A 72089-nucleotide genomic window follows, 5' to 3' on the forward strand; every position below is an offset into this window, starting at 1 on the left:
AATTGATTCAAACGCAAATCCTTAAATATCTCAATATATTAAAAAATAGACTTATACCACTTTCAAAACAAAAATCATCTCAATTTTTAAGGCTGATTTTAAAAAATGAAATTAATATGGCTAATTTTTTCTATATTACGAATATAAAATACATTCGTAAATTTTTATAATTAAGATTTTCTTGATATTTTTAATAAAATCTTAAAATTAAGTTGTTCAAAATAATTATTAAATGGTAATGTCCTTATTACATTCCATTATTTTATTAGATTTTTTTACTATTCATAAATATTTTAAGTTTCTTAATTAAATTTATTCTTCATCATAACGCATTAAGAATTTCTTATTTTGGGTTTTTTTTTTAAATTATCCTTTATAAGTTTGGAACTATTTTGTTAGAAAATTGTGTAATAATAGGAAAAAAAATATTATTTATTTTGATTTAATTTTGAAGAATATGAAATTGAATATTCAATTGAAATATATTCATTGTACACAATATCTACATCTTACATTTTTATTTGAATAAAATCTCTGTAATACGAGTACATACATACGTAATAAATTCTACGTACTATTTAGCACCTACATATTTACTAATTGCAACCTAAATAGAGTAAAGTCTTAATACAATTTAAATTAAATTTATAAATATTTATTAATTTTTATAATATTTTAATAGAATTGTTAAATTTTATGACTACATTAAGAATAAAATAAATTCAGTAATTTATGTACCATAAATACGTTCTGCAATATGAAAAATTACAAGGTAAAAAATATTAAATAAATTTTCAAATAATGTAGAAAAAAAAATTAATTAATTAATATTAATTAAAATTTATTCCTATTTATTCCTATTTATTTTATTTAATTAAATAAAATTTTTATTATTACTTTTATTTTAATTAATTATACTAGCACAATTCCAAAGTTATAGGAAAATTATTTTTTCACTTCTTTTATAATTTTATTTTTTACATTTCTACTTCTTTTTCAATTTTCATTAATTTTTCATTATTTTCTCTTTAAATTTCGAATTTTCAATTTTTTTAAATATTTTCCATGCACTTTTTCATCCTTGCAAATTTTTCATTAAAAAACCAAATTTTTATATTAAATTAATTTTGCATTTATTAAATATTTTAAGTTAATTTATTGTTTAACAATATGTGAGAGAATTAGAAAAAAAAAAATCTATATATATTTAATATAAGTATATAATTTTAATACATAACAATTATATATAATTTTTTTATTTTAAATTATTTTTTTTTATTTTAATCCTTCCGCCAAACAAAATACGGACAACCGATTTCTAGCAGTGCGATAGTAAAACTGATTAACCGAATACGAAAGAAAAAAAAATCCCAATAATTTTTTTTTGCTTGTTTTTATTTCTTTTCTTTTGAGTTTTTTGCTTTTATTCTATTGAGAAAATTCATTATTATCATTATCATTATCTTTGTTGTTCCCACCACTTGTGTCGCTGTGTCGTATACTTACAATTTTTATAAGAAAAGAAGTAGAAAATTAATAATAAAAAAATAATATACAATACAAAAACAAAAAAAAAAAATATTTCCTAGCTTTAAATTGGAAAAAAAGAAAATTCCTTAAAGAAAAATAACAAAAAAATAAAAAAATCTAAGATTTCATTCTCTATTTTAGCGGGCAACAACATTGATGATAGTACAAAAAAAATTTCCTACCAAAGATAAGAAGAGCATAATTCCATCTCCATTCTTATTATATTGAGCAAATTAAATTGAGAGAAAAAGGAAATTTACTATTTTACTTTTCGTATGTATCAAACAGTCGACATCCTAAATCGTTCCAATGGAATTCCAATGTTCCACACTGATTCGTTCCATTATTCCAGTAAAAATTTATGGAATTGAAAATTTTTATTAAAATAAATCGGAGAGATAGGTATATTAAATATTATTTTTATTCCTGAGAAAAAATTTCCTTATTTTGAGAGGAAAATGAAATTATTGTTATGCACCTCTTATATACAAGAATATTCATTATCTTTTGTTGGTTTCGATTACTATATTATTATGCATATGGAGAAAAAATAAATTAAATTTTATTTCATTTTTAAATACATTCTATACCGATTTTGTACATTATTTCTAGTAAGGCAGCCGTAAAATTACCGAACATTGACCAAAAAAAATTTCTTTTATTAATTATTACCTAATTCTTCAGAGTTTATTACAAATGTATGAATGTGTAATGTATTGAGTTTGTGAATATTTTTATATTATTATTACAAATTGAGAATTTCTTATTAATAGTTTTACTGGTAAAAATTTAAAAATGATTATGAACTCACAGAATGGTCTTATACAAAGTTTTTCTCTTATATTATCATAAGTTTCGGAAGAACTTTTACATGATAAAAACTTACGAATTTGTTATTGGTATTATTGACATTTTATATACATACAAATTAATTTTATTAGCATACAGATATTTAAAATAGAGGAAATTTATCTATGATAAAAATATACAGGATATTTAATGAGAAAAATAGGAAATTTATTATTACTTCTCTCGTGATAACTTGAAAAACTTTATTTTCTTAAATTCTCTCATAATAAAATAGCCAATTTTAAAATTCATTTTTATTATAAACTTTTTATACAAGATCTTTTCTCTATTGGAGTTGGGACAGGCAATATTATAATAATAAAAATTTTAAAATTTCTTATATAATACAGAAATTCCATAATAATTTAAAAATTTTAAAACAGATAATTAAAATTATATTGATTATTATTGTTATATTAAGTGTACTTGAAATCTTTTCATTATAAAGTAATTTAGAGTATTACAAATTACAATAACAACATTCTATATAATAGTAAATAAAGAGAGTGAGAAAAAAGATACCTGTTGTTCTTACTACTTTATTGTAAGTAAATTTCCACTTACGAACGAATATGTATTTATAAATTTTTTTGATACATAAGTAAAAAGAGAGAGAGAGAAATTTTTTTACAATAAAACATAAGTAGTATAATAGTATTATGATATTTTTATATTCATATATAAAGAATATTAATATGTGTAGGCGTAAAATTTGTATAAAGGTACTTGTTACTATCGTATTAAATTTTTGTTATTATACAAAGGTAGGATATAATTTATTATATTGTTATATATTTGTAGAACATTGTTATATTGCATAAATATCATGAGATAATGTCAAGCATTGAAAATTATTATATACGTGCTTATATATAACTTGTGTATTGCAAAAACTATTTTTCCTAATTTAAATTGTTTTATTTGAAATTTTTAGTTCACTTTAGTTTATACGAGTATGAAAATTTTAGTTTTTGTCACTTGCATAACTTTTGACTTTTAGTAATTTTAAATATTGGTTTACTTTATATTCCTATGAGTTAAGATTTCGATTTTACATTGTAATAGGATCATGAGGTTAATGCTACAACTGAATTCGAAAATTTTTAATTTTTCTAGATTATTAACGTAGGCGTCATAAAAACAAATGATCTTTCATCCCTGACCAAAATCTAAGCTTGAAAATGTTCTTAAATATCTGAAAATGATAATATCAAAATTAGATATCTTAATGATTAAAAGTTAATATCTCTAAATCAAGTAAGGAGATCTAACGGTATATACAGAAATGTAGCCTTACTTAAAATATTGAAAAATTTATATTTATTTTAAAAAATTGCATATACAAAGGCGTTATAAGTTTAAAACTCATTTAAAATGCTTATACTATAAAAATTTTAATTATTGTGTTACTACAAATCATTTATAATATAATTTTGCCAGACAGGGCTTTTGCAATACCGCTGGATACATATCCCCCTCCACGCAAACCCCCTCCCCGAGTAGCAGCTCCTACAGATATCCCGCAACTGTACCCCAATTGTACAAATATAAAAAAAATGATTCTTTAGCATAAAAGTTTTATTTTTAGGAAATTAATCATTAATTTCAATTATAATGAAATTTTTCATAAAATTAACAATTTCCTATATAATATGCCCTCAAATTGTGGATGTAAAATATTTAATTGTATTACAAATCAACTTTGACTATTTCCTATATATAAATATGTAGTCCTTTTAACAAATTGAAAAAATTCTCTTATTACATTTTTAATGTTTCATTTAAAATAAAACTGTAGAACACTTTAATATTTCCTTTAAAAAAAAAAAAACTTTAATAGCATATACAATTATTATTGAATTGTAGCTCCTGTAGTATTGTGGCTGTATTGAGTTTAAAATAATTATTTATTTTTTTGTTTTTAATTATCATTGTGTGTTTGTATATATAGATTTTTCTAAGAAATGGAATTACATGAATTTAAATTTATATTTTCTTATACAATAAAATAAAAAAAAAAAAAACAATTCTAATAATAAAAAGAAATTTCTAAAATATCAAATCAATTAATTATTCGAAGAAATTCATTTTTCACAATAAATCACAAAATACCATTAGTACTTGACACCATTCAATAGTATTCAATTAAATTGATTTAAAAATATATATATCTAGCTATATATATGTATATATATATTTATTTTTTATAAACTCTTAAAGTTTGAATTCTTTTAATATTTTAAATTTTTTGCAGATGTATGTACTAGGAGTTAAAAATTTTCGTATAACATTTATTTCTATAAGCATACAGACATATTCTATGTTCGATTTCGTCGGCAATTTCCTCATACCTCTGTAGCTCAGTTGGTAGAGCGTCCGCCTAAAAGGTGGTAGGTCACTGGTTCGAGTCCAGTTCGTCGAGAAAACTTTTTTAATTTTTCTGACATTTTCGAGGAACTATTATTGTATTGTTAAAAATATCAAGAATGCTTTGCTTCTATACAAGATAATTCAGAAAGGTATACAACAACATATACATACTATTGATTAGAAAGTCGAAAATGGGTAAAGCTTTTGTTCCGGAGTAGGTGCCAAATCTCAAGGTTTTCCGAGTTACAAGGATTTTAACAAATTTTCACGAAATTTCTACTTTTTCAAGTTTGTTTGCTCATAACTTCCATTTCGAAAATAATACGGGTTTAAAACACGTAATTTTCGTAAGGGGCTTGTAAAGGGCTGGAATCACTCTGTATACCCATTAAATCTCTTATCTTATTCTCTTATAAGTATAATAACGAAAATCACAAAAACCTCTATCGTATGATTTAGATATCATACTAATTGTTTGAACTCAAAAATAACAGAGTTTTGTTCATTGTTGAAAATATTGTATGAGTAGAGTAAATTAAAATTTTATATACTTTGGTCAGAAGGACCGGAAATAATTTATTTTATTTGTACATACAATTGTTATTATTTTATTTTTTATGTTTTTCAATTATTTGTGAGAATAATAATTAATTTTAAAACACAATCGAACAACTTACATATTATTTTTTATACATAATGAATGTATACAACTGTCTACATATACACTATTCATTAAATAATTTTATTATCGTATGTACATGTGTTGTACATAATCCATAATTATACAATTGGGATTCAGATTTAAATTGAGAAAAAAAAATAAGGAAAAATGAATTTTATTTTGTATTGGATGTCAATGAAAATAATAAAAAAAAATAATAAAAAAAAGAACAATTTGTAGTCTTAAAAATTTGTAAAATAATTTTCTTTTTATTTTAAAAAATTTGAAACAAAAAACATTTTTTTTTTCCATTTTTCTTCCTCTTCAAATAAATTTTCTTGAAAAAATAATTAATTAAATAATTTCTACTTTAGTCTGCCAAATGCGTTTTTCAATAAAATTTAACTGAAACAAGCTAAATGAATGTCGTATTGAAAAATTGTTGCTCCTATTTGTAATATTCAAATGAATTTTCGTACAATTAGTGCTACAATAATAAAAATTTTCATAAGATAAATAATGAATGTGACTCCCCTATAAATTCTTGACATACTGTAAAGTTATCTTAGTGGCGCTGGGTTCCTGCACCATCAAATCTAGATTGGTACAGGTCGGCTTTCAAGAACTTATGCAGGCTTATGTTGGCTTCCGTGGCACAGTAATGTAGAAGGGAACGACAAACTGACTAGATTGGGTGCGATGCGGCAATGAACTGGTCGGTACTTCCGCGCTTAGGGGAGTTTAAGAACATTATAGATGAGGAAAAAACGAGACAGGAAAACTTGCATTGGTATGGCGGGCCGACTTGTGTAACGACAAGGTCTCTGTGGCCAAAGAAAGCGATGCAAAGACGAGAGAGTTACTAGCCCTGAGCAGGGGGATCTCAGTTTTGTTTTAGGCATTTTGACGGGACATTGTTTATTGGGAGAGATGGGTAGAAGGCTGGGCACTTCTACGATGGATATTTGCGAGGATGCCAACACATAAAGATGGCGAATGATGCGGAGGAGGGAGCGCTTTCAGGGAGGATATCGGTTCGACGGATTGGAGGAATTCTCGGGGGCGCCTGTGGTTGATCCGCTAAAATTTTTCATGGGACTTCAAGGATTCAGGGAGATGGGTGTGTGATGGAAGGATGTCGACGGGCCTTCTACTGGCTTAGTGCTGAATAGCGGCGTTGAGACTGCCGCCCCCTCTCTCTAACTCCTCTCTTTCAACTTCTATAGTAACAACAAATTGTAACGCATATAATACCGAGAGTGATACACAAAATTCACACAAATTCGGCTTGCAGACTAAATTTTTTGGATGTAAAAAAGTAATTTATGCATTGCATTGTTATCGAAACACTATTCTTATGCTATCCATGACTGCATTTTTTATTCAAATACTTATAATAGGGTGTTTCATCTTTAGTTGTGAGTTGCACATTTATAATAACGAAAATACATTTTGATTCAACCATTTAAGTAAACCATTTCAGCTTTTCTTTCTTTCATATAATTTTGTTTATTTATAATATATCATTCACTTAATTTATATTTCATATATAAAGTGATTTTCAAAAGAAAATTTAATTTTTGAAGTAATTGTAAATAAAATGATGAAGTATGTTTACTTATACAAGTTGGACTAAATAAATAATATTAAAAAAATTTATTTATGTAAAATTTTTTTTTTTCTTATTTTGTTTTTCCTGAAAAATAATTTATTTAAGATCAAATTTAAATAATTAGATAGTAAATTAAAATTTTATTTCAAAATATCTAAGTGTTTATCAATAATATAAAATTTTTGGGCCAAATTAAAAGAACACAGGAAATAATTAGTTTTATATTGGTGGAGGGGTGGGGTGGGGAGAGTGATTTAGCATCACTTGAATTATTTTGAATTGATAGAAATCCTAAATGAATCACAATTATCGTATAATATAAATTAGACTATTTTGTGATTTATTAGTTTTCGAAATGAATAAGTAGGTTAAAATTTTCGTTGTAAATATGAGATTGTTTTGACCTCTAAATTATTTTCACTTTATTTACGTAATTTGTTTTGAATTTCGAATGCGAATAGAAATTATTTTTTAATGAGTATTTTATAAATTTAAAATATTGTACCCGATCGTAATAATAAATATGCTGGCTTTTGTTTTACAAATATTTAAATATAATGAAATATAGTTAATATAGGGTGGTGCGATTCTAGTGTAAACGCATTCATTTAGGAAAAAAAGGCTTATGGGTAGTGGTCGGAACGAGGGACCTCAAACGTCTAGCTGATAGTTTTGCTTAAATTTCTAGGGGTAGAAATTGCCCAAGTTTCTCTTGAAAACTGAGGCACTTGCGTGATGAAACCATATTGATAAATTAATTGAACTCACTTATTTCCTTATTTTAAACATTACTTGAAACTGCTTTCATTTTTCTAATTTTTGATGCCTGTAAAACCATTTAAGGTCGAAAGACCATTTTCTATAATAACGAAGGTATATGAAACTACGATAAATTTCTTAAAATAAATTTTATTTCTGTTAATTGGAGGCGGATTTTTTTTGAAAAGTTTACGAGATTTTAACAAATTTCGATATTGTTGTTAGTTCGACTCTCGTTCTTGTTAGTGAAATTATGAAATTAATTTTCATTTCATTTACTAAAATACATTTATGGTGTTGACAACATAACACTATTATTTTATAATACAATCAATTAATAATAATTTAATTAATGCTTTTTTAAAATTAATATGATTTTTTAATATAAAAATTAAAATTTCATTATCAGATTCTATTTATACCTTAATAAATTTCGATTTTTCAAGATAACTTAGCATAAAATTGGTAGATTGAAGTATAAAAGATTCTTAAAATTTTAAAATTTCCAATCACTTAAAAGTTTTACAGAGAAAACTTGGACAATATTTATACCCGGATGAACGTATGTTCGAAGATTATTATAAATTTGCCTTATCGTTTATAACGCTTAGAAATAACGGCCTCAGATATAGACTCAAGTGTATGTTCTTGATCAGTGTCGAATTCTGAGTCGATTTAGCTTTGTTTGTCTGTCCGTTCGTAGCTATAGTTCAAAAACTAATTGAGCGAAGTCCACCAAATTTTCACAAATATTGTAATAAGTGCCAGAACCCTATTGAAATTAAGTATGATCGTGGTACTGGTTCGGGTAGCTGCCATACAACTTCAAAATTTATTTGCCTATATCTCAGAAACTATAAAAGCTATGGTATTGGAGTTTCACACAAGCGAATATGTTAGTAAGGCTAATTTGTCTTATAAAAGTCGTTGAAATTGGTTGGCTCTTTTTGGTAGTTGCCATACAACTTCAAAATTTATTTGACTATATCTCAGAAACTATAAAAGTCATGGTATTGGAATTTCACACAAGCGAATATATTAGTAGAGCCAATTTCTTTGATAAAAGTCGTTAAATAACTATATTATTTTTTGATAAAAGTCGTTATTTAACTATATCTCAGAAACTATAGAAGCCAATATATTAAAATTTTATACTAGCGAATATATTAGTAGGGCCAAATTGTTTGATAAATGTACTTGAAATTGCTTGGCTCTTTCTGGTAGCAGCCATACAACTCCAATAGTAGTTTGACCATGTCCAAGAAAATACTGAAAACACAGTACTGAAATTTTCTATAAATTAATATGATAATACGGCAACTTAAAGTCATAGTCTGTCCCATAGTCAGTTATGGCAAATTTATTCACACATAGCATAATAAATTCGTACGGGTATCACAGAGTTGATACGGTCAACTCTATTTTTTCTCGTTTTTTTCATAATGTTTGTAGTTTTAAAAATTCTAATGATTGTTTTCAATAAAATTTTTAATTAAAAATTTTTTTATTTTATAATTACAAAACTAACAAGATTTGTTTTTTTTTTTAAATCTTGAAGTAAATTTAAATAAATTGAAAATTTCTGTTCTAGACATTTTTGACTGTACAGGTATTATAGTATTTTTAATAGTTATGTAATGTTAAAATGACTATGGAAACTTAAATAAATAAAAATTAAAATTTTCGAAAGACTACTCACAAGTAGATATACAAAAATTTACTAAAGAAAAATAAAATTAATTAAAAGTTTTTAACTTAAACTATTTTAGGTACTAGTAGTTTTTACCTTTTCAAATGCATAAGTGTATGGAAGTAATTTGTTTAAAAATTACTTTTTGTTGTATAAGGGTAAAAGGTTTTGCGCGAAAACTTTTATCATAATAATTTTTATAAGAACACCAAATTTTATGTAAGTTTTATTCTAAATTATTCAAAAAATTGAAATTACATAGCAATATTTTTCAAGTGTTTTTAAATTATTCACTGTTACATCTGCATTTAAAAATCGATTTACTAAATAACATTCTAGAATATTGCATATTTTTGAATATTTTTAATTGAGTTCCAGATAATTAAATCAAAGTCAATTCAATCTTATGCAATATAGTTTCAAAATATAAATTTCTAGAATTTTCTTTGGAAATTACAAATTAATTTTTATATATTTTTAATTTTGAAGCAATGAGATCAATTTATTTAACAAATTTTATAAAATTTTCACTGTTATACATTTTATAATAAAATAATAATGGCTATAAAACATAGTAATTTTGTTTATATTGTAATAAATCACAAGAAATTTTGTTTTTTTGTATTTAATTTCAATTAATATTCATAAAAAATAAATAAATAAAACTGGAAAAAATTTTTTGTTTTTGTCAACATTAATGTTTTACTCCGCTCGTTATGTGCTCAAATTTTTAGCACATTTCAAACAAAGAGTTGACTAGAATTACAATGATGAAGCCATACTGTTTGTTTATTTTACTCAGAAAATTTACTAAGTGACTTAACAGGTTAACACTAACTTTTACGTTAACATAAGAAGAATATCAATTAGGAACAATTATTGCTAAGACATAATTTCAATAGTTATGTACTATAAGAGGGCCGCCTGCATTGCAATAGAATTACGTTTTAGAAATTTCATTAATAAAATTGGTATGATTATAGATATGTAGTTGGTTATGTGTATTGAATCGAATAATATTACGAAAATACGTATTTGTTACAGTATACAATCGACTATAATGTTTTAATTCGCTGGAATAATAATGTCGGATTAGTTGGGAGACCTGCAATATTATCTGCTGCCTCACGGTAATTCTTTGAATTTTTGAAAATTGAAAGTGGAGCTGAACACATTTCTTAAAAGAAGTTAAAATCAACCTAATAAGGGTCGTTCCAGTGCAAATTTTATTTTCCTGAAATAGAATTTTTTTCCAAGAAAGTTGTTTATCCAGAATATCGCTGAGTTCTTTATCCAGTCATTTTATCCAGATTTACGATAATACAGTTTCGTAAATCAAAATATTATTCTCTCATTTCCATTCAATTGTTTTTGCTTGTTCAATTTTTTAATTTTCAGATGTTCATTTCAACATTTCAAATACTTCCTCTTTATATGGGATGATTTCATACTTGTGTAGTAAAAGTGCAGTTTTGTTATGCACTGCTTAGTACCTTTACAACACAAAATACACAATTCCAAGGGCACCATATTCAATATTCGTTATAAATTTTGATCATAAGAATCTTTTGCACTTTACTAAAGAAAATTTGCCACTCTCACTAACTAACAACAGTTTAAATTTAATTCAATTTTCCATTAAACTTGACAAAATGTAAAGAAAAAATTCGATTAATTATAAAAATGCAAAAAAAAAAAAAATGAAAAAAAAAGTCAAGAAATATAAGTAATTAATTTTTTCCATGGGACTTTTATTGAATACAAGTTTGGACGTTAATGTAAATTTATTATTTATAATAATAAATTCGATGGGATAATAATTTTATATTAATTGATGTGTTTTTTATAATAAAAATGAAAATACACGGTAAATGCAACAAATTTCAAAAAGATTATTAAAATTTTATTGCTTATGATTTTTATTTTTAAAGAAACAATAATAAAAGTCTGATGTGGCCAGTACATAATCGGCGACAAATGTGTATTGTCTAGATTACATCAAGCTCATACTGGAGTTTTGCTTGTATTCGAAAAAAATTAAAGGTTCATCGTTGTAACATCCCGAAATTAAATATTAAATTGAAGGAAATTGGTTGATTATTTCTCTCTATTTGCACATACACACATAGACCGACGGATTGACAGACTGACAAACAGACAGACAAACCGACAGCTTCCCAAAAATAGTTTATTTACGTTTCTCTATACCATTGGAAGAAGTGAATTCCTACCAAAAATTTGACATCCGAAATTTTGTGCCATCACATAACCTCTCTTATTGCATATAGAATGAGGTCAGTAAAAATGATAATCAATTAAGTGTCATTAAAAATTCAGAAAATGCATAAAATGAAATAAAAATGTGAAAATATTGAAAAATTAAATTAAGTGATTTTTTTTTTAAACGGAAATCCTTCTCTCAAATATTTATTTTAGTAAGTAAAAATGAAAAAAAGTATTGGATAAATAGATCAAGGGATCAGTTAATAAAAAAATATTGTGCCGTACAACTAAGAAAAACTATTTCGGTGGTTATAAGCAAATCATGCTTTTGTGGAGTTTGAATCTTAAAATGAGTTCCAAATTCAAATTTTCCGTAATATAGGTAAGTGCTCCAATTAGTTGTGAAGCTACATACAAAAATATATAGCCAATCTGACTTTCGAAACTCTTGGAAAATGGCAAGCTTTTCATATTGAGTGTTGAATTTAACAGCATGCCTTGTGCTATACAATTATTTCATATACATAGTTCCAATTTTTCTTCATTTACAGTTCGAAATCTATTGAAGGCTTTTAACATATTGAATTCAAAGTATTCAAGACATATTGAACACAATATTAAAAATCTTAATTAATTTTAATGTACCTAAAATAATGTAGACGTTAAGGGTAACAGAAATGGCATCATTTGTATTAAATCAGCTTAACATTTAACATAAGTTGTGCCTTTACTTTACTGGCTGCTGAATAACATGTAATAGTATTTGCCACTACACAAAAGAATCACCTAAAATTTTCTAAAAAACTTTGAATTTTCACAAAGTAATAAAATTCAGTAAAATTTTGTTGTCCTATTAAAGTTTTCCTTTTATAATTTTTAACACATTATTAAAGTTAACTGTAACAACACCTGTTGTTTTCATGGCAACTGAATTACCTTTAATTTCTAAACTCTATACATTTTATATATATAAGTATGTCTAATATTGTTCAACATATGCTTATTATCACTAATTAAGTGGAAGTTTCTTTTACTCTCAATAATGAAAAACAAAAAACGAAATTTTTTGGGGTGGGAAATTTTTTTTTTTTTGGTTTTTTCTTATATCCTTTTCCAAATTCACAAAGAAATTTTTTTTTTTCTTTAGTCGTCGGTTTAATCAGAGCATAATCAGGTATATATTTTCTTTTATTATGAAAAATACCAAAGATGGCCTCATATTTATTTTATATATGTAGTTAGATGTTTGCAGCATTGAACGCATAGTTAAGAAGTGGAGTCTGATATTGGCTATGGCAGGCACCTTTATGAATAAATTATATTTCTAATAATCTTCATTTTTCTTGGCATGATATGGATACAGAAAACTTCGTGATACAACTAAAGGAATATTACTGTTACAATAGTGCTTTTTACTGATATAAAAGTACTTTTACTGACATAGTGTTTCTTAATACCGAAATAATAAATTCACGTAATATATTTTCAATAATCTCTATTGTTCCTGATGTCAATAATATTATTGTTGAAATTACTCTTATAAAATAACATTTACTGTCACGATAGTGCTTCTTACTATCATAATAGTGTTATACGCAATAGAGTAATATATTGAAGGCAAGAACCATATAAAATTATTTTATACCACATAAAACAAAGCCACTAGCAAAAGCAAAGAACTTTGATCCCCAATACCGACTATAATTTTAATCTTTTACTCTTTATTTCTTGATTAACTTTATCTCTTTGTTTTTTCAATTATTAGAAAACGTTTTTGAGTTTTCCTTATTAAAGAAATCCTCTATTGTTTAACAATCTTTTCTTTGAATAAACAAAAGTGAAAGGGCAAAAAGGGCAAAGCAAAAAAAAAAACCAAAAAAAATCAAGGATTAGTTGAAAGAAATACAGCAAATGTAAACAATAATTTTGTATTAACACCGTTTGAACCTGGCCACTCTTATTATTTAGAAACAATATACCAAGTAATAGGTAAACAGAAACAATATTATTAATACCCACTAAATGCTATAAGGATAATATAAAAATCGATGAAGTAAAAGCACAATAATATTATAAAAAAGTGAGAAAATAAAGAGAATATAATAGAATATGAGAGATGGAGAGCGGGGAATGCGTAACTTTCTGACTTTGTTATTAAGTGTTATAATAAGTTTTATAAATCATGTTAAAAATCTAAGAATTTAAAAGAAATGGGAGAGAAATAGAGGAGAAATAGGGCGGCTAGAGGTAAATCTATTCAAAAAGATTTTTTTAGATAAAAAGCTTACTAGGATTTTTATATAATTTTCTTAAGGTAACATTTATAATATCAAATGGAAGTATTACAAATGGATTCTCATTAAAATTCAATTTTCTAGCACCAATAATTTATTTAGAATAATTCAATGGTTTTGTGGTTCTCTTTTAATTTTTGAGCAATAATTATTTAAAATTGTGTTTCTAAATTTTTCATTTTATCATTCAAATTTAATAAACCTATTCTTATAGGATAATGCTGAAACCGAAAATTTAACCATATAGTTGATTACGAATTCTTTGTCTCCTTATACGCTTTCAAGGCCACGACAGTTAATTATTATTTTTAAAATGAAATATGTTGTAAAATGAGAGTGTATTTGAGACCATATTCTTATTTAACAATTTATAATAGGTCTTAAATATAGTTAAGCCACGAAAATCATTTAAATTTGTACTAAAGAAATTATTTTAATGATGTTAATTTATTTTTAAGAATAAAAGTTGTAGCTTTCCTTAATTTGATATTCAAACTATTTCTTAAAATTTTCTTAATTATAAGAATTAATTTTCCTTTCCCTAATGAACTATAGTATTCTCAACTTCCTTCCTTCTCTATTTAAACTCTTATATTTAATTTATCATAGTTCGAAAGAAGAATAATATAATTTCCTTTTCTTAATATTTATATAAAATGTAATTTTCATTACAACATTAGCATCATATTAAGTTTTTAACCTACTTTCATATATAGGTTTTTCACATTAAGTTCAGAAATTTGAAGAATTAAAATAATGAAATTTTATGTACAAGTATATACAATATGGGGTATTACGCGGATATCTTCTATAAGTACATTTGTATTTTTGTCATTTATTTTAATATGCCGTATTTTGCCGTATTTTAATACAATTTAGAGTTTTAATGCAAAAATTTTGATCCTTTTTCCTGAAAAATATTCTCCTGAAATATATTTTATGAATTTTCAAATTTTACTTCTTAGGATGTCAAGGGAAAATTTAATTATTGTAAGAAGTATCTACAATGTTTTTGAATTGGAGAGGAAATTTTATATATCATGAATATGAGATACTTATATTATAAGAGCGAGTTCCTTATGTTAATTTTATTTTAAGTGAATACGAATACAATTAGTAGTTCCAAAACTGGTTGGGTATTGATAATGTTTTTCGTAAGATTATTTCAAGAAAATTGCTATAAACTTTCAGTTTATTTCCCATTAGTCAAAATTGTTTTTTTTAATATTATCTACTGGGCCATGTTTCAAATTCAATACCGAACACTTGATTTTTCCGATAAGATTATTGACTGATTTTATTATATCAAATAGAGCTGGCACATATAAAAATTATTATTATGACACATATATAAATGACATAATCGAAAAATTAATAAAATCATTAAAATCAACGCAAATATCCGTTTTTTAAAAAACATTCACTGAAAACTGATATACGGGATATATGTAGGCATAAGAGAAATTGGAAAAACAATAAAATTCTCAGGATGTGGTAAATGTTGGTATTCGAATGTCTATAATGGAATGAAAGGGGTAAATGCTCTCACAATAATTATTTTTATGAATTTTATGCTCTCACAATAATATATTTATGAATTTTACAGCTCTCCATAATATATTTACTTGCCCTAAATTTCGATATTGCGTAGTTTCAATATTATTTATTCTGAGATATACTCAAATAACTTTTGAAGTTGTAGGGAAGTTATACATGAATCACTGTCTCGAATCACACCAAATTTAAATAGGATTCTAGCATTAGTTATTATAAATTATTTTTGAAAATTTGGTGAGCTTAGCTTAATTACTTTTAGAGTTATCATTGGAGCGCATGAAGAAATGGACCGACGAACAGACGGGCAGACAAACAAAGCTAAATTGACTAAGAGTTCGACGTTTATCAAAAACATACACTTGAGTCTATATCTTAGACCATTATTTTTTAGCATTACAAATTTTAAGGCAAATTTATAATAGTCTTTGAACATACGTTCGTACGGGTATTAATATAAATGATATTTATAGAGAAAGCACAAAAAAAACAGGATTTAAAACTCCTAAATATAAATGCAACTGATAAAGATTGAAATGGAAAAACACAACAATGATTTGAATAATTTTTATATTTCCTCCTAAAAATATGCCATGTAATAGTTATGGTACAATTTTATTGACTTATTTTTACAATATACTGAACTTGTAGAAAAAAACAATTGATTTTCTTCAAATTTCCTTTCCAAAAATTTACAAAATTTTTATTTTGTCATTGTTTTAATACAAAATATTGTTGGCACCCAACCATCTGCACTCATAATGGTAAATTCTAAAGCCTTTTACAAACAAATATTTCATATTTTTTGTCTTATTAAAAGCAGATTGGTAAAAGGATTTTGTTGTTTTCTTACAATAATATTATAAAAATGAAAAATATTATTGGGTTTCATAAATTTTTTTGTTGTTAAAACATTTTTATAAAAAGGATATTCAAAAGGAGTTTACATAACCTTTTCTAACAGTATAAACTTATTAAAAATCATTAAAATAAATAAAAATAATAATAAAAAAAAATTTTGTTTTTTTTTTTTATTGAAATTACTAACAATACCTTTTATATTCTAAAGTACACGTGTCATGTAATATTGTACGTATAACCTAAAAATGAATTTATACAAAAATCTTATCTTAAAAATATTATTACAATTATTATAAAAATATTACCAATATTTCTAGAAATTTTTATAAATATAAATATTAAATTGTTGTATCTTTGAGTATATGACCGTAAAAGTCACAAAATGTAGGGTGTAGGATGCTCAAATTTAAGCTAAGTTCTCGATCTTTTAAATGAAAACAATGTGAAATTACCGACCACCTCTTATGAGTTTAAAGGTCTACAATATTGCGTCAAAAATTTCCAACAATAATAATGTTGCCATCATTTAATGTGGTTCTATTTGAACAAAATATATGTGGTTCTATTTTTCTATCAGATATGAATGGTTTATTCCTGCTCCTTAAATTATACGATTGTCAAATTTTTCATTAAAAAAAAAAATTATTTGTTTGTGTTGTTACATTACACATTGAACAGTTTTGTTAAAGTCTCATATTTTACAAATAAATTTGCTCCAATTTCTTGAATAAGACCTTTGATCATCTTTCCGTAAATAATACCATACACGCAGTAATGCCACTTCAATTTAATTTTCAAAGAAGTATGGAAATGAAACTGGAATTAATCACTCCATTTATAGAATAAAAATAACTGATATTATAAAACTTCAAACCCTTGTTTCCTATAGTTCTTGATTCCAGATTTTCTACCATATGGTGTAAGACTGTCTTAATAGATCGAAACAAATTGGCTTAAGATAACTAAGTTACATTTGCTCTTGTGCTGGGTCACCTGAATGTGAGAGGAAATGAAGAAGAGCCGTAGTGCTATTGTGGAGTTTGATCTTTCAATATCTCTGAATGACATTATTTTATTCTGTTGTATGAAGAGCCGAATTCAATTTGAAAAAATTAAGACGTGTCGTTCAGTTGTATGCATGTTTATACTTACAAACCATAATGTTTACACTTTTAACAACCGATTGTCTAGAGATCATTTTAGCACGATAAATACAAGTTGCAACAAAAATTTAAAAATTTAGTTCAAAATTAGAACACCCTTTATGTTTGTGTGCCTTAACATTTCGACATTCCGAATTTTAATATTCAATATAATTTATAAAAATAGAAATGAACCCAAGTATATGTATATGTGTATGGTTTCTTAAAAGTGTTTTTTTCTTATTATAATTATAAAAATAGAAGAGATTTATTAGAACTTTTAGGTTATTATTAAAATATTATATTCAATATGAAAGAATTATTGGGAAATTTATGCATGTGTTGTGTCTACTCGTATGTGTCCACTAAACTAAGAAAATTTCCAATCACATTTGTCGGTCTGTACTCAACTGCATTTATATATTTATTATTCTTTCAGATTTTTTTTCTCTTTTGATTTGTGGTTAGTTATCAAGTTGTAGCTTGACACCCAAAATTTATTCATGAATATTAATTTATCGCATTATTTTAGTCTTTATCTTTATGACAAATGGAACGAGGTAAATACTCGTACTTAGTTTTCTTATGATTTTGAATGCGATATCAAATGCAATTTTTTATTCTCCTATTCAAGTAGGTGTACGTATAATCAAAAACCGAATAAATTTTCATAGTTATTGTAGATAGACCAACTGGTCATGATTGAACGTTCCTTCAACATGCTATGCTTATTATTAAGGTACCTAATTTGTAAACGTTTCTATATTTAAAATGCAAAATATTATTTTTAAAGTACTGAAATTTAAGTTGGAAAAGCTTATGTTATAACGTGTATTTTTCTAATTTATTAAATATTATAAATCTTAGGTACACCTACACTCATACCAGCATTTAATATGTTATACAAAAAAAAAAAAACACCTGTAGATATTTTATATATGTATAGTTGAATTCCTTTTGATGTTGTATTGTGTTAGATTTGCATAATATTTAGACATTACTTTGCATTTGATCATAAATTTCATTCATTTGCTTCATAAATTTTGAATGCAAAAATTTCATATTATAAAATATTTTTCATGTCTTTTACACATTCGTTAAGGATAATAATAATGAATTATTTTTATTTCTTACTTTTGTGAATATAATATTATACCTTGTGTATATGAAGATATGCATGTTTGTACCTTATATATGAATAATTTTTACATGTGAATAAATAAGAGTTATGATTGACGATTGCTTATATTATCGTTTTGTTGAGGGGAGTTTCTATTTTTAATTTTAACAATTAAAAATACTTTTTATTGTCAAGGTGTTACTAAAAATTATAGTTTATTCACGAGTATTAAAGGTATTTTAACAATAATTTCATTATTTTATGCATAGCTATTTCGGATTATATAAAATCTTTTGATTGTATAATGTAGAAATAGAAAATTTTCTTGGATGAAAATGAGATTTCTTTTTAGTAAAATTTAGGGTTGTGATTTTATATATGGGAGGAAGATTTAAAATATATTCGGAATTCCAGTTGATTAAAAATTTTTTAAAATTGTTAGAATTTTTTTTGTATTTTATTTATACTATTAGATTAAACAAAATAAACGGCTTAGTACAAGAATACAATGGAAGATACCGCATAAGATTTAACCACGAACTTAATTAACTAATCCAGGGCTGTAACATAAGAAAATTTTTCAAAGCCTAAAGAATAAAATGACTCACGGCACAACGATACGACGAGGCAGTCGTGAAAAAGATCTTCAATGATAACCCAATCGGCAGAAGAAATCGTAGATGCCCGAGAAAAATATGGCTAAGCCACGTGAAGAAAGATTTATTAAAACTGGGAGTGGCTCAATACACCTCAGCCTCTCACAAGAGATCCAATTGGCATCATATTGCAAAGGATGCATTGACCCATCCCGAGCTGTAAAACAAAGACGAAGAAGAATATCAGATAATCAGCGATATTTTCAAAGAGTAGCCACCATCCTTGTTTCTTATTCTTGTAAAGTTTCACCAAAAATTATACAATATATAGAGGATATGATAGAATAAAGGGTATATGATAGTTTACCATCAGCTGTGGAATTGTTTTTCTAGGAATACGTCAAAATTAATTCTCCATTTAAATATTTAATTATTAATCATATTTGGTTACCGTTTAATGATTCCATATTTTGGGATCTAATTCAGAATTCGATTTGCTGATCTAATTTTTCAATAATATGCTCTTATGAGAGTAAATTAATCACCAGAAATTGTTTTCCTGAACTTCATTTTACTTTCACGTTGAAAGCAAAGTGTTGTTTTCGACCGTATAGTTTTTAGTTGCTGCAAATATTCTTATTTCAGAACAGCTTCAATTATTTCCAAGAGCCTGTTTATTTCTATTAATAATTTTATCATCTAATAGTTACTTTCAAAATTTTTTATTTCAGCCCACTTTCCAACATACGATCTGTTTTTTCTATTTTAAATTCTATATTTGTCTATATTGAATAACATAGTAATCTATACTTAAACAACAGTGACTAATATAAATACAAATCAATTCTATTTAACACAATTTCTTGTATTTACGATATTAACCATCAAAAAATCATAATTGCCTGGTAATTTGTTCCATATTGTACAATTATTTTCACTAATTACTATTAAAGATCTTAACCAACATAACACATTTGAATAAAATTAATTTTTTATTTTCTTGACAACTAGATTATTTTTGGAAGCATAAGAAAATTGTTAAGAAAATTGGACTACCTAATGAAAAATCAAAATGTTCTTTTATCTATCATAATAATCAACTAATAATAAACACAGTTAAATTCGTACTCAAAGAAAAATTTTGCAATAAAGGAAAAAAAAAACCGATCAAAAGAATGAAAATGTCAAAAAGGATACAAGAAAGAAAGCGAAAAAAAAACAAACAAACAAACAAAGCAGAAAAAATAATTTTCTTTTTCATTTTGTTTGCTTTGTGTACAAAATAAAAACAAAAACAAAAAAAGAAAATCGTCATTTTGATTATGGGGTCGGCCCAAAATAACAAAAAATTTAATGAAACAGAAAATTGAAAATGAGATGAAAGAAGGAGAATAAGAAAAATTCGAATGAAAATTATTTACCTAATGAGCATTGGTTTTATTTGTACAAAATTTTTACTGTCATTTTCTTTTGTTGCTTTTCATTTTGATTGAAATCGTATAGTACGCTCTTTTGATGGTGTACCAAAACCCTTAAACAGAAAATTCAAATAGAAAAATCAAATTTTTTTACTTCCTCTTTTTTTTGTTTGTTTTTGTTTGTTTTCAGTTAGTGGTGGTCTTTTATAGTTTAACAGAATATGTTTTAGTTCTACTCTTTATGTATTTTTGATATGGCACGTCTTTATACTTTTGACAATTTTTAGTAGATAATTTCTGAAAAATTGCAAAAAATTTTTGTTTTTGACTTTATTCATTTGATTTTGGATTTAATAAGGGAATTGTGGAGTGGTAGATTCATTTCGAGATTCCTTAAAATTTGTAATTCAATGAATAGCGCTAACATAAGGTATGTGATATGTCTTTAATTTTGAAACTGTTATACGTAATTCATTTATTTAATTTTGGATGAGCTTTACAAAATAATGCCAGTTTTTCTATTATGAAGCAAAATTTAAGATATCACTAAAATGTGAAAAAAAATTTTTTATTTCATAATATGAAAGTGTTGGTAGGTATACTTTGGGACCTCTGTTCTCATATAAAACAGCAATATCTGAACAATTACGATTTCTTAACCTTAATCTAATAATTTACTGATTGTTTTACTCTTTCATCTGATTGTTTTACTCTTGGTTTCAGTACGGATTATGGTAGGAAAGGGCTATTTAACAGGATGTTCGGTGCCGTCAATTCTAAGTCTAGTCATTTTGATTTTGGTATTGTTAAGAATGTTCTGAGGTTTTCACTTTCTAGAAATTTAAATTGTGTTTAATCATGGGTTACTTAACAGTGGTTTCGTATTTTTAATTAGATTCTATATTCTAATAGTGCTCTCATAAAAATATTCACTTAAGATTCCAAAAAATATTCAAGGAAACTCGTAGAGACTAAATAACTTTTAAGAATTTTTTATGATATTTTCTTGTATAATAGTTTGAAGTGTCGATGTTCTGAACTGAAAAAAAAAAAGAAAATGTTAGTGGCTTGAGTGATTTTTTTAAAATTTGCTTCTCAGATTATAGCTTCATCGAGAATATGCATATGGCATTCAATCTTAACTATTCTTGAATTTTTTATACTCTTATGAACGTTTGTTCGAAAGATATAGACATAAGTGTCGAATTAGTCATACCTATCCGTCTGTCTGTCCGTCCCAACGATAACTGAAAAATTAATTTAGTTTAAGTTAAGTTCATCAAATTTTCACAAATTATTTATAATAATAAATTCCGCAATTCTACTTGAATTGAATGTGATCGAGGTATTGGTTCGAATACCTGCCATACAACTTCAATAGATATTTAGTCACGTCTTAGATACTATTGCAAAAACAGGGCTGAATTAATATGGTAATGGAATAATTACCATTTCAATGCGAACGTATATTTTAAGAGTATTATAAATTCGCCAATAGGATAACAAGTTCAGACGGATATCATAGAGTTGCCATGGTCAACCCCATTTTTTCTCGTGTCTTATTAAATTTAAATAATTTTAAAATATTAAGTATTTTCATGATTTTTCCTATTAAATTTTAAAAAAAATATTGTTCAAAAAAAACTTTCCACTAACAAAAAATATTAAAATTTTTTTTTTTTTCGGAATTCAAATCAAAATTTAAAATATTTTTTTTTTAATTTGTCGCAGCCCACATCAGAGATAGTCAGTCATTTATCATTAAAATATAAAACTTATTTGTTTATTTCTTAAACGAAGGTAATCTATTTGATTTCAAAATAGAAAAAGGACACCTGAGAATATTCAAACGTTTAAAAAATATAAAAAAAAATTTTTTTTTTTTTTACGATATTTAAAGTTTTATGTTTTTTATTTCTTTGTTTTTATTATTTTCGCTAATATTTTTTATAATAAAAAAAAAAAAACTGAAAATAAAATGAAATCTTGAGAAAAAAAAAGTAGGTTATTTTAAATTGACAAAGTAAAACGGTAGTAAAAATTCAGTGAAAGATGAAGAAAATGAAGAAAAAAAAAATTTAAAAGCTCATGTGAGATCACTTGTAAGAATTACAAATCACTTTTCTTTCATTCCGCTTTTCATCATAACAGAAAAAAAAAAAAAAATTTTCAGAAACGTTTAAAATAAAATGCGGATGAAAATTGTCTTCGTTAAATTCTTGAATTTTTCCCAAAGGACCTTTTTTATTCTTAACAATTTTATTTTTTGTTTTGTGTTGCTTCTTTTTTCTCTATATTGATGGTATAAGCAATATCCATAAAATTATAAGGACGAAAAGAAAAAAAGCTAAAAAATGAATATTTAAAAAAAAAAAAATAAAAATTTTTTTATTACAATTTTTTTTTATTTTATTTTCACTAAATGACAACACAAACTTATTTTAATAAAGAAAATGAGAGTCAAAAATAAAAATGAAGAAATTTGTACAATAAAAAATAAGTGTAAATTATGTAAATATTTTATTAAAATGGCGTTGAAAATTATTAGTGAAGATTTGTGAAAATATCCAAATAATTTATTATTGATGGTCAAGTAGAATTTATATTTTTTAGTTAGTCCTCTGATTTCTGCTTAAATCAATTAGTTGCTCATATACCATTTTTCTAAATTCCTATACAGACGACCAACTACTAGTGATGTGCGAATATTAAGTACTTGTTATTTCAAAACTCGTTACTTCGAGAATTAGAAGTAACTGGTTCCGCGTAGATCAAGAATATTCGTTACTCAATACTCGCAGTTGATCTATTCGAGGATTAAGAGCAACTGGTTCCTCGTAGATTAAGAATACTAGTTACTCAATACACGCAGTTACTCAAAAATTTTTCATATTGTCACAACATGTACCTGGTATTATTTTTGTTATTTAGTTAATGGTGGAATAATCAGAATTTGACAGATTCGTATTAGAATTATTTTACGTGTCGTGATTTTTTAGAATAGGTGGCTTTATTACAGAAAAGAATTTATGAATTTTTTTTTTACATTTAAATACTGTCAATTATTTACATACACATATTGCAAGTATATCAATGCATGTAAAATTAAGTGTAAAATTAGTTGGAATTAGCTATCAGCTTTATTCGAAAAATGGACAAAATTTTTTTTCGACCTCAGTGAAGTAACGATTATTCTTGAATACCTCAAAGTAGCTGAGTAACACATCCCTACAAACTACTATTTGTATTGGCCCGTTATCATAATACCATGAATAACATTTTAATTATTAAAAAAATAATATGCCCCCCAAGAGGTTAACATGATTCCTAGTATTAATATTTTTGCTTTCCCTCCGTCATTCCTCTGATTTGCTTCCTCTCCGTCATTTGTATTTTTATAAAATTTTAATAAAATTTTTTTAGGAATTCTAACACTATATCACCTAGGATTTATAGTAATTATAATTTTCATAGTCAATTCTGAATTTTTTTTCCTTATACCTAGGAGTTTCCATTTCGACCATTTCTATTTATCAACAGCCCCTTATTTGCTAATAATTTACCTTGCAGCAGCAGATGTTAAACAAGAATAAAAACAAATTTGTTACAGTCATAAATTCTAAAATTATTTTAAATCAGTATCTTAAGCTTATTACCTAACATTAAACGTCTCTAACCTTAAAATTTCTATAATACAAGATCCCTTACTATCCGTGTTAAGAAACATAATTATGATTTTCAAATAAAGAAGAGCTAATTAAAAACTTCAAAATAAAGGAAAAACTTTGTATTTTAAATTCATCATGATATTCAGAATTCTGCTAACTGTATACTATTCTTTCATTCAGCTTGTATGTTAGCACTATGTACTAATTAGTATAATTCAATACTTCAATTCCAGCAGTTATCCCTATATTATACATTACTTTTTAATATACTTAGCAGTAAGACGTCGCAGTCGTACTATAACAGCATCTCTCCTCAAAATTTATTTTAAAATCCTCTTGTAAATTTCATCTCAATTATACTAATAAAACAAGAAAAAGAAAACAAAATTACCTAATAACTTAAATTTAATCTTAATTCTTATTTAATTTTATATAAACTCCTAGTTATTTGTAAATACTTATTATCCTTGTTACATTTATACATATATAATAATGAAAACAAGTACTTACAAGATTAATTTAATCTTAATTTTCTTTAGTCGATTATCTCAGGTGAGATTTAAAGAAAAAAAACAAATTCTTATTTTTGTTTTTTATCTAAATAAACTTATTTACCGTATAGATGTACAATAAATAAGGATAACAAATAATTTTCTACTTTATGTACTTAAACTTTGTACTCGTATCTATGTAAGTCTGATGTTTATACACATTGTACATCTATTTTTTTGTGTGTGAAATTTACAATTAATTCTCATTTTTTACACTTTAGTTTTTTTAAAGAAATTTTTGTGTGAGAAAAATTACTGAATTTTACAGTGTACTGTTAGACTTCCAACTGAATATTTATGAATGTTGTTTCTTTTCTGCATCCTCTACATTTATCTCGTTCTCTAGCATTATTCCTGCAATATACATTGATTTTGTATAATTCATACGGTCGTCTTCAAATATCTTTGTTCTCTTTCTTAAATAATGTAGTAGTGGACGAAACTATGGTATTCTCAGTTTCATGCGAGATTTTGCATTTAAAATTTCTTACTTTTCTCATTTCGTTAGAATATGCTTGGAAATATAAAGGAATTTATAAAAACTACGTAATGTATTAGTTAAGTTCGCAGTGCTTCACATTCTCTCAAAAAGCCAAGATCAATCAATTTTCCCATTCGTCCTACGTACATCTGTGATCATTGCTTTCATGTCCCCATTGACTGAGACATCGTCTTCATATAGTTAATGCCTAAACTTCTATTATATCATCATGTCCTTTCTTGAGCTATCAAGTTATGTCTTAATGTGTTGTATTGATACTAAGCGTTTCCTGCAGTATTTCTTATCCCGATTATCAGAAGTTATTGAAACCAGATGGAGGAAGATACCGTGGCTCATTTATTTTGCTCATGGTTGCATGTCCAATTTTTGAAAGGATGAGGAAGACATTCTTTCGATCGCATTTCTTTCTGCGAGTTACGGGTCTAACAACTGTAAGTGCCCAGGTATTTCAATCGTTTGTTGAATATCATATTTAATAAATAATTCATTTCTGATTTAAAATTGAAAATAACTCATCTTTACTCGCCCTCAAATTTCATCTTTAATTTCCAATTAAATAAATAAATTAAGTGAAATTTTAAATTTTGCGTATGAATGATGGAAAAAGCAATGATAATTTTGTAAATTGAAAATTATAACTGCGATGTTATTTTAATTAGATAAAAATCGTCTAAATTTTAGTTAATTAAGCATTTTGGAAACGGTCAATTAAATTTAATAAAATTAATTTTTATTTTTTATTAATCAGGAATGGGAGAGATTCCACAATAAATGAAATAAGTTGAGTAGTCAGCATTAATATCCTTTTAGCACATTTCGAACATAATTTAAACTTATTCGCCTTATACGATGTACTGCCCATTTTACTTTGCAACCCTCTTTACCAAACTGCTCACAACTTAAGGGAAACGGCTTCAATTTTGTGATGATTTTGTGAAAAATAAACTTTTTTAGAAGAAAATTATTTCATTAAAATTATTTTTCCTGAAAATATTCGAGTAACTCTTGCTAAAATTCGCCTTTGTCAAAAAAAAACTATTTTTAACTCAAATTGTTTAAGGAAAATGTACTACATTCGTACTCTTGGAATTTTGGTTTTGCTGTTATTCGAATTTATTATCATTCATCCTTTATTTATTCAATTTTCTTTCATCATTATCATTAACAAAGGTTATAATAATTTGTGTTTATTTAATCGGAAAAATTGTTTCAAAATTTTTTTCAAAAAGATTTGTAATTGAGTTCTGAATTGTTGTGGGGGAGAAAAAAACATTTTGTCACTTTATAAATGTAAATTATATAAACAGTTATTAATTCAGTTAATAAATTCAATTTTAATAATTATTATTATTTGCGGGTACGGGATTCAGTATCCCTCAGTAATCATTTGTTTTTTGCTTTTACTGTAGGTTTCAACAAAGTGCTTTCATTATGCTTTAATTAAGAAATAGTTGCATTGTGTGTGAGAAGTACCTTATTTAAGTAAATTAAAAATTGAGACTTTACAGGTGATTCGAACTCGCGCAAGATGAATTTTAGAGCTCTGCTATATGAAAATACTGTTCGTAATGTAATAGAAGACAATAAGTAACAGATGTAATAGAAGACAATAGTTGTAAGCAGTCGTTTTTATTGCCAGTCGTAGTACACAATTATTCCTTTAAGAAAAGATTGTTCTCCCTTTTAGTAAATGGCATTTATTAAGGAAAGGTATTGTTAAAAAATACTGGAAAATGGTAGCTGAAAGACCATTTCCAAGAAAATGGTGGAATTTTTAAATTGCCATTCTGGAGCATTACAATTTTAAAGACAAAACTATCTGGAAACAAAACCAATAATATTTAAATCACATTTACCCTCATCGAATTTTTTCAGTAACTTCAATATTTAATCCTTAGTAAATTTAAAATTAAATATTGATTTTTGTATTAAAATTCTTTAATAAACCCATTAATTTCTATGTATACATACTATATATACATATTAAGAATTCTTCCTCAAAAAAATGTACACAATGTTTCATAATTTATTAACCCAGTTATTTTGATTCATCTGAGTATAATTATAATTTATATTTTACCAAAGAATCATTTTCATAATGATTTTTCCTCTTAATAATTACATAAAATGCCTCTAAGTAATGCGTTTCGTTTTCATTCCTATAAGAACGCACTAATAATTTTTTTATTTTGTAGATTGTATTTGCAAATGTAAATACTTGTATATGAATATGTATATATGTACATACAATAATTATTATATAGTATTTTCATTTTAATTAAAATTTTTGAAATGTTAAAGAATACAATATTTTCAAAGTCTCTTGTTATAATGGAAAATTCAACGAGTTATAAATTGCATATATAGAATGAAAATTTTGTGCAATCTTATAAAAATCTTATGCGTCATCATCTCCTATTTGATAATTTCTGTCTTTTCTATAATATTATTTTACATACTGTGCAGTATTTTATTTACAATTATCATTCATGTACATAGATATATACATGCTATGTACGTATTATACAAGCACAATCATCTAACAAAAATTTTTAAGTTTCTGACATTTTCAAATTATTAAAAAGAAAAAATAGTTAATCAGAAAAATATAAGTACACAGAAAATATTTTAAAAATGCAAGTTTGGAATTGAATTTAAAAGATTGAAAAATAAAATTTTTCAAAATATTTTATTTGAAATATTGGTACAGTTGCATGTGAACGCAATTGAATATTTTTTAAGTTTTGTTTAAAATTTTATTTCGGCTTACCGTGTTCTAGTGGTTGTTTTGTGGTTTAAAATAAAATTTATTTTTTAAGTTATAATGAAAAAGACATTTATTTAAGGTAAGTATCCATGGCTCCTTTAAATAATAAAAAACAAAAATAAATAATATTTTAAAAATTCTAAAAATTGTGCATGTTTTCAGTTTCAAAACAATTGGATGGAATCCTTTTAAGTATCCTTACATATCCAAGAAAAATTGGTTTTTTCCCTCTTTTTACAATTGGAAGAGTTGAAATACAAAAATTTTAAGAAAATTTGATAATATCAATTCTTTCCGTATATTTCGGATTAAATTCAAATTTTCTGGTGTAAAAACGTAAATTTTTGATATACAGTGCAGGGCAGTGACAGACGGTGCAATAAACGATTTATTGCGCTCTTATGTTTGAAAAGCTTATTGGTAAATCAGACAGGGTTTAGAATATGATTCCTTTATGAAAAATATAAAATTCACTTATGAGCGAAAAAATTGCTCAATTTCTGGTACATATTTCAAAAATAAATTCATATAAGACAAATTTTATCAATAATATCAGTAATTCAACAGCATACCTTAAGGTATAAGAGTGTGCACATCAGACTGACATTTTTCAGCTCTTTAATAGTTTCCTTCTTGTATGCAATTCGTTTGATAAAAAAATAAATTTTATAAATAAATGAAAAATTGTTTTTTTTTTAGTTCAAAATTTTTGAAATCAAAGAAATAAATTCATAAATTTTCAAAATATTTTCATAAAAATTGTAAATACTTTTTTTGTATTTTATTGTTTATAAAATTCTTATCATTTCTGTAAAAAAATATATTCGTAATGATACCGGAATGAATAAATATAGAATATTAGAAAATTTTGCTTAAGTTAGATAATAAGGCTCAGCTAATAGTAATAACTATAACCGAAACGTTGAAAAACAGGCAAAACCGAAACAAAAAAATTTTCTCTTAGTTACTAATTTAGAGGCACCTGTTCAAGTACGCTTTTTCCTGCTTACATTACTTGGAATATTCTAGTTGGGGCTCTTCTTAGCGTAAATGAAGACGTATATTTCTTTTCAATTCATTAACTTTTTAAGACAAATTGAGAGCATGCTTTAGTTCTTTAATAACTTTGCTCTAAAATTAGGCAATGTGTGGTAATTTGTAGGTATGGTCAGGTATGGTCATTTGCAGTGATACACTAAAGTGATTTAAGAGCAACTCATCTTTACTCTCTACCTCAACTGATCTTGGCTCCTTTATAATACAAAATCATTTAATTTACGAAATTCCAATAATTTTATAATTTTTTAGTTAAAACTGGAGTATTTTATATTAGACCCTATTATACACACTATAAGTTTTATAAGGCCTATTTTACAAATAATTTTTTTTGGAATGAATTGAATTTTAATTTGAATACAAAAATAACTTATGCATTTGAAAAGATTTTCTTTTGAAAAATCCCTTAAACAATAACCATTCTTAATAAATTTCCTTTATAGTCAAAATTATTTTTTAAATACCAAATTAATTTTAATGCTTTTATTATGACATTTAAAAAAATTAAATAATTATTTTATTATTGTTGTATAATAGCTTTTCTTCATTTATATAAATTTTTTTAATAAAATTTTAATAATAATAATATAGCTATGCATGTTGCCTATAAATTTTATATACATAGACGTAAATGTATCTACATACTACATAGAATATAATTGAAAATTTTGTTGTTTCAAGTGAAAATAATTGCTATTATTATTTGAGCTCTCCTCTTGATAATAAAAACTAAAATATTTTGTTTTTACTTAAAAAAAATTCGAAAATTTCTTATGCAACACATGTATAATATATACATACATGATATTCAAGGTGATTCAGTTCTGGTTTAAAGTTACTCGTGTGGCAATTCCTTGGAGTTTTTTAGGAAAAAAATCGCATGGGAGTTGGGTGAACTCATACGTTTATGGGTAGTTTTGGGCGGTTAAATCGAATTCCAATATCGAAGCTATTGAAACAACAACAATGAATATTATTTAGAAGCATTTTTCTCAACAGTTAATAAACCTATATAACAATATGCAGATGATTGCCAGACTTATCGTTTTTATTTTATACTCATTAAAACAAAAAAGTTTGATTTAAAAATTTGAAACTTTTTCATACATAGTCTTTATGTCACATTCGCCGCTTGCCATGTAAAGTAAGAATATATTTTATGTACATAAATAATTTTTCCGGTACCAGTAAAAAAACGGTCTACAATAAAGAAAAATCCAAGAATCAAACCTTTACTTGCATTTTTATTTAGTATTGTCGGACATGCTCTGTATATTATTTAAATAAATTTCTAATATTATGATGAATGTTTTATATAAAATTATTTTGTATAATTTACCTACCTGCTATTATGATGTACAATATTTTAATGCCCTCATATGCATGTACATGGATAATGTTATAATGGGTATTATATAAGTATATTATATTATTTATTACATAATATACATACAATAATTTTCAATTTGTTGCTTCAATTTAATTTGGTTGGCATGTTTCATATATACATATATACATATACAGTATGTATGTGCATAATATTAATATTTATTTTTACTATGACGACAAGTATATCAAGAGTTGACTTTTATTTTTGTTAAAAAAAAAAATTTTTAATGTTATCCTTTTTGTTTTGTTTTTATTGTTTTTTTTTTTTTTTTGGTTTTATTATACTTTATATACATATAACCATTATTATAATGTTATGGCCTTGGGCATTGCAAATATTTTGAAAATTTTATTTGTTATAATGATGCATATATTGTTATACTGAGGGTAAGAGAAAACATTCACTTATATCACTTTGAAAATGATTACTGTTATGCTAGTAAAAGCAAAATATAACAAAAATTTCTTATTTTTCTTATTTTTATTTTTTCAAATATTTTATTTTTATAATGTTATATTTTTTGTTGTGTAGGTTTTTGTAATGCATACGTCATAATAATATTTATACCTTAAAAATAATATTTTATCAATGTATGCAATATACAAACAAACAAAGGACAATGTGTGTATAAATTAAACGTAGGTACCAGGAATTTTAACTTTAAAGTATATCCTTCATAGCTATATTCAAATATTTTTGAGAATTTTACATTGTTTACTTAGATTTTTGTTCTACATAATATGTGTACACATAATGCATAGCTATATACACTAATACATAGCTATGGATACCTATGTAATGAAATTTTGATTTAAGTGTAAGTAAAGGACTTTATTAAATTTATTGGTGTACTGATTTTATTTCTGCGATAAAATATAATTTTTTTTTAGTAATATTGAGCAAGTTTATTAATATTCTTTAACCCGTTTTTCGGATTTTTTTTTATAAATTTTAATTAAATATAGAAGTTTCAAGAATTACTGACCCAAAATTATTAAAATTTTCTTAATTATTCTTTGTATAGAGCAGCAATAATAATTTAGAATTCATACCTATTGTAGATTGTAAACACGGTGTAAAATTGCACCGCGACCACGTAAAGGATTTATTGTGTCACCCTTCGGTGTGAGTCACGGCCATTCAGCATCCGCTCGAAATTCATACCTATACCAATTTCGATTATGAAAACTTATTGTCAAGCGTGTTTTCAGTATACAAAATTTTTCCCATACTTTCATTTAACTCCTCTATCTCTTAAACAGTCATTTCAAACAACCTCTTTGATATAGAAAGCATAAGCATAAAACACTCGGTATGAAGAAGACTTCAAACGGGCCATGAAGGTCATTTAAAGGCTTTGTATTAAAAAATACATTTTCTCTTATAAAATTTAATTATCTTAAGAGAAATAAAAAATAGGCAATGGTAAAATATTGAGGCTGTTTCCGAATATATATCGAACTTCGCACTAAAATCTAGTTTATCGCACTATTTTTTATTTTTCGAAAACTCTGAATAGTATTTAGTGTACTGGTACCTCATCGCACTTTGCATCAGATGAAATGATGGGTAATGATAGCAAAAGTAATGTACATTGAGAAGTTACTTATTAAACGATTATTAGATTGGCATACGAAGATGGCTTAAATTGTGGTTGGGATCGGGATAATTTATTGAAAGCATTAGTGTTTTTACTTTGAGGAGAGTCATTCTTTCTTAAGAATAAGTGCGTTATCTACTGGATTCTGACAATCAAATGTCTTTGACATTGTGAATAAATTTTTAGAGTTTTTTGTGCTAAATGTTTCCAAATATATTAATTGTTCTGTTTATAATAAAATATAAGTTCGTATATTCATAATACAAAAAACCAGAGTGAGACATTATGCAATATGACAATATTTATTCAATATCTATTCCAGAAGATTTATTAAGAATCACTAAGTTTTTAGTTCGGAAAATAATAACGTGCGATAAATAATGCGCACTAAAATATTTTCGGGTAGTGCTAGTGCGATACTCGCGGAAGTATCCCAAATAACAAAATCATCCATCAAATTCATTAACAACTCTGTCTTTCAACTATATATTGAAAAAATGAGAAAATATATTTGTTTCAAGATATCTTTAAAAATAGAAGTGTATTACTCCGGCGACTCTAAATATAACAATGTCGTTTCCTTTAAATAAAATTACGATATGTGCAGCAGTAAACACGCACTATTTGGCTATTTTTCCAACTAAAAACTCAATTATTTTAATTTTGATACGTTAATATTACTTAATAATTTTGATGGTGTTTGTTTTTTAACAACATGAACCCTAAACTCAAATATACTCAGCGATTCTTGGCACTTTGCACTTACAAACAATTTCCATCTTCGTCTAAATATTATCCGCTATTAGAGGGACATGAAAACAAAATCTTCAAAAATATATTTGAGTTTTTCTTCTTCGCAATTTCAAATATTTTTATAGTTGATGCTATGAAGAGATTTACTGAAATTGTCTTAAATATCTTTTACAATAATATAAATAAGTGTTATAAATTTAGAAAATTTATTTTCCATGCAAAAAGGAACATTGGTACCACTAAATAAAAGAAGAATATCCTTTATTTTTTTGTATATAAAATTATACAACTTTGTAAATTTTTCCAACTTTATAAAAAATATAAAATATGTATAACAGTTTGTGTGAAATCCAAAAAACAATAGATATATGAAATATAATATGAGTACATGTTCTTAAACAATATTTAACCCTTAAAATAGTAAAGTTTATGAGGTTAAGAAACAGCGAAAATATACAAGTTAAATTGTGTAGCAATAAATATTATGCTGTACAATATACTTGTATGTATAGTTAATAATAACAATTTATATTGTTGTTGTTTTAATAATATTTTGTGTTATACAGAAAATCTAGATTCATACAAGGACTTTCTCTCGAATTATTATAATATTTATTATTCTTATATGTTATACCTACAATATTATTGTATATTTCATGAAAAAAGGGTTAACATTATAAAAATTTTTATATTTTTTGGAAAAGTGCACATGAAAAGTTTCTAACATTAATAGTAGTGACAAATGTTCGATATAATATACAAGTTTTTAATATATTTTGTATACCTTGAAAAAAAAATTTATATTTATTGTCATAAATTTGAAATTTTATTAACATTTTCATATTAAGTTTAAAATATGTAAAATATTTGTTAAAGTAACTATATAATATGAACTGTGAACTATAAAATAATAATAATAATTTACAACAAATTTTATTGAGTTTGTGTTTATGTTTTTTATGTGGGAAAACTCGCTTTTCTATAAAATAAATGTTATATACAATTTATATGAAGTTTTTGAAAAATATTATGAAATTGTAGTAAATGTATTACTATACTACTACTGTCGTGACATTCAATTTGTAGTATGAGAATGGAAATTCGATTGAGACAACAAAAGAGAGTAACGGAGAGAAAAAGAGGAAGTTTAATTCTTCAATTTCGAAAATAATTGGGAAGCTTACGACCCGTGATTGAAGATGATGAGAAATATTGGTAGATTGAACGGAACCAAGTTTAATAATAAGCTGCATCATCATATATTCAATGACTTTCTACAACTCTTTCGTTTCAGCGACCATTTTTGAATACAAGAACGGTCAATATTTTCAAGAAAGTTTCCAAGCTTATAGAGATTGCGATATACTGTCTGATCGATATTTTCCAAGGCCTAAGAACATATTTTCGAGCCTATATGACGTGTGGTATAATAAATTTTCAGGATTATCTCCAGCTTTTTTTGACAGTATATGTAAAAGGCGTAGAGCGCCTTCTTCAAAATTTCTTGCAAAGTTTTTATAATAAATTATCAATTAAGCAACAGATTGAATTTTAGTTGTTGTGAATATTTTTTCCTTCCTTACTCCACTTTGGAGCATTAGAACCTTCTACCTGACTTTAAAGTCAATCATCAGTTTTACAGGTTATTGGAGTTAGCTAGGCCGTGATCATCCTACCGTAGTCTTTCTTCATCCTAATAATATTGAAGGTTATTGATATTTTTTATTGATTATTTTTGTTAGTGTGCAAGAACAAATATTATTAATGGATGAATAATTTTTTGTTAATATTTTATTGTATATTAAGCTTTATAATATTAAGTATAATAATTATATAGTGACCTGACCAATATTTAAATTTGAGGTCCTTCGGATAGATGGCCAATGTCATATCCATTGCACCACTGGTCAGATTTTAGTTAATATATTAAGAATTACATTGAGAACTAAATTATATTTGTAAATTATTTTACAAACTAATTTGCCTGCCGATGATATCTTGTCGTAAAAAATTCGTCTTTTCCGACAAAAACTATTCCAAAAAAAAATTTCAAAATCTCCACTAAACCTTTAAATTGTACATTTAAGTATATTCAACTTTAAATCCACTAAAACCAACAATAAATTCAAATAAAATTAATAATAAGCGCTGTCGTAAATCCGATAAACTGTGTATTTGAAAATCTAATAAATTAATCTTAAATGTTATTAAGATAAAATTATAAAGATTAATGTAAATTCATAAAATTTTTATATACGAGTATCTCTTAAATATTATAATTTTCATTCAATTTATTAATGTCAATTGTACATGGTGTGATAAAACGCAACAAACAAAAAAACAAAAACTAAAACAACTATAATAAAATTTTTTATTTAAATTACATTTAATGAACCAAAGAAAAAAAAATTTATTTGAAAAAAGAAAACAGTATGGCACTCTTGACAATTTAATGAAAAATATATACAAAATAAAAATAGTATGGTATATGGACCGTATCTGTTTCGGAGACAGAACAAGGAGAAGGAGGTATGTGTGTACCTGGTATAGGTACTTGCCTTTTTGTTATTTATATTCATACTTCATTCTTTTTGAATATCTAATTTACCCAAAAAAAAAAAAAAACACAAAATCGTATCCTAAATTGCATCACCATAACTGTTATACAGAAGTAAAACACGAAAATATCATGAAAACCGAAATGGACTGCTAAAATATTATACAGTTTACATGGTATATTGACTTAAAAGTCCTTTTAACTTTATTTAAGGATTCTCTATACAATAAGAGTGATGTTATACGTTATGGTGGTATATGGTGGGAAAATAAGACAAAAACTAAAAATAATAAAAATAATATTTTTATATTTTTGGAAAAGGAAAGAGATAGTGCAGTCTTCTAAAGTTCAGACAACCATAACAGTGTTATTGTTTTCACAATAATTTTTCTTTCATAAAATATAAAAGTGAATAATAATTTTAAAGCAGAATATGAATTACCTTGCTAAATATGTTTGACGAAAAAAATAATAATAATAAAAAGTAAAAATGATAAATAAAACCTTTGTATATAATAAAAAAGGATTATTCATTTTCTGTTCGTTTTTTTTTTTTTTTTTGTATTAAAATTTAAACTATTTTTATGTATAAGCAAGCATTTGGAATACTTGCAAATGATGAAAATTCGTTCATAAAAAAAAAGTTAAGTAAAAAATGCTTTTAACATTAAAAAAATCACAATCTATGGAAAATATAAAGGACACTGCTGTTCGCTCTTTTTTAATACACACAAGCATACATACATACATTAAGAATTATAAAAATTTTTGTGTCCAGGATATTATGAAATAAAAATTTTATTCATGATATTAAAAACATGAGAATTTGGATTTTATAACGTGAAGTGAAGTATGATCAGTTCAAAGGTGAACTGCTAAGTTTAGAAAACTGAATTAAATTTAGAAATTTATTTTTAAGTTTAAGATTCGGTTGATGCGGCTATCATCGAATACATTAAGATCAAGTAGGTCCGTTGTGATATTCCTCGCATTTACCATAGATCCGTAAATCCCAAAAAGAAATGCAACCCAAGGATTAGCACAGATGATGGGCCACTGTCTTCTCCTTTGCAGAGATTGTTTGTGAGGTGTCCCATTATCCTGATGTGTTCGCCAATCAGGCAATGTCCGATTATAGCTTCCACCATCAAATCCACTTTGCCAAGCAGTTTATAGCTCCAGAAAAAATTGATTGATCGCTGCGCATGTCCTTCCATTTTTTCACCAGCTGTTAGTCTCTTGTCTATTGTCGCATTGCGCTGCAACAGCTAGCACGTTCTCATAGGCAACGTCAAGTTCTACTTTTCAGGTATAGGACCTCAACAGTCGTTCTAAGTTTTTCAATATCTAATAAATTTTATCAAATATTTTAATCGAATAAAAATTAGGACAATATCCCATATATTATTCCATCTCGCAGTGAGTGTTGCTGAAATATAGATTTAACACGAGATTATAATTTTCGAATTAGTTCAATATATCCTATTATACAAGGTTTCAAATTTTTTCACTTTTCTTATTCGCCCTTTAACAGAGTGTTAATAGGTCTTTTATTTTTTTTATTATTTTCACTATGCTTTTATAGTTTATATCGAAAATATTCACATTTATTTATTTAGATAACCTTTGAAAATGGCATCTAAAATGAAGGACTTTAAAGTGCAATTACTCCTACTCCACTTTGACTTTATGTCACAAAATTTATACATATATTAAAAAAATTTCTCGATTTATAATGAGAAAAATGATAATTGGAAGAGTAGCCATACTTTGTCCGAATTCATATAAAAGCTTAATTCCTTCTACAACTCAGATTCAAAACAATTGAAAGGAAAAAATTCCAAAACAAGATCTCATAGTAGTAGTATGAGATATAAAGGTAATAGTATTTTCAGATTACAAAATAATCGGGAAATTTACGCCATTTAGTGTTAAAATTTTGCATCTCTTTTTTTTTTGTATAAAGTGAATAATAATTCTGTATTTAAAGAGATAATAATGTTGCCATTAATTTTGTATAATTTTGCCATTTATTTAGAATATTGTGTTAAAGATGTTTTTCACAAAAAAAAAATGAAATAACAGTTTTGTGATGTAATCTTACTTTTGAAAAGAGAAAAAAAAAGGACATGACATAAATTTATCCATCATTGTTGAAAACAGAATTTTCAAATCAAATTTACATTAATGTAATAACTTTTATTATAAAATAAATTTTTTTTTTTAAAAATATTTAAGCGAAAAATAAAATGGGAAAAATATTAATTTTTATATAGTTTTTTCTCTAGCTGCACTGATTGAATTAATGACTGGCTGCAAATATAAATAGAAAATTTATTTTTATGGCATGGTTGAATTGTAAAACTATTGAAATAGAGTCAAAAAAATTAATAAATTAATTAATATTATCTGAAAATAATATTTATGCATTTGAAAGTTTTGAAAGCCTGAGATTTTATTAAGTGATTTAATTGCTGCAATATACCCAAGAATTTCAAAATTATTGATGAATAATATTAAACCTAGTATAATTAAACCTAATCGCCTTCAGAGCTATTCATAAAATTTTAAAATTGCAAAAAAATTTTATTGCAATGGAAAAAAACAGGAAAATTTTCAAGGGTTCCTTAAAATGAGATATTGCCGACTGATGAGACACTTAAGAAAATTGGACTGGGAATTAGAGTGCTGTATGAAATTTTTGCAAGAACACTTCGTTGAACGTTCTTAAAGCAAGTGAACAATTAATTATGTCCAAAGGAAAGAATCCCTCATATGTTACATTCTTGTGGTACAGGAGAATATGCTGTACAATTTTAAAGTGAGTATTTTAGAAAATGGGATTGATTGGCAAATAAATTGGGAGTCCAATTGGTTGTCCAAGATCAAGCCATGTTTTAAACTCAAATTAATTACAATACAATAACATTTTTCATTTATTACTGTAAAAATTTCAGCTCTAACTTCTTCATTATTGCATTCTTCGTGTTCATTGTTTTGTTCAAATCCCTTTAGTGCACAGACTTACACAATATCACTTTTTAACATGTAACTCATATGAATTATACTTTCATAAAAGCCTCTTTTTAATATATACGAGATACGAGTATACGAGGTTTCGAAATAATTTTAATAATCATAAAAACAAAATTCCAAGAGAAAATGTAAAACACATAAAAGGCATATAAATAAAAGTTTTTTAATGTATAAAATGTGTGAATGTTATTAAACAATAAATGCGAAATTTAGAGCACGTGGAGAGCGAAAGGGGTTCTAAACTTTTATTTTTAAAAATATTAAAAAAAAAATTACAATTTTACAATATTGTTAAAACGATTTTTTTGTTTGTGAGTGTATCTAATCTATTAAAACTTTTGTCTTATAATATTGAATAACCTAAGGGTTGTGTGCGTAACATCTTTTGGAACTTTATCCGTGATTGAATGTATGAAAATAGGTAATAGCCAGTTTTGAGTAAGTACAATAACTTTTATGTTATTAGTGTTATGGAATAGAATTCTGTTATATTATAAGAGAATTCTATTCCATAGCTTAAACTTATGAGTGTATTTTCATTTGATCTTGTGGTGAATTAGAGAGCAAGATATTGAGATGAAAATATTTACAATGGGTCCAGTTTTTTTTTGTTTTGTTAAACAGTATAAAATCAAAAATGAAATAAAATTTTATTTTTAATATTTAAAAATTTTTTGTTTTATTGGTCATTCCTATAACATGAGTAATTAATTTTCCTTTTATGTCTGGAAGGAGTTTGAGCATTTGGAATTCTTTAAAAGTTTGAGAAATAGAGAAATTTGAGGTTTTTGAATGCTTGGATGTTGTAAATATTTTAAAAATGATTAATTAAAAAATTTTTAATTTATTTTCTTATAATATTTTCTAAAATATTTTTAGAATTAATTATTAAGGAAATTCTGAAAAAAGAGAATAAGTTTTGGAATTTTTTTATTTGATTTTATAGAAATGTAAAAAAATATTTGCGTATAATTTGGAATGTGGTTTTATTAATATTAAAATCTATGTATACATAGGTACATACATATATGTATATAACAAAATAAAATAATAATTAAATTGTGTGTGTTTTTAAGTGTGATTAAAATTTGAAATATTTGATTTCAATATTAAGAATTTGTAAGAAAAATTTTAAAACGTTTAATTAAATTTTTTATTTATTTGATTCGCCAAGGGTTAGGATTTCAAGTTATTCAATTTTCATTTGGATTTGCCATTTAATTTAAAATTATTTATGTAATGTACCGTAATAGAACAATTATAAAGTTTTGATATTAAACAGAAATAGACGAGTTTCATTATATACAAAACCAATTGCAAGTGTATATATTGTCACATGTAGAAGTCTTACAATATACACTTCAATTACCATTCTCTTTGTCATAAACTTGAATAAAGAAAAAGAATTCATAAGGAAAGACGAAAAAAATATTATAGACAATGAATATTATTGTGAATTTAAAAAAAAATATTATTGTTAGTTTACAATCATTAGGTCATTGTCTATAATATTTAATCAGCCGGGTAATTTAATTCCAAGTTAAACATGAATTTACAAGGTAGTCCAAAACTGCTATTACAGCTCTTTGAGGGTGATTGCTTTGAAATTAAAAAAAAAAAATGTTTTTAGGTGGGAAGGTGAACGCGGATTGGTCTTTTCAGATTTAATAAATTTTATCTAACAAATAGCTTCAAAGCATAGGAAGCAAGAGCAAATATTATTTGTTGCAAAAATTTTCAGTCAGTCAATAGATCTACATAACAGTAATGTCAATGATTATGGTATTAGACTTTTACTATTTTTTTTTTCACATAGGAAAATTTAGGACCAGGATTTTATAAAGTAATTTACTTATACCCGAATTCTTTCTTGTATTTCCAAAATGATACGTATCAAGAAATTTTAAAAAATTTTCATCTTTTTAATTTATTCTTATGGAATTGATGACTCACAACCTCAAATAAATCGTTTGCATATAGACAAAATGTTCAATATTTTTTAGAAAATCGAATTTAGAAATTAAAAAATTGATTTTAAAAAACAGCGGTTCGGGTAAAAATCAGCATTTTGGACCCCATACTCTGCCATATTATTAAATTGAGTGAAAAATGTTTTTCTAATTCCTTGAATGGATAAAAAGTAATTAAGGAATTAAAATTTAAATAATAAAGTTGAGGAAAATTTTTTGTCTATTTGAAGGAAAATTGTGCATAAACATGATGACAATAAAAGGATCATTTACTTTATTTCAACATGAATTCTTAATTAGATATTGTTGTCCTTTAAAATTTATAAATTGAAAATTTTATGCGGAAACTTATAGAACAAAAAATTTCACTTACTCGTATTAAGGATTTTTTTTTATTTATTTAATTTCCTTTTTAATTTTCAAAAAAAAATTTAAATTTTTCTCTAACCATTTCAATCGGTGAATTAATTTTTCATATTATTTAAATTTTAAAATTTTGGACCCTAAAAATTTTGTAAACAATTTAAAAAAAAATTTTTTACTAAACAATACCAAAAATGTAATCCATAAATTTATTTATTAAAATTTCATTTTAAATAACCATAAATAATTTTTGTTTTAATTTTTCTATATATATATATATATATATATATATTATATTTTATATAAGATTCATTTATTTACAAAATTTTCATAAAATGTCTGTAACAACCGATGCCAAGAAAGAAACAAAAACCCCAGTTAACCAAAAATAAAAATAAACAAATACCCAACAGGCCGGCCTTAAAGTACATATTGTAATCTAAACTTCAAGGACAAATAATATTGGAAAATTTTTTAGAATTGAATAAATTTCAATTTTGCTTTTTGGCATTTCAAGTGAATTGTTAAGAAAAATTAAAAAATATTAAGAAAAGTGCCATAAGTTAGTAAATATAAAGATTTTTTTTAGTTTACAAAAAAGTTTAATTTTATAAACTTTAAGGGTTAATCTTAAAATATTACTTTATAAAAGAAATTTAGGTTGAAAATTCTTAGTTTTTTTGACCTTGAACATTTTTCGATTTAATTCAATTATAGTATGATATGCGCCATATAAACCATGTTATATAATATGGACTATATGAAATGAATTGAAAATATTTGTGATTTTAAGAAAATATCTCAAACTCGTAAGGATTTGAGAGTAAATTCTGTGATATCAGTCATCGTATTATGAGAAAATCAGAATTTTTTAAAAAACCGATAGATTTGTAGATTTGTGCAACGGGGGCAACAATGCACCGCGACCACGTATAAGGATCTATTGTGCGCCCCCACCCGTGTGCATGCCCTACAACACACGCTCGAGACCTACCCTCCTGATGAACTCAAGCAACTTGTGAGGACCAGAAGACCGTAAGTCCGCCACCGTTAGAGCAAAGCCTCACAGCACCTCCCCCCTATTTCTTTTCCCCGGTACCCCTTTCTAGGTCGAACTGCACGCACATTTCAATGGCGTGCAACTCAGCCCGAAACACACTCGGAAAAGTTCACATAGGTTCGGAGAATTTGGTCCTTAGCCCAAATACCCCCGCACCCGTCCCAGTACTGGTCTTTGACCCATCTGCGTACCATCTAATAACGTGTGTTCCAACTGGGAGGCCCAAAAAGTCACGCTCCCAGTCCCTTCTCTTACTCAGCAACGAGGCAAAATTTTTCTCGAAGCTGTATCTCCTTACCATGTCGTCCCTAGGCATCGATAGGAGCGGAACCTCCCTGACAAGACGATTCCGATCTCTCACACCGATTATTCCGGCCTCATTTCTCCCCAACCTGAAAATGGCAGCCTTCGCTGCCATCTCCACAACAAGGTGCAAGGGGGTTAGTTCCAAAATCACCTCCATTGCCGCCGTTGGACAAGTTCTCATAGCCCCTGTGATGCAGACACATGCGAGTCTCTGCAATCGTTCCAGGTTCCTTCTAGTCGTACCAAGAGCCACCCTTCTTGCCCATGCCACTGCTCCATAAGTCAGGAGCGGCACGACCATCATGACAGACGGGGAGCAGCTCCACGACCTGCCCGAGATGGCCCTGCAAACGATAAGTGCCCGAGTGGCTCGTGTACACACAGCTTCCTCGTGACTTCGCCAAAGAAGCTTGGAATCAAACACCACTCCTAAGTATTTGACCTCCGATTTTCTCTCCACAGCCGCTCCGCACACTTATATTGTGCGCAGATGCTCCAGCTTCCTTCTCCTAGTGAAAGGCACCCGGGCCGTCTTGTCAGGGTTAAGCCTGAGGCCCACAGTATCGCACCAGGCTCGGGCCACCCGTAATCGCCTTTGGACTATATCACAAAGAGTTCCCTCAAACTTACCTCTAGCGATGCTGACTATATCATCGGCATAAGCCCGGACACCGATTTCCTGACGAAGCAGCTCATCAAGGAGTTTATCCACCACCAAACTCCACATTAGCTGGGACAGATCCCCACCCTGTGGGCATCCTCTAGCCACGCGCATTCTTAGGGTGCTCTGCCCCACAGCAGTTTCTGCTACCCTTGTAGCTAACATATTGGGCATCCATAGAGAGGTGCCATCATCCACGTCTCTACGCCTCAGGGCGCCCGCAATCGCCTCATGAGAAGTGTTGTTGAAGGCCCCCTCAATTTCCAGGAAAGCGCATAGCGCCACCTCTCCCTGTTCTATTGTGCTTTTTAGTGTACTTGCAAGGCGAAACAGAGCAGTTTCTGTTGACGTCCTCGCCCGATACGCATGCTGGCAATCGCTCAGCGGCCTCCTCGCCAGCACCCCCCCCCGGACATGGTTATCAATTATTTTCTCCATCGTCTTCAATAAGAACGAAGTGAGGCTAATCGGTCTGTATGACTTGGGCACCATGTCCCTTCTTCCCACTTTGGGAGTAAAGACAACCCTAGCCACCCGCCAGGACTCGGGAATGTATCCGAGAGCCAAGCTACTCCTAAATATTCTTATTAAGAAAGGCATAATTGGATCCAGCCCGCGTTGCGGAAGTGCTGGTGAAATCCCATCCACTCCCGTCGCCTTGAAGGGCTGGAAAGTGCCAACAACCCACCTTATCCTTTCCTCCGTAATTATGCGCACAGCTCTCCGCCAATCCTCAGGACGTGGTGTTCTGCATTCCCACGCCTCGGATCCGACATACGGAGTACTGCCAGGGAAATGCGCCTCCAGGAAAAGAAGAGCCCTTTGCTCCTCGTTCTCCGTGTAGCCGCCATCCGGCCTCCTTAAAGAAGCAGTCACTGGCACCCTGCCTCTAGCCAGGGCCCTGTGCAGTCTCGCAGCCGCCGCCGTCTCCGCTATGCTCTCGCAGAATAATCTAAAGCTTCTGCGCTTAGCCCTGCGGATCTCCTTGCTGTAGGCTGTCAGGTTCATCTTGTACTTTTCCCAAGTACCCTCTCGCTTAGCTTTATTAAAAAGCCTGCGAACCCCGACTCTCAGGTTTTCCAATCGCGGGGTCCACCAAGGTGCATCTGTGAAATCCCTTGCCACACTAATGGGGCAGTTCGACTCAAAAGCCTCGACCATTATTCCCCCGAGCTCCTCCACAGCCCTTTCCAACACCAGGGGATGCCTGGCCACAGTTCTAACCGAGGCGCCCGACATTTTGACTGCCGAATGTGATATCCAGTACCTCCTCTCTAACCCTAGTTACAAAAGTTGGGGCATTCCCTAAATTAAATATTTCTAGGTTTTCTTTAACTACAAATTCTAATACAAATTCACCTATAGTATTGTTGTCGCCGCTCCCCCATGCAACGTGATGCGCATTTTCATCACAGTCCATGATGAATGGCCACCTTTTCCTATTGCACTGCTCTACAAACCTCCGTACCTCCGGTGGCGGAGGGGATGCTCCATCCCCCGGAAAGTACGCTGATGCGAGCACTATCTCCAAGTCTTTGCCCCGAACTTGGCATGTACTCTGAAAGTAAAATAAAGTTAATATTTTTTCTAATTAGAATGCAGGTCCTGGATCGGTCCTGCCCACAATCCCATACTACCTGCGCATCCCTAATTGACAGTCCTTTGATGTGCCTCCTGTATACCCAGGGCTCCTGTACCATGGCTATGCCCAGATGTTCCTTGGTGAACATCCTTGCCAGAACAGCCGAAGCTGCTCTGACGTGGTGGACATTCACCTGGGCGACCCTGGTGCCTTCGTCCCTCATTTGTTGAGTTGACTGGCAGGGTAATCTTCCCCTGCCATCGAGACGTCATTTTCTGGGAAGGACTCCCTGAGACTTAGAAGAGTTAGCTCCAGGTCCTCCACCATCTCCTCCGTCGTTAATGAAGGGGGATGCCCCTTACCGAGGTTTCATATCCATCGGAAAGACCCCCCTCGTCCGCCGATTCTTTTTTGGGATCATATGACTCCCGTGGCGATTCTACCCGGTCCGCTGAGGATTCCATCATCCCCGCCTGATGGCTTCCGCGGAAGAGTTATCGATCCCTATTCGGGGAACCTTTCCGCCACCGTCCTCTCGCTGCCTCATCAGCTTCCAGACCCGGGTGTGTATTTCCCCGTTTTGCGCCTGGAAGATGACCAGCGTTTTTTCCCAGGCTTGGCCCCAGCTCCTGGGGACCAAGACAGTGATTGCACAAGGCTTTGGGATGTCATCTCCCTTCCTTGCCATCAATTCTGGTCCGCTCCTTGTACCCAGAACTGGCGCTCGCTTGATCAGCCATTCAGCTGTCTCCTCATCTGCACAATCGAAGAGTATACCATGTGCCCCCCGGAGCCAGTGGAGGTACGTCTCCAATAGACCTCTTCCTTTCTTCCGCCAGTTTCCTAGCCTCATCAGGTGATTTTCCGTGCTCCAGGAAGCACCATACCATCTGACACCTGCACCGCTCAGTCCTCGTCTCCTCGGATCATCCAAGCCTCCAGGTTCACCCAGTGATGGCAGATAGGAGGGCTTCCTCCTTCTGCCACCACGGTGCATCCCGGAAGGCTTGCGCCCCACATCGTTAGCCTGCGAGGATGCGGAGGGCTTGCTCCGACTTTCCTCCATGCCGTTCCTCCCTTTTTCGTTATTGCAAAGAGTATCACGGAGGTTAGTCTCCATTTCCCTTGCAACCTTCTCCTTTTTTGTTATGTCCGGTTGCTCCCGGACCATGAAGGTGTTTTCCCGTAGTACCGATTTTTCTATTTTCTTTGTTATGTTTGTTTTGTTTGTTCCATTGATGTTTTGGTCCCACGAATAGCTAGGGAAAGGGTAGTCCGCTACGCCAGAGCCCCGCATGACGTAGTAAGGTCAAAAATACTCTCTGAGGTGACCCGGTATCAGAGAGACTTCGTTCGCGGTAGTTAGTATACCGCCCGGCTACCAACTAGTCCATTAGGCACGGGTCGTGCAAGACCATTGGCTTGGGGGGGAGGGACTTATTGAAGGTAAGCTTACGCCGTTACTTCATGTCCAGGAGATTCTCTTGGTTTTCAGGTCTCACTTACGACCTTGTCGGCATGGTTGCACCTGCCAGACACCACAGAGTCGTGGTATCCGCCGACATCGCTCTTAAGATCATTGACGCTACTTCAGCCTCTTCACCACGGCGAGGTGGAATCCCATCGAAGGAGTAAAAACCGATAATGGAAGTCAATTATTTAAGGCGATAATTGTTTCTGTTAAATCAGTAGTGCTATTCATTTAATTTACTTATCCAAATATGAATGAAAACTTGCGAAGAATTCTGGATGGTTTCAGAAAAACCAGTGTGAAATTATAGAATTTTCATTTTTAACAAGCGGTTTTCCGACCTGTAGAAGTGCATCTATAAGAAACAGTTTGTGGAGAAGCAAAAATTTTTAATTTTTTATGAGTTGCCACGAAATTTCTGCGAATATATCAACTTAATATAACCATTCATATAAATTAAATAAACTTTCTAAGAATACAAATTAAAAAATCTATGTATATAGATAATATTGTTCAACGGAAAATCAACAACATATTGATGGCAATTTTGGGAAATTGTTTATTTTTCCAGTACGATAATATTCTGTTAGTTAAAGTTTTAAGTTTTGTTTAGCAAAAACGCATCAATCTGTTAATTTTTAACAAAAAAAATTGTAGTAGAATTTTTCAGAAAAATTAATAATTTAAAAAAAAATTGCTTTTGTTCCCGGCTAACAAATTTTAAGAAAATTTAATTGAAAACTAACAAGTTTTAAAGAATTTATTCTAAATTGTAGCAAAATTATGAGTAGCTTAGAAGCAAAATGGCCTAACGTCTAACTCTTACTCCCGAAATTTTTGCAACAATATGTGGGGTGGAATAAAAGAAATTAAATTTTGCGCTTACACAAACATTTTTGAACGGAGCATAGAAAGTATTTGACTTTTTGGCGATAAAATTAAATATGGGACCTTATTGAATATAAATTTCTAATAAAAAAGCAAAAATTTTGGGTGTGGGTGTTAGGCCACTTTACTTCTGAGCTTTTCATATTGCCCCTTAGCTTCCAGACCGCGTTAAGTACCTTTTCACCAACACCTTTACTTCTGTATTATTGAAAATAAGCCACAATTTCTCAAATATTTCATTAGTTTTAATAGCACAAAACATCTTATAAATTTTTCACTCAAATTCATTTCAAATACACAAATGTTTTTTGGTTTATAGAATTGAGGGGAGTGCAATCTGATTACCCAAAAACCTTTTATAAGTTTAATTCTAAAACTCTTAATTATTTTATATAATTTGCTTAGTCTTATATCTGCATAAAGTTCAAATTAAGACAAAGATAAGCTTTTCTTAATTTTTTTATTTTTTAACTTTTTAAGTTCCTTTAAGAATTTTATGTAGATTTTTTCCTTAAAGAATCCAAGGAAATAATAAGCTCATATCAAATAAGGTTCTTTATTTTTTTACAAAAATTTTTGTACGATTTATGCAGTACGAGTATTTGAGTTTGTAAAAGAAAAAAAAAATTTTTTTGTCTCAACAAATTTGAAATGAAAAAGTCTACAAGCTTATTACTTCAAATAAAATACAAAGAGATTTATAAAAAATTAGTGAAATGAACTTAAAAAAAATAAGAAAAGAAAAGAAAAATAAAAATTTTCTTTTAATTTAAAAAAATCCTTGTCACTTCCTTTAGCAATAACATGAAAACTAAAACTGCAGGAAAATAATATTTTCTTTTGAATGAGCAGCATTTTTTCTCTTCTCTCTCTTCTTGTTTTTTATTTTATTTTTTCTTTTGATTTTCGTGTAAGGATATTATGTTACGTACACATGTAATCACCTGATGACATACCTTGAAGCTATATAAATAAAGCAGACAAGTGTCAGTCTTTTGAAATAAAATGAATGAATGAAAAGCGAAAAAAAAAAATAAAAATAAATTCTTTAATTTTTTTTCAAGTGCAAAAATCTCAAAATTTTTTATTGCTTTTCAGTAAAATCTTAAAGTCTTTTATTTAACAAATTTCCTATACACTTAAAAGTGAAAAGGAAGCCAAAGTGAATATTTTTTAAAAACTTTTTTTTTATTTGTTTTTTATTTTTTATTTTTTATTTCAAAAGTGAGCTATTAGCGGCACAAGTAAATTTATTGCATATTTTTAGGAAATTTTTTGGATTAACTTTTCGGATTGTCATCAGGGAACTTTACCTATATAAATAATTTTTATCCTTAATCAAATTATGCAATGAAGAGCTAGTATTTTATGTTTTATTATTGGATTTAGTCATTTTTCGTATAAGTAGCTCTTTGGTCGGCAGAAAATATTTTAAAGTATTTATAGTGAGAAATTAATGAAAATAATTGAAAAATTTAAATAAGTTGGGTCAAACCAATTGCTTGTAAAGAAGTACATTTTCCTTTAACAAGCATTGATATTAAATAAAACTATTGCATATATTTAGGATGAGCAAGAAAAAACTTCATTTCTGCTTCTGCGAAATTTAAAAAAGAATTTGTAGTTTTGTAAGAATAAATAGTCAAACAAAGGCATTTTTAGGATTTTGAGAGACTATAATTTTTATATTGAAGGGGGGGTGGGAGAACGGTAAGAGGTTTCTTCTAACGAAGTTTCTAGTAAAAATCAATTTTTGCGTAAAATTTCGAATTTCTATCTCGATTGTAGAAGAGTGTAGTAATTTGGTATAGAGACGGGTGGACGGACTGACGAAAGTGCTGACCGAAAAAAAAAAATTTAATAATAAAACAATTTTTTCACAAAATTCAAATTATAAATAGCTAGAATACAAAAGAATTTATGTGACAAAATTGTTAAATAATTTCATGAAATTTTAAATTTAATTGAAATCAAATTAAAATTATAATATTGCACCTACAATCCATTTTATATTCACAAATTTATTATAATTCATAATTCTCAAAATAATATTTTAAATTAAATAAATTATAATTTTAATTGTGGGTAATCTGAATGAAAAAAATAAATTGCAAGTGGCTACAGTGTTGTCAATAAAAATTCAAAATTAAAAATGATATTGAAATTTTACAAAGGAAAAATATCTGACATGGTCAGCACATAGCCGATCTCAATGTATGTTGTCTAGGTTAGCGAATGTATAACAGAAGATTACGAAAATCCGTTTTGAACACTTCTTTTCAATTTTCTTTACCTAGAAAAATGTGTACTTGGCTCCTAGTAAGGTTTCGATTTGTGTTATCCGAAGTCCTTGAAAAGTTTGGGTAGGAAACTGAACTTAAATATTCTTTATGTGCGCACAAATGTAAAATCGGCACCGAAAATGGTGCAATTCAATGGGACCGATATATTCCAAAAGTTGATCAATCCATGGCTTTTTTTTTTTCTTTATTTCTACTTCGCTCCTGGGAGAAGCATGGGGCTGGTACACAATACTGTAGATAACCATGAACCAGTTTCTTACGCCATTGAGTTTTACTAGATAAAAGCGCAGCTTAATGGAACTCGATATCCCAAATTTAATGTTATCACATCACCTTCCTCATTGATTATTTGTTTTTCTCCCAACATTTTTGCGTTAAACTTTGTACAAAATTTTCGATTATTTTAATAACAAAAATATTTGCAAAAAAGCAAAAACTTTGGCAATAAATCCATTGCATCCATTATTTATTTTTCTTTTTTTTTTTCGAAAATTTTATTAATAAAATTCATTAAAAAATTTTTAATTAATTCTATTAAAAATTTAATGTGAGAGTATTTTTCAATAAAATTTCAATTTGTTTTTATAGAAAATTTAATAATTGTATAACAATATTACTTTACATCCATGTGTGTGTGTACCTATATAATAAAGTTGGGTCAAACCAATGGTTTGTATTGTAGCACTTTTCCCTTCAACAAATGAAAATTTTGCTTTTAAATACAGTCTATGTAGTCTATGTACCTATCACACTATTAAAATTATTTTCATTCATATACAAAACTATTTCTAGGATTGCATATATTTAGGATGAACGATTTATGCAGTCTTTGAAATAAAGCAAAAATTAATATAAAGTGGGGTTAACATAATGCTCGATTTTAAGGTTTAATTTTGTGAGTTAAGAAAAATAATTATATTTTTTAATTTCATGGAATTTACCGTTAACTTTTTGCGTTAATAGAAATTTGAAAAAGCTTGCGGTTTCGGAAATATAAGGTGTCAAAAATTCAAATTTTACAAATTTCAAGAGGCGATAACTTGAGAGGGGGTGGAGATGGAAATAAATTTTCTTCTAGCGAAATGAACTATTTGATAATGTCTAAAAGCTCCTAAAATTTCAAGCTTCTACAGGCTGTAGTTTGGAAAAAAAACGACATCAAAAATTTGCAAAAAAAGGACTTTATATAACGGTAAATTTGAACGGCCATTTTGTTTTTCTAAAGTTCAAATATAGTATGCCGCGCTAGGGGAAGCAAGCCGCTGCTTTTCTGTGTTTGCAAAATTTCAAAAATGCTTATGGTTTCATTGCAACAAATAGTTAAAAAAGGCCATTTTTAGGGTTTTGGGGGGGTATAACTTCTAGAGGGGAGGAGATAGGTAAAAATTTTGTTCTACAGAAATAAGTTTCTAGTAAAGATCTATGTACATATAAAATTTCAGCTTTCTATCTTCAAGGGTGTAGAAGTTTTCAATGAAGTAATTTCAATGAAATTATTTACATATGAAGCCAATTATTATTTGATGTTATAAATCTGTTGACCTTATGCTTGTAATAAAAGTTGAGACATGTTTGATTATTTCACTAAAATATTATAGAGCAAGACAAATAGCAACAATATATTTTGTTTTGATGATTAAACACGATCTTGTGAAAATATTTTATATGATTAAAATGAGGCAAATCATTAGAAAAAAAGGGGGATTCGGGCAGTCCTTAAAACAATTTACAAAAACACAATCTTTTTTAAAAATCTACTGCTTTATAGCGCTAAATTTCAAGATTTGAAAGGGTGTCTTTTCCTCGTTTCACTCTTATTATCATAAAATATGAAAACTATGTACAAAATCTGTTTGATTACAATATAAGGATTAATTAACCTTAAAATTTATACTACATATACATACATATATAATAGCAACATATTTGAAAATTTTAATGAAAATTTTAGAAGAAAATAAATGAATAAGTATTTTTTAATTTTTCTTTTATTGCTAAAGTTAAAGATTTTAATATTAAATCCAATAATTTTGGTAATTAAAATTTATTACGCATACAATACACAATATACACACACATACATATACCCTTATACATAAATATATATACAACCATGCTTCAAGAAGATGCTTTCATAATAAATAATGTGAATTTGCTTTGAGATTAGATGTGAATTTGCACTAAAGATTTTTAGAGAGAAATTGTTTTAGAATTAATTTTTATTTTCTAAAAATTTTAATTATAAATTTTTATTAAAATTAAATTTTAATTGTATTTTAATTATTTAATAATTTTATTATACGAAAAATTTAGATTTTCTATTATTAGATTAAGAGATTTATTTGAAATGATCATCTAACACTTCATTAATAAATATCATTATATGAACAGATTGCAGCAAGTTGAAGACACAATTTAAACGGAAAAATGTAAGTTTCCGAATAGTTTATGATGAACTAGCTTCTAAATCGTAATTTATGCATAAAAAGTGAATTAAATATTGAAATATGAACTCTGATTACCTCTATGAAATTGTTGGCTCTTTAGTTTTAAAATTCTAGAATTAGTTTTTAACTTAGAAAGTATACAGCGAGTTTATAGCGAGAAGAGTAGAATGGTATTTAAAATCTCAATTTTTTAATTTTACAATCGAATCTGATAAACAATACGATTGCTTATATCAAAATAACAAAAATAAGTCAATCATTTCAAATTTATACACAATTTCAAACTTATGAACAACCTATTATTAATATGCCAAAAAATTTTTGTAGATGAATCTTGCAGTAATTACTCAATCTCTAACAAAAAGAAGAAAATAAAAAAAAAATTTTTACTTTTTCAAGAATATTTTTCTTGATTTTTTGTTCACCATCTACACAGAGGATTCCAAGTATTAAAATTAGAATCGCATTCTATGCACAAAATTTTAATGGTTTAACAGAAAATTTTTAGATTTTCATGTGAAAAATTGGTTATCTTACAGAAAGATAAAATAACAAGGACCAATACCTCGAGAATGAGAGCAAAAAAGGCAAAACTTCTGGTATTATATTCAAATTTGTTGTAAGTCCGGATATATTTGACTATATTTTTATTTCGGTAATATTATCTAGTCTCGGATATTTTATCCGATTTAATATTTTAGTCTCGGATTTCTTGATTATATTCTACTAAATATAATCAAGAAATCAGTAAGTAACTCCAGCGGATCTTAATATTACAGCAATTAAGGTATAATTTTAATTTAACTAGTTTTTTTCTAATTCTAATTATTCAATTAAAAATTTAAGTAAGTAGTGGGTAAAAAATTTTACTTGTAGAGATTTTTTACTTTAGGTGTCTTTAACACGTTCCCTGTCCCAATACAAAAATGCAAAATTTAAAAAATATTTTTTCGTATGTCCCGGCGTTTTCCTTTATTTTATTATCGTACTCGCACGTCCAGTGCGGAAACTGTACAGTTCCGTTACGTCCAGTCGAATAATTTGCCTTAGAAGTTTTATACACTCCCTGACGCACATATGGTTCAGCAACGTATCAGTGCTTATCAAGCGCACGTTTCCTGAACCATATATGGTTCAGCGGACAGATAACGTGTTAATCCAAGTTCAATTATTAGGGGATCTGATTTTTAAAGTTATAAAATAATACTGTATTATAAGTGGAAATTGAAATTCAAAGTCATTTTCAATTTTTTCCATTTTCATCTTGAAAATCATAATTAACAATTCAAATGGAAATGAAAATTTTACTTTTTTTTTTATAGAAGAAAATAATTAATTATATACGAAATAGTATATAAAATATGATTTTTTAATTAAGAAAATAATTTATAATTGATTGACTTTATGATATTTGAATCAGATTCTTTTGACGTTATAAACAATCTGGTAAATGTTATCGATACGATTAAGATTATGTTTGGAAAATGGGAATGAATAATGATTTTCATATATTACTGTATACCATATTATCTAGTTCTTAATTTCAATTACCTGTTATACATAAATTTGTTATAACTATTATATTACGATCATATAGTACAAATTATAGTTTCAGTATCGTTAAATTGAAGTGATATAAAGAAATTTTTAAGGAATTCTTACAGATATTTTTGCTTCACTGAATTTTAAGGGCTATAATTGAACTTAAAATTTACTGAAATTAGACTGGGAAAGCGAGATATTAATGAAAGAAATGCTTAAATCACAAAACACCATTGTGGTATCACGAAATTCTTGTTTGTTCAGACGCATTCATTCATTTTCTAGAAAATTTTCTGGCTCAATATGGTGGTTATGGATGTATCATCCACTGATGAGTTCGTTGCACATTGTATTTGTCTAGCCGATGAGTTCAAGTGGCCTGACCCTTTTTAATTGTCTTTGTACTTGATTCAACATCCAAAAGTTTCAGTATCTCGGGGTTGTTATGTTGGAATAATATTAATTGATGATTAATTGCATACTTTTTTATTTCATCTTTGACTGTCTACACGTTTAGATCTCGATGTAGAGTATCATTGCTTACATACCATGATGCATTTACAATGATTCGGAGGAACTTTTTTTTGGAAAATTTGGATAATTTTCAAATTGGATTCTTTGGTACATCCTCATAGCTGTATATCGTAAGTCCAAATAGGCTTAAGAACCTGATTGTAGAGCAATAATTTGTTTTGTATATTAAGTTCAGAATGGCTTCCAAGAAGCCAATACATGTTTCTCAATTTAATGTTCAGCTCAGTTTTCTTTTTTTTAGCACTTTTCCAAAAATTTTTTGAAAAAAAGTGCTTATTAGTTTCACTCTGTCCGTCCGTCCGTCCGTCCGTCCGTCCGTCCTTCCGTCTGTCCGTCCGTCCGTCCGTCCGTCCGTCCGTCCGTCCGTCCGTCCGTCCGTCCGTCCTTCCGTCTGTCCGTGTGTCTGTTTACAAAACTTCTACACCCTTGAAGATAGAAAGCTGAAATTTTATATGTACATAGATCTTTACTAGAAACTTATTTCTGTAGAACAAAATTTTTACCTATCTCCTCCCCTCTAGAAGTTATACCCCCCCAAAACCCTAAAAATGGCCTTTTTTAACTATTTGTTGCAATGAAACCATAAGCATTTTTGAAATTCTGCAAACGCAGAAAAGCAGCGGCTTGCTTCCCCTAGCGCGGCATACTATATTTGAACTTTAGAAAAACAAAATGGCCGTTCAAATTTACCGTTATCTAAAGTCCTTTTTTTGCAAATTTTTGATGTCGTTTTTTTTCCAAACTACAGCCTGTAGAAGCTTGAAATTTTAGGAGCTTTTAGACATTATCAAATAGTTCATTTCGCTAGAAGAAAATTTTTTTCCATCTCCACCCCCTCTCAAGTTATCGCCTCTTGAAATTTGTAAAATTTGAATTTTTGTCACCTTATATTTCCGAAACCGCAAGCTTTTTCAAATTTCTATTAACGCAAAAAGTTAACGGTAAATTCCATGAAATTAAAAAATATAATTATTTTTCTTAACTCACACAATTAAACCTTAGAATCGAGCATTATGTTAACCCCACTTTATATTAATTTTTGCTTTATTTCAAAGACTGCATAAATTATTCATCCTAAATATATGCAACCCTAGAAATAGTTTTGTATATGAATGAAAATAATTTTAATAGTGTGATAGGTACATAGACTACATAGACTGTATTTAAAAGCAAAATTTTCATTTGTTGAAGGGAAAAGTGCTACAATACAAACCATTGGTTTGACCCAACTTTTTTAACATGCTCTTTGCACCTTAATTTAACATCCAGGGTCATGGCAAGGTATCAAGAATTCTTAATTTATTAAGATTGTTATTAAAATAATATTTTAAAAATTAAAGAATTGGTATTTTTGGAAGTTACGTGTACTCAGAACTAAATAATGTTATAATCTTTCATTTAAATGCTTGCTTTAAAAAAAAAAAATTGAAACCATAATTTTCATGTAATTTTTATTTGATTGTCATTAATATACTGAAAGAACATAGAGTCGAGAGATTTAGGATATAAAATGATAAAAAAATTGAACATTGAATACCCACATTGCAAAACACATTTTTTGTTTTTTATTACTTTCTCTCAAGTCAATTAATTTTTGTTTCCCTCAATACGCTTACATAAATTTTTATGTTTTATAATCGTTATTGTATTCAACCATTTAAAAGCAATATAAGATATCAACTCAGAAATGAAACATAGTCAGGAAAAAAAAAAAACAAATCGAAATATATACTGCTCCTTATTGTGATCCACGTTTTCTAGCCCCTTAAGGAATAAAAAATTTATATTTTCAGTCTCTTTATATAGAGAATTCTTGTTTGCAATTTTAATCATCTAAGGGCAAAATAATAATATACATATACATAAAATATTTTACATGCATTTGTGCACACACACACATACGTATGCATTCTCCATTATAAAACTAAAAAAAAATTTATTGTTATTCTTAGTGCTACACTTATGATTATTCTTATATAATATTTTTACACTATACATCCATTGTGATAATAGATAAGAGAAAGACTTCGTTTACTTAGTCAGCACTTTTCATTCAATATTACATTGTTATCTGAAATACCAATAATATATTGTATTTAAATATTGTGTATTGTCTATATAGATGTAGTTGCTTTCAATACTCTTATTATGTTTATATATAAAAAATAACAATATAGTCTTATTGCAAATATATACGATTGAAAGGATTATATAAAATAATATAGCGAAAATATATGTGTATGTATCGTATAGTTTTTCAAAGAAAAAATCTTTGAAATGCTTAAGGCAACCACAACACTGTTATCATATGCGAATAACGAAAATCGATGTCCATAAGTTTGTATTTGTATAACTATATAATGTGAGTCGTCAATATATTTAATATTATTTTCTTGAATGGCTTGATATGTGAGAATATTTATTTGTCGAGAATTTTTACAGATAATTTTTAAAGATATCTAGCTTTCGTTTAAAATTTTTCCCAGGAAAATCATTGAATTGCTTAACAGAGAAATTTATAAAAGCATAATAGTTCTATGAGCACCTTGAAATTTGGTATATTTAGAAATTCTTCTGTAATAAAATTTAAACTACCTAATCTATTAGATTATTAGCTTATAATTGTTTTATTTAACAGCTCTGAGATCAATTCCATGCAGTAATTAAATTCAAGAAATTGTAATTAAATTAAAATATTCGTTTCAATTTTATTACAGAATATTTTCTTATAATAATGGTCAATAAAATTCTCAAGTCAAACCTTTTATCAGTGGAAGAAAATTAAGAAAAAAAAAAGGAAAATTCCATTTTATCAGCCAAAAGGATTATAAATTTAAACTTTCAGCTGATTATAAATGAATTCTGAAAGGATTAGAATTTAATTTAGGAAAGGTTTGTAATTTTTTTTTCTGTTTGTTCTTTATAAAACTTTCACTTATATCGTACCTTTTCTTATTATCCTTAATTGATAGTATTAACAGGTATTTATATTTAAAAGATAATGAGGAAGAAAAAAACAAATAAAACTTTTTGATTAATCGGTCCCTCTCTTTTATTTTTTTTTTCTTTACATATACTTTGTATTCCTGAGTTATTAGGTCTATGTTTTCCCCCCAAAAAAAAAAAAAAGAGTAAATAATAATAAAATTAAGATAAAATACTTTTTCCGCTTTTATAAATAAAAATAATTACAAAATCGTTAACTGCTCATTAAGGAATAATTTATTTTTTTTTTTTTATAACTAAGAAAAAGAATCTGTACCGAAAATTTATAGGACAAATAAAATGTGCGCGTTTTTTTTTTTGGAGAAAATATTGAACAAACAAGAAATCACTGATGCACACTGTTTTTACTATGTATGGTTCATTGCTAATATTCTAAACAAATTGCTAATTAAAGCGTGATTGCTTCAAGAAAATTCGTAAGTATTTATGGTGGATTATGCAGTGAAATCGCTCTGATCGGATATGATATTTTGATAGAAATACAAATACATTAAATTTAGAAATACTCGCGAATTCCCAACATTGTTTCAAATTATAATAGAGACAGATGAATACTTAAACAGGGAAAATGAATAAGGGTAATCTGTATGGGAAAATGTGAGAAAAAGTGAATGCAAATTTTGTTAGAAACCTGCCAGTATTTTCGGTAATATCATCTATGAAAACGAGAACCCTGAAAGATAAAATGTTAAAAGAAAATTAACAGAGATATTTGAATCATTATAGCCGGAATCATCACATTATTCAACTTCATGAAAATATTGTTATTGAGCTTATTGAATGGAATATGATAACAAAATTAATGTACATTTAATAGAGAAAGTGCTACGTAAGGAAAACAAGACTAACAGCTAGATTATCTGTAAAAATGCAAAAAATATTGGAAACAGAAAAAAATAAGCTCCAAGAGAATTAAATAAAAAGAGAAAATTTCATAAAAAAAGGTACAATTTTACCTGAAGTAATGAGAACAGTGTTTGAGAAAGCGTCGTCGTGCAATGGTCTTTATAGTTAAGAGGATGCTTTGATCATAATGACTTTCACATTAAGGAATTCAGTATATTGCAGTGGAGAATGTACATTTATATCACGTGATATCTAAATCTAGTACAAGAAGACCCTTATTCAAAATTTTTATGCGAAAGTAAAAATTTAAGTGAATTTTTCTAAAATTTGTTAAATTTTCTTAAAAAACTCTGCTTTATATAAAATATTTTGCATTTTATTATACACCAACTTTTATTTAGGAGCTTTTGAAAATACCATAAAAAAAATGATAAATAATTATTATAAATTTTATAACTACATAATTAAAATTTTCAACAAGAATGACCTTTATTATTATTATTTTCAAGAGAATGACTACAATTTTCTTATGGTGCAGAAAATGACAAAAATAATTTAAAGTGCCAACACCATATTATTATAAACTCATAGGAAATATTTTTAAATGCAAAACTATTATAATATATAGCTATGTGTAGGTATGCATTGTTTTTATAAAAAAAGATTCATAAATAATTTCCATTATAATTTTAATGATTACAATAATAATTTATTATCAGAAACACGTTATAAGCAATAAAATTAAATGGCATTTTGTATGCAATAAATTTATATAACATTTATTTTTTTTATATAGTGCATGCCAATGCCATTAAAACTGTTATACCATAAACCTTATATGTATACCTTAAAATATAACTGTATATTGTACAGTAATTGCTGGGAAAATAAATTCTGTTTTCCGTATATTCCAAATTTAATGTCACAATAATAATGTTTAAAATAAATTTTTTAGGCACCTAGAGGTTTGTATATGAAATCTGTTTAATTGTGGCCAAAAAGTGAATCACGAAAATGTAAGAAAATCTTAGTTGTCAAAGGTCAGAAAAGAATAAAAGAGACAAATGAGAAGGCAACTACATGCAAATGCTTTGAAATTGTCGTTTAAAGCAACGATTGTTTGCAGCTCTGGGAAATATGGTTTTTTACAAGTATTTTTAATTACCCATTAAACACTATAATATCATTATTGTGTTAATTGTAGATAGTAGATTGTTGAATCGAGATATAGGCACAGAAACTCCTTCTTTTCGACCATCGCAGCCAACCATGGTTTATTGAAGCCCTTCCATATCGCACTTAAACTATCCCGGTTCCAAGCAAGTTCCCGGAGATATCCCGCAGGGAGTTGGACATGAGCCTCTCAACACTGAGAAAACCCTCCCAAACCATTTGCACCTCTTGACATCTAGAGCAGGATAACCACACATATGTGTTGCCTTTTCCTCGTCACCCTGGCAAAATATATAAACATGCAGAACAGGAAAGCTACACAAAATATGTGTTGCCGTCTCCTTGTCACCCTGGCAGAATATATTTAAACAAAAGAGAGTCCGATTTCCCCAGTTTGTGCAAATGATATTTTTACCGGACAATGTCCAGTGAAAAAACCAGTAACAGCACAAACCCGATTCCAGCTCATCCCGCAACAGCTCTGAGGAAATATTTTTTGAGCAAGATGGAGGAATACTTTTACATGATGGCATCCTTCAGTAGAGTGTAGAGTAATAGTTAATTACATTTTGATCTGCCTCCTTTAAGTGTGTGATATTGTGGCATTTTATAACGCCGAAAACTTATTTTAAGAGAAATTGATCACATTTCCAGATTATATTTTAATCCGAATTTCTGAAAAATAGTTTCCCATGCATATATAATATAACCAAAGAAAAAAATCCTTTTCATTCACAATATCTCTAGACAATTGCATTAATAATATTGTATTTTGAGCTATTTAAACATTTAAAAATAATTAATTATTGGAGTTAATTAGTTAAGATCATAATCATGTTATACTATTTTTATACATTTTAGCCATTTAGAGAAAACGTTTTAATCTCATAACATTTTGATATTTTATCATAATTATTATGATCATCATTTTAATAATAATATCTTTTATATACAAAATTAGAAAAATGATCTGATGGTTTGTACCACATTGAGGGGGGTACAAATAAACTGAAAAAACAAAAAATATAAGAAATAGAAATTATAAAAAGGGTAGTCCCCAAAAGACCCATTCAATTTGTGTGTGTTTGTTGTTTTTTTATTTTAATATTAATTTTTTTTGGTTAAAAAGTTAAAAAGTGCAAAAAAAAAAGAGTTTTCATAAAATTTTATTAGCTTTCCTTTTTATGTATATCTGTATAACAATATAATATGTGTATAACACATTTTATATATGAAAATACTCTATAATATTATAAGAGTGTGAGTGAAATTATATACAATAGTGACTCTTAAAATTATCCATAAAATTAACCGCAACACATATAAAATGGAATACCTAAAAGTATAATAAAACAAACAGAGAAATGTTATATTCTCTAATATACGAAAACATTTTAATAATGGTAACCCATTTTTAATATACATACATACGAGTATAATAATATAATATAAGAGAGAAAATGTGAATAATCATCACGTTCAATATTGCAAAATGTTGTATAAATGAAACCGCACATAATGGTAACATATGCATACCGATTCATATGTGTATAACAAGTAGAATTCCGTATGACATGGGGGTATATTGTCATTCACATGCACACTTGTGATTACCTTTGAATGGAAATTTAATCCTTTTCTCTATATATTTTAAAATTATTGTTTTAATATAGTTTGTTTCAATATGAGTGCTCAAAATATAGCAGTATAATAGTTTGCAATCACATCTCAATATTGTTCTATACACTTATACTAAGAAGTTTTATACTTTTGTTTCAAACACAAATAATTTCGGAATTATTTTTTTTATTTTAAAATAAAATAATTAAAATTATTTTAAATTTTAAGTAGAAATACAATTTGTCAATTAGGAAAATATCAGGAGCTCTTGCCCATTTTATACATTCGTAGCTCATGTAGTAGAGAAAGGAAAAAAAATTTCTAAGATTAAAAACATAATTATATCTATAATACTAAAATGTGCTAGGTTGTCGATTCGACCTTTCAAATCAACTGATATCTTAAACTGGTTGTTGACTAATTATTGCAATAAATTTTGTTCTGCAGATGTGCTGGGACTATTTGTCTTAAATTTGAATATTACAGCGTCTTAATAACTTTCTAAAAATTCAGGGTTACTAAAATTTTATAAAATGTGAATTTTTAATCTAATATTTCTTAAACACTATAAGTTTCATCTGCTTTGTATAAAAGCGAAAATGTTATCGTTACCATATTAGCACCTCAAACCCAAGTTGCACCGTTCTCATACTAGTTGTTCTGATTAAAAAGCTCTGGTAAAGTTAAAATCCTGTGGTATAAATTGATCTGTAAAATATCGTTAAGATTTCAGATTCAGCTATTTGTAATTAAGTATTTGAGTGGAAAAAATTTTTTTTCAACTCTAGTTTAATTAAAGAACTTTACTTTATTAGAAACTTTAATGAAAATGATTGAAATTTAAATAAGGTTCAAGAGGAATTTAATTTTCATTACAAAACTTATTGCAAATAATGAAAACGATTCAAATATTTTGCATTTGAAACCCCTTCAAGTAAGGGTACATAAAGCAATTTTGTTTATTTTGGAGTAAAGTTCAAATCTGTTCTAGTAAAATTTCAGGACAATGTGTAATTTTTCACATTTCTTGAAATTTCACACAAAATTATTTTTTAAAATCCAAATTACTCAAAAGCCAAAAACTCTTGGATCAAATTTTTTTATTTCATTTAAATTTCATTTTATATTTTACCGTAATAATTGCAATCAAATAAAAAAAAAGTTCTTAATTTTTTGGTTTTAATGGAATTTTCATTCTTTTTGATTAATTCTACTTACATACAATACACATACACAACACATACAAGAAAAAAACAAAAAGTTTCCTTATAATTTTAATGTGAAAAGTGCAATGAAATTTTTCATCTCATTATGGCTCAAATGAACTTTCTATATAGATAACATTTTCTATTATATACTGTTATATTGAATAGCTCAAATTATATAGACGCTGCTACATCCATTACAATTGAATGATCCATTGGAAAAATAAAAGGTAAAACCGTTTATTTAACAAGTTTACTAGAAAGAAACAAAAGAATAAAGAGAAAAATGAAAAGCAAATCGAAACAAAAAATTCACTTTTTTCTCTTTCTTTTTGTTTTTTCAATGTGTCAGAAGTCTTGTGTCAAAAGAGAACGAGAGAATACCTTATAATTTGAAAGCTAGCCACTTTTCTAACATTTTTTTTGCTGTTTTATACAAAAAAAAAAAACAAAAGAAAAACAAATAAAATAAAAAAAAAACTTTTAATTGAGTTTTAAAAGTTTTTTTGTTTCTCTTTTTATTTTCATACCAGACTCAAATTTAATATCTTTTTTGTTGAAAAATTTTCCGAGGTATTCCGTTATTCGTCTGCGAAAATGTGAAATACCTGTTTAATAAACGGTCATGTGTATGAATGAATGGGTGAATGCCATTTAAGGTCAACCATAAAGAATTCTGCTTAAAATTGAAAAAAGAACAAGAGCGGTTTTTCAAAGCGAAATATCAGAATTCATATAGAATACGCATATTTAAATGACAGTCCAGAGCCCAGAATATTACTGCCGGCTGTGAAATAGACTAAATTCCCATTTTACTATTGGAGTTTTTTTTGACATTATCTGTTTCTATGTGTGTATGATGTTATTTATGTAAAAAATTAATTTTACCATTTCGCTCTTGTTCTGTGTTAACATTGGAAATAGTCTGCCTTTGCCACTCAGCGATGTTTCTGTTTTTACAGATTGGTTGTAGAGTATATGTTGAGTATATGGTGAAAAACTTAGCTAAAATTGTATGTAAATAATATTCATTGTAGTAATGTATGGTTCGTGTCTTTGATAAAATTTAAATAAACTTGCTTTTTATGCTTCTACTCCAAACACATTTTCTTTCCGATTTTTATTTGAAATTTTTATTTAATTATCTTTTTGAATGTAGCTTTAGTTGGAACTTGGAATGGTATCTTACAGTTCACAAGAATTCCTTTTTCATTTAAAAATTTTAAAGTGTAATTCGTTTTCATCACATTTTCAACACTTCTCCTATTCCTTTTGTTTTTTTTTTTGTTCTCCTATTGAAAACTCTTCTTTAATTTCTTTATTTTTTTGATTGTTTCTTTTAAATTAGATAAATTTGTTGAAAAACTTAATGTAACTTTTTATTTTCCTTCTATTTTTAAGGATTCTCTATGTCCTTCAATTTAGTTTTCTGTTTTTTTTTTTTGTTTTGTTCATATCTGAGTTCTGTTTTTAGATTAGAATTGAAATGGAACTAAAGAATACGGATGAATAAATAAATTGTGTTTAAAGGTAAAATTATTATTAAGAAAATCACGCTTTTAGTATGCACCATTTTCATTATATTATTTTCTGATCTTGAATTTATTTTCTATTGAACAAATAATTTGGTCCTTTGATAAAGCTGGAAGTAAAATTCTCGCAGATTTTGCAATACTAAATTAAATTTGAATTTAATAATAAAAATTTTTTATTGATTTTCTCCATTATATGAGCAATATTCCATATACCATTAATAAACTTAATGAAATATGGAATAGTGGTTATATACTTGTACCCCCATATTGTACTCAATACAACACACATAATCAATATATATTTCAATTTTCTCGTACCAAACATAATTTCACACTTTAATTCTGTATGATTTTTCGGAAAATTTTAAAAACACACAAGCACTAAGTCCATTATTCAACAAAACCATTTTGATTCTTAAATTTCTATACTATCCTCACAAGTAAAAAAATTCCCATACACATTTACAAAAAAATTATCCTTTTATTAGATCGGTTTTTCATTGTGGCGAAGTTATCAATAAAAAAAAACTGGCCATTATAGGTATTAATATTTCAATATTTTTCAGGTATAACAGAAATGCTATTATTGTGCTATAATTCCCGTATTCAATTTTATAAAGTATGAAAGCCATTTTAATGGTTCGCGGACACAAAAGTAAAGCTAGTATTGTGAAACATTGAAAACCAGTAAAACCACAATAGTATTTTAATAAAATTTAAGTTGGTAAGAATGGATAAAATATAAAATTTCAATAAAATTCAATATAAATTGTTTGATACATTATTGAGGTGATCGGAGGCCGCTCTTTGTCTTTATAAAAAATTAAACCACTATGGTGAAATAATTTTAGAATTTCTTTTTAATAAAGTTATCAATAAATTTTAGCTAGAATATTATTTTGTTTTCAAAATATTTTCAGAGCAATTTAATTTTATAGTCTTTGTAGGCATTTTTGTTTTACGAATATAATACGAATATGAAATCCTCTAAAATGCATTAATATTGTAGTAATTAAAAAAATGCGAGCGACTCATAATTTTTTATTATTTTCATGCAAATTTTCCGTTTGCATTCTCAAATTTGTTTTGAATCTACTACAATAATATTCAGAATTTGATGAGAATTCATATAGAATCATTATGAACAGCGAGAGTTAATAACAAAACAGAAATCGTACTCCGCCTAAAACTCTTCATATCCATTCTCTAATTTAGCACAACATTTCTGTTTTCTTCAAATTTTGTAAATATTAATTAAGGAAAATGTATTTACTTAAAATATTTGTAAATTAAATTACTTAACCAGATATTTATATAAGAAAATCATGAGCAATATGAAAGTATTTACTTAATTACTTCAAGTATATTGTATAAATAAAGGTTTTAAAACAATCAACCTTATTGTTATTTGTCATTAGAATTTTAAATGATTGCATAATATAAATGTGTATTTAAATGCTTAAAATTGCTGTTTATTTTAATTAAATAATAAGAACAAAAAAAAAAATACAAATTTAATTTAATATTGCATATTTTCAGGCGTTGTCAAAGAAAATATATGATTGAAATCGCAAGCTTTTTGCCATCTTATTTACAAATGTTCTTTATGTTTTATGTTATTTGATAAATTTCGGATTTTATGGAGGATACCAGAAATATTTTATAATACAAGATTACAAATTAGCTAGTTCCAGAAATATAAATAGCAATATTTGAAATAAATTTCTTAAACACAAAATTCGAGAAACGAATCGATGATTTCGAATTAAGTTTGAATAAAATTCACTTTTGTTGAATTAAATTTAGTAATGTTAAGATTATGCTGCTGATTTCTGAGCATTATTTCAAACCTCAAGACCTCTATGAATTGCATAATTTTCTCATCTTATCTTATGAAACCCTCATAACATTGTCCTTTAAATTACTTTCATGTTTTTGTTTAAATATTTTTTTTTTTTTGAAATTTTTGCAATTCTCATTGTTATTAATGTAAATAAAAAAAAAAATTATTTGCAGTCATAACTAACGCACATTTAACGTACATTTTTTCTATCACGTTTACAAATTACATTTTTGATGTAAATTTTTTTGTTATTTTTTTCCAAAGGTGTGCGTGCATCATCCTTTTTAGAGATAAGGGACATACAGGTTTTTATTATTTTACTTATTTATTTCTGCTTTTGTTTTTTGTTAAAAGGATGATATTTACCATACCGTTATGATTTTAAGGTACACATAATTCTTATTACTCTTAATTAGGAAATATGTTCTCCATAAAGCAACAAGGGTTATTTTTGTTTTATGGTGTGGTGTTATGGAAAAAAACAAGGTTAAAATTTATGTGAATTTTTTTTTTAAATGGGGCGTGCTGTTGCATATGAAAAAAAATTTTTTTTTGAATTAAAAATTAAAATAAATAATTTTTTTTTTTTTTAAATGTAAATGTGAAATGAAAAATGGGCTCAACAATTTTTTTTTTTTTCGTAAAATAGAGAAAGTTCAAATGACGAAAACATATTCACTAAACATAGCTCATATTTAGAGAACGTGATTCAAATTACACGAATTTTTGAAGATCTTTTTAAATAATTTGCAGCATTTGACTTAGAACCTTTCAAATTTCTATCATGTCCTGGCAAAGAAGACGTTTGTTTGTGTTCTAAACCTGATTGGATTGGCATGTTTTGGTATAACGTTCATAAATAATTTAAACTTGTTTATACTGCCGAATAAATCGTTTCAAACCATAAAACGTTTGAGGGTAGTATGAGTAACGGTGACACTCTATATTCATTGACTTATGTATGTAAATTTGAATTTTAGTATCTCAGTTTTATAAAATATATGGACGTTGTTTTTAATTAAAAATTCACACACGAAACATTAAGAGTATTTTTTTTTTTGCTTTTATAAATAAATTATAAATACGTGGGAATTTAATGTATTTAGTGGCACACATGTTTTAAAGAAAACAATATTTTAAATTCAATATGGAATAATAAAGAATTTCTTTGTTATGTTCATTGCTTTGCACACGTTTATTCCCCAATTGTTTGTTTCCCATTTGTTTGTTATTTGAATTAAATTGCATTCAAAAAACGCATTCAGTGTTGCGGTCAAAATTGTGGTATTAAAATTGAACGTCCCTCAAAATTTTTCTTCAAAAGATTTCTGTATTATTTTTTTAATCATGTTTAAAATTATTATTTGAAGCTACTGTAGTACGTCATTTATTTTCTCAATAAACTTTAATTTTCTTATAAAAATGATGTAAATTAAATGTGTGGCAACACAGCACTTATAAATTTATTGTCAATACCTTGCTATATTAACTTCCTAATGTTCTCCATAAAATACAATATCGTCTTCTCTCTACATAAAATACAGTAACTCCCTTGGTGACACAATAGTGCTCTGCCTTCGTTTTTCTCAACATTTAAACATTGATCATAATTCGTAAACACTCTACTTCCAAGACTCACTCTCTTTGTTTGTTACAAGAGTAAATAATTTTTATATTCGTTCTTATTAACCGTATACTAATTGGAGTACTATCGTGACACTAGCGTAAAATTTAATTTTACGTTGTTGCAATTTTCAGACAAGAAAATGTATTTTTCGGACCAAATTGGCTAATTGATTAATTATTAATGATGAAAATTTATTTTTTCATTATTTTTTCGTGCATCTTGTTTTTTTCGAATACTATTTGAATTTTTTATACCACCTTCACTATTAATATTACGTGATTTGACTTTATAAAAAAAAAAATTCCTTTTTTTGAACAAACTTTTTGCTTTCAATAAAATTCCTGATAAAAAGTTTTATGCACATTAAAACTTTAAACTATGCGTTCGCGTATATTTTTAATGTCACAGTAAAAATTTTAGCGAGGAGAAGAGTAAATTTTTTTTTTTTTGAAAAACTTTTTAATTATGTATGAAAAAAGAAAAGTGTAAAAATAAAGGTTAATCTGTAATCGTGTTAATTAATTTTTTAATTTTATGAGATGCAATATATTATAATAGCTTTTTTAAAGCTAAAAGTATATTAATATTGTTAAATTAAAATTTCAAAAATTGTGGTAGAAAAATAAATTTAACACACATATATATAAAATGTTCGCGGATAAATAAACTGTTTGAATAATGCACCTGGATAGTCATAAATTCCCAAAACTAGTCAAACTGACTAACCATTAGTTTTGCTCTATCCATGTTCTTGTGATTACGTTCTGTGAAGTAAGACGCGGAATTGCTGTCTATAGGCTAAATCGATATTTCTCGTTCGCTTTAACCTTTTTGTCCAGCCCTTCTCTCCTACAAGCTGAGAAATCTAAAGATTTACATGCTGTTCCATACACGCGCTATGTTCCATGGCACAGTTTCTTATTTCGTCACTTACTTAGGGGACACCCAGATCCCTATATGAATGTCGCTATTGCACACATACTAAAGAGCAAACACCATATGGCAAAAGACTTTTTTCTGGAAAGTTTGTACTTGTTTGATGTGTGTTTGCACGTTGTTATTGCATTTTGTTATCTAGGCCTACGATCTGAGAGCTAATAGTTTTCTTTATATTTGTTTTCTATTTTCTTCTTGACAATTACTTTCCATCTGAGCGTGAAATTCAAAGTCATTCCTGGATATTTCACTATGTTTTGGATTGATACTTCGGCACCATTCAATTTCGATTGTCATGGGTTTATTAAATTTTTATTTGTGAAATTTAGATTTCTAAAGATTTTTTTTTTATTTATTCCTTTTCGTTTCCTGTACTTTTTGGTGAATTCTTTAACACTATAGATTCTGCTGCCTGGAGCCCTTCTGCAGAATCGGACCACATACTATTCGTTGGAAATTAAGGAAGGAATCAGAAAGAAGGCGGTCGGAGCTCTGGAGAAGTCTTCCGGGGCTGCGGCAAGCCAAGGAGCTCCTGGGATATTATGACCAGAAGGGATTTAAGAAAATTATACGGATGGGCAAGAACCAGGTAAGAGTCCTCACCGGCATTTTGACGGGTCACTGCAGGCTTAAGGGACACCTCAGTCGGCTGGGCCTGGAAAATGAGGATACTTGCAGATTCTGTGGGGAGTATGGAGAGACCTCGGTGCACCTCTTGGGGGAGTTTGATGCTCTTGATCGTAGGAGGGGGGTGGTGTTGGGAGGCTTTGCTTTGACGGTGGCGGAGTTACGGTCTTCTGGTCCTCGCAAGTTGTTTGAGTTCATCAGGAGGGTGGGTCTCGAGCGTGTGTTGTAGCGCATGCCCCGCACTCAGATGGGGGCGCACAATAGGTCCTTATACGTGGTCGCGGTGCATTGTTTCCCCCGTTGTGCAAATCTACAATCTACAATCTACTGTCCATATTTCTGTAGCGTCGGCAAATGTAGCAAAAATTTACGCTCCCTAAATCTGGCAAATCACTTGTACATAACACGTATAATTTATAAGAACTAGAATACTGTCTTCCTTGTATTGTAACATTATATTCCCCATCACTTAATTCAGTACCGTACAGCGAACTTCTTCTGCCCCTAAAATATACAAAAGTAATTAGTTTTTAGACAAAAATTCTCCCGTTTTTCTGCTCCTTCCCTAAATAAGAGTAATTTGCTCTATATAAGAATTGTTATTATAGCTAATTCTTTCAAATGTACTTCTTGTACTTAATAAAACCATTCCAAAATTTCTGGACATTTGAAAAATTTTTTAGCATTTTCAATTTTTTTTCCACTTTAAATCCAAAAATATTTATTTGCCCGTTCAATTCTATACCAGAAATAAATTTCATTTTGTCTTTAAAGATTCTGGAATACTTTTGTGGTTGGAGTTGCTTTAATCGCAATTTTTATATTAACATCTTTAGTATAACAATTGACAGCTATTATATCTTTCAACTATCAATTTTATAATCGTTTTGTCAAAATTAATTGACAAGTAAATCAGAATAGAATTCAACATTAATATCAAATTCTTAAAAAGAAAAATATGAAAATGTCCTTGTTATTTAACAATATTTTTTGTTCCTTTTTTATTGAAGAAGAAAACCAGAAGAAAAACGATTCAACTTCAAATTTGAAGTACGTACGTATGTATGTACAAATATATTGAAATTGTTGTTGATTTTTTATTTAAATCACTCGCTATCACTATGTTAAAATTTCAACACTTCATTTTTAAAAATATGTATACACTCACTCCTTACTTTCTGGGCTAAATAAGCGCCTCGCATCAATAAAACTATATTTTCAAGGATATAGATTTAAATTATGTATAATAACCATTTGTATATAATACAAGGATTATATGAATGTTAACTGTTTTTCCTTCTTATTATACTGTTTATTTTGACTTCCTTCTAAATCTTTAACAAGATATCCTCCTGATGATTGTTGCGGCATATTATTTTTTGTCTTCCAATTTATGATTTATTTTTTTTTCTTTTTATTCCTTTTATTTTTCAACGCATTTCAATGTCACATCTATTTATTTTTCCTTTTATATTCTTGATATTTTCCTTATACATATATAACAATAATTTTACATATATGTGTAGAAAATCATCGTATATTTATATAATAATTTTATATTTGAATATGTGGGTTAAAAATCAAAAAATAAAAAACAAGAAAAAATAAAAAAAAATCGAAACAATTTCAATATTTCACTAAAGTAAGATATTTTTGTAGTGAACTAAGAATACCGTACAGGGTCTCTTGTTTTTTTATAAAATTATTGAATTGTAATATTTTGTTTTAGAAATTGGTAATTAAGTTCAATATCAATTATAAATTTTGTGCTCTCATAATAGAATTAAATAGGAATATGCATGAACAAAGTAGAGACAGGGCCGGATTATTCCCACTTTTAAAGAAATTTAATCAATAGCATATTGAGGCTTGGAAAGGAATGGCTTAGAGAAATAACATCTGCGCTAGAGTAGCATAGAAATTGAATTGAAAGACAGCCATATTACATGGCTTAAAATCAAATATAGTTGCCACTTCACAGAGACAAATTAAATGAAGTTCTGTAGATGTTTTATGCTCCCTAATGAAATTACTCACAATTATTAGCATTCACTTAGAGGGTAAAATTTTTCAATTCTTCTAAAATCGTGTTGGAACAATTTTAACAGTGACTTCTTTAAAAAACGCTTGTTTCTTTCATGATATTCCAGCTAATTGCGTTTCAGGAAATCATACTGTAAGGTCAGGAATCATACTGTACGCGCTCCGCGTTAAATCAAAAATAACTGTGCAATATATAAAGATGAAATATTTGAAATCACCTCCTGGGGATTTTAATGATTGTTCTCAGTTCCGCTTTTTATCTCAGTTTGTTTTGTTATTTTTTTCTCTTCCCTTATTTTCTTCTCAGTCTTCTTTATATTATTAAAAGTGATTATGATAAATTCCTTTATGTGTATTTTGTCTCTTTCTTTTCCGGTTTTTTATTATGATTGTTTGTTATAGTAATATGAAATGAAGAAAAAAAAATTCCTTGAAAAATGAATTTTCGTATTGTTTTTTTTTTGTTTGTTATTATGAGCATGTCAGCAGATGGCAAAAGATGATTTCTTTATTTTATAAAATATTTGTATGCATGTAAGTATATGCTTTCTTGTAAAGGTAAGAAAAGACGTAATCAAAATGATAATAGCCTTAAGTATTTTGTTTTTATAATATTGAAGAAAAAAATATAATAATTAATCTGATTTCAGGTGTCTCTCTTTATAAACACAAAAAGCTTTTAATTATAATTATTATAATAATGTATAACATGAATTTAAAAAAAAAAATGATGATCTTTTTTTAAAATTAACCTCAATTATTTTGTATTTTCTTAAAATACAACGTACAAAATTATGATTATTTGAGAAGTCTTGGAGTAAATATTTTTATATTTTAAAAATTTTTGTCTCATCGTATTAGCAATAATAGTAAAGTTATTACTGTTACTATTATGACAATGCGTAAATAGTTTAATTAAGTGTTATACAAATACCCAGGGAGCGGTTGTGTGTTGCTATATTTGTATTACAAGCTTTACTATTTAGAATACTCGTACGTTATGTGCATAATATTATAAGCAGAGATTCAAAAACAACATGAAGCTGTAGCACAGTACGATATGATAACTGCATAATTTATTAATAGTCACAACATTCACTACCAATTATTAAAGTTAAATTACAAATGAAATAATTGTAGCATGATAATAAAATTTTTAGTGATAATTTGACAAGATTTCGACAGAGTATGCTTCAATGATGTGATCCAGTTACTTCAAGAAAAATAAATCCATCATACCCTAATAGAGTTGACATGAGATCTGTATACCAACAACAAAACAAAGATCAAATCGAATAACATACTCACCGAATATATCGCAACACCTACAGGTATTCGACGATGTGAAAGTCTCAGCCCAACACAGTTTAATATTATGATGGATAAAATTATTAGAAATAAAGCTGACACACTCTGGATATGTTATGCAGATGATGCTGTATTGTTTGCAGAGAATGAAAATAATTTGCCGAGACAATTATTTAGATTTAGCGAAGCCTAAAAACTGTATAACATAAAAATTTCTACAGCAATATATCTCTAAAGAACTAATCAAAAGCAAAAATATCCATTAATAGCCAAGGGATTGAACAAGTACTACATTTTAATTGTCTTGGGTAAATAATACTAGCTCAAGAAACAGTGAAATGGAAGCAAGAATTCAAGCTGGAAAAACCGCAACTATATCAGGTTATCTTCGAGACGTGGAATGGAAGAACAAATACATATGCTAATTAAAAATAAGATACGTATTTACAAAAGCTGTATCAGACCCACATTGACGTATGCTATCGAAACACCGTCATGAACTTCTAAAACAAAACAACATCTAACAACCACAGAAATGAAAACGCTAAGGCAAATATGTGGCTACACCTTGAGAGATAAAAAACGTTATTAACGATATTAGAAATATTTGTAGCATGCAAGATATTGTCGGCTG

The sequence above is a fragment of the Condylostylus longicornis genome, unplaced genomic scaffold (assembly GCF_029603195.1).
Source record: "Condylostylus longicornis isolate FDR11 unplaced genomic scaffold, ASM2960319v2 ptg000064l, whole genome shotgun sequence".
Lineage (NCBI taxonomy): Eukaryota > Metazoa > Arthropoda > Insecta > Diptera > Dolichopodidae > Condylostylus > Condylostylus longicornis.